This window comes from Octopus bimaculoides, chromosome 5 (genome assembly GCF_046866305.1).
Source record: "Octopus bimaculoides isolate indiv1 chromosome 5, ASM4686630v1, whole genome shotgun sequence".
In the NCBI taxonomy this organism is placed as follows: Eukaryota; Metazoa; Mollusca; class Cephalopoda; order Octopoda; family Octopodidae; genus Octopus; species Octopus bimaculoides.
In genome coordinates, this window is record NC_142932.1 from 72261289 (window position 1) to 72333377 (window position 72089).

The following is a 72089-nucleotide window of genomic DNA, read 5'->3' on the forward strand; positions in this document are numbered from 1 at the left end:
GATCTTTCTTCAGCAGCGTTACGGCTCCTCGACTCACAAAACCGGGAATGCTCCCGTTTTGCTGCCAGTTGCAGTACACCGCCACCAAGACGTCTCCAAACAAGTCTGGCTTACAGTTGTAAAGCTCGTAGGGCAGACCATCCAAACCCGGAGATTTGTCCCTCGAGCATCCCGCCATCGCGTCCCTCACTTCCGCCGCCGTGATGGCACCTTCGCAGCACTCCGCCTCTCTTGCCGAGAGTCGTGGCAGGCTGTGCAGGTAGGCACTGAAGTCCACCCTGCGTTCTCGATCGCCATTCGTCCCAAACAGTCGAGCAAAGTGCCGCTGAAAGGCCTCACACATTTTGCTTGGCTCGAGCAGTTCGCGCCCCTGTTCGTCCACCAGAGACCGAATGGTGGCTTTGTTGCCCTGTTGCGCCTCCGCCACCCGGGCCTCTCGTGCGGCTCCAACACCTTCGTTTCTTAGAGCACGCATCCTAGCCCTGACAACGCACCCTTCGTGTTTGGCGTTGAAGTGTTGGTCAAGGGCGAACCTCGCCGCCAAAACGTCGGATGCGATGCCACTTCTAATTGCCTCTTCTAGCTTCTTAACTAGTTCACCCTCTACTCTGTTTCTGTCTATGGCTAGTGCTTTGCTATACCTAACCGCTTCTGCTTTTATTGCTCTCTTGAGGGCAAACCACCATTTGTTATTGATGATGGCTCCTGTCAAAGCCCTCTTTACTAAGGTGCTAATCCGGTCTCTGAAAACTGGTCTCGACGGGAAAGACGCGTTTAGTTTCCAGTAACCGGAGCCCTGCCTATGTGTCTTATCTAAGTCTAGCGTACACGTCACAAGTTTGTGATCCGTGTAGCTGACTATGTGGAATTGTGGACACCCTATGCTATCTCTATCTACTCTCCTACACAGTATTCTATCTAGATACGATCTCGACGACCCGATGCGGTTTGTCCATGTCCACATTGGCGCATTCGGGTAATCGAGTCGGTACCTGTCAGACAGTTGAAAGCGTCTGAGCAGGTCTTTGAGGCATTTGCATCCCCGTCTATTCCTATCTCTGCCCACATAGTCTAGATGCGTGTCCAAGGTAGCATTCCAATCCCCCACTAAAAGTAAAGGACGAGACGTTCCTAGGAATACTTCTAGACGTCGAAAGAAATCCGGCCTACCTGTTAAAGGTGGTGCGTATACTGATATGAGTCGAAAAGCACACCCATCGCTGCCATCGACATCCAGAACAACCAATCTACCCTCCGGGTCTATGAATACTGTCTTTACTTCGAGATCCAGACTCTTGCGAAAGAGTACCGCCGTGCCACTACCGCCCATTCTCGGCAGACAGTGAGAAAAATAAATGTTAAACTGTCTGCCAAACATGGACGATAGGGCCCGCGGATCATGGAGTCTGGTCTCGCTTATGGCTATGATTTCTAGTTTATGTGACTTTATGTCATTTAGGAGGTACCCTTGTTTCCAAGGGGACCCCAAGCCACGCGCATTTACACAACCAATCTTGAGCATCATTTTGATTTGAGTGTTAAAGTTTTATAAAGAGAGTCACTTGCCGTTTGAGAGTTTTTGTGTCTCCTCCTTCGGGTTTTCTTCGAGGAGATCACTATATAGTTTTTTCGCCAGGTATTTTTGGCATTTGCCAACTGCCTTTGGAAAAATAGATTTTAGTGTGTGGTGCAGGGTTGGTGTTATGTGTAGTATTTTGATGTGTTCTGGCGGTGTTGTGTATGGGTGGTTGCTGGTTTTTTATGTCTTCGTTTGTTATGTTTGTTTTTGTGTTGATGTATTCCATCAACTCTGAGTTTTTTGTGTTGATGGCAGTGAGCATTGTGTGTGTACTTGCTTTTGGGGTTTTGTTGCTTGTGTTGTAGTTGTGTGTGCTTGTGTTGGTGTCTGGAGTGTTTTCGGGAGTTGTGTATCTCCCTGCTTTGTTTGTGTTCGCTTTTCTTTTCTTGCTCCTCTTCCTCCTTCCTTTCTGGGCTATTTGCCATTCCTCATTACTTTCATCTTCCGACGAAGGTTCTGAAGAATCGGAAGGGGTAGGGGCAAATTGTGAGCGTCTGTGTGTGCTTGTGTGAGTGGTTGTGTTGCTGTTTTTGTTGGTGCTGATGGCTTGTTATTTGTGTGAGGTGTGTGTGATGTGGGGGAGGGGGAAACAGTCTTGGAATTTTCTTTCTTTTCCCCTGCTTCCTCACTTGTTGTTTTTGCAGATGCTGTTGTCTTCTCAGTTGCCAGTGTTGCTTGTGTTTCTCTTGTTTTGATTGTTGATGGTGGTGTTGGTAGTAGGGTTTTTTTTCCTGGTTTTGGTGGTTGCCCTTGTTGCTTTTTTTGGTTGGCGGCGGTTGGGCAACTGTCCTTGAGGTGTGCCTCGCTGCCGCATACATAACAACGTGGCCGCCTTCCTTCCACCACTACATATAACTTGTGGTCCTTTGCCAGTTGGATGTGTGTGGGGATCTTTTGGCACTCCTCTTCAGTGATGTGGAGGAGGACTTCGACTTTTTTCCCCCTTCCCAGTTTTTCTCCTCTGCAGTAGCAATTTCTAATATATTTGCCTCCTCCATTTCGAGGCATATAGAACCTACTATCCACTGTGTTTCCACTTGTGAAGGGACATTCTTTACTGTCACCTTCGTCACTCTCTGTCCAAGATAACTCGGTATCATCACCAAGTCATCTGTGTGGAGAGAGAGTGTTGAAAATTCCTTCGCTAACTGTTCGCTCTTAAAGCGTACTAGGACCGTGGCAAATTTTCGTCCCCAAGTAACATGACTTTGAAAGGGCCATATCGGTTTGAGACAAATCTCAATTTTTTGGGTGGAGAAATTCTCCGGTCGCTTCGTTTTCTTGTTGATAAGTCTGTATGATATGTGCTTCTTGTTTGTATTTTCAATAATTGCTTTTGGTATGTGTATTTGCACAGTGTCACCTTCTTTCGTGAGAAGGGATTTTGTGTCATTGATTTGTTTTTGGGTGAATGTTAATATTGTTCTTTTTTCTTTCGTTGCATCGGCAAAATTTGTTTTTGTGATGCTGGCAGATATGTTGTTTGTGGCGTTTGTGGTGTTGTTTATCTTGTTCGTCTTGTAGTTGTTGATGGTGGTATTGACAGTGGTGTTGGTACTGCCAGGTTCAAAGGTGGTGGTAGTGGCGGCAGAGTTTGTCGAAGTAGTGGTGGTGTTGGTGTTGAAGGTCGGTGTCCTGTTGTTGTTGCTGTTGTTATTGTCACTGGTAGTAGCAGTGGTGAGGACAGTGGTCGTGTTAGCAAGGACATTTGTGTCGTTGTCGTTGTTGTTGCTGTTGTTGTTGTTGTCTTTGTCGTTGTTGTTGTTGTTGTCACTGGTGACGGTGGCAGGCAAGACTGCTGTAGCAGCAGAGTTTGTACACGTGATGGTGGTAGTGGTGGTGGTTGAGGCAGCAGCAGTTGACTCAGAATCATTGCTCTTCTTCATCACTTGTCTGCGTTCATGCGGAACGGCATTAAGTGTTTTCGCCTCTGGCATTAGGAGCGGGAAGTCGGCCTCGTTGAAAACCTTAGCCATATTCGTTTTAAAGAATATGGCTAGGAACGAGGAAGATATGGTTGAATTTTTGGAAATAAGGCTCTAAATAGAGCTATTTCCGATTTGAAAAATATATGTTCACGAAGTATTTTGTGTTATACACAACTTATACAAAATTTTAAAACAAAATAGGTCTTTTAAGAGGTGAAAAATGCAACTTACATGGGAGCCGATGTGTCTACCGTCCGTCCATGATGATAGATAGATAGATAGATAGATAGATAGATAGATAGATAGATAGATAGAAATAGACAGATAGACATATATATATATATATATATATATATATATATATATATATATATATATATATATATATATATATATATATATATATATATATATATATATATATATATATATATATGCACACACTTACATATACATAGGTACATGCATACATACATATAAACATTATCAATATCATACATAATGCTCTGTTGACCTGAAAGCTAGGAAGAGCAAATATCGTGATATAATTTCAAATATACGTTTATTAATCGCTTACTGATTTCGCATATTTGTCGTGGCATCGTTGCATGTTGAGAAATTGCCGTGTGAATATTTGTAGGCAGCTCAAATATTCTGCAGATAAGATCTAATCTTTAGCCTCTCTACAGCAGAGAGTTCAGATTGGATTATATATAGGCCTTATACGCTTGGCCAACTTGTCTATACTAATAAATATGATTTTATATATATTTCCTTTGGGTGAAATTTAGATCGTGTGTCGTGTCATTATGACGGACGTATTCCTTCTAGCCTGGCGCTGGGTATTTCTGATTGTATTTGATATCCTCATTTAATGGCTTTTGAGAATAAGACGTAATTTATCAAGAAACTGGAGCATATTTTAAAGCACTGCAATTAAAGTACTTCAATCAAACAGTACTAGACATTTACATTTGAATGATATTCCTCCCTGGTATAGCTGTTAATAGGTTACTGCCATTTCAATATTGAATAGCCTGAAACGATTGACATAGTCAACCTTTCAAAATATATTCCAAGAATCTCAGAATCAGTTTACATAAATGAACGTAACCAAATGTATTTTCTTGAATCGACCATACCACGAGATCAAGAGATCAACCAATTATTTTGCTATTCTTAATCCCCAGTACGTTCTGACATTGACAACGAATCACGATTTATAAATGCAGATATAAATTTTAATGATAAGAAATGTTGACATCATAAATTATCGTCGTCCAAGCTGTGTCCTCTCTACAATATTATACAAAACCACGGAACAATATTATTTACTATCACATCTCAGTCTCACTAGAGTTATTTGTGGTTAATACGTTGGCATCACTAGTTTGTTTTGAATTCGGTCATATTGCGGAGCATCTTGGAAATGAACCTTGTACCATAGTTTCGTGTCGAATGAATCCTCCGAGAAGCAGTGGGAAACTGGAATTACGTCGAAATACCCCATTATGTTCTTTAGTAAGAGACTTATTCCTCCTCCCGTTTATCACCACCCACTAAACTTTAGTTGCCTTTATGAGACCCCACTCTGCTCTATATATTCACACAAACTTGGTAGTCACAAAAACAACAATTCCTCCTTACTTTATTCTCTCACTCGAAACCGCTGAAGCAAGCTGACTTTTTTTCCCTGTGAATAAGTCACACACATACTAACAGAAAATAAAACAATTCTTCCAAATTTTGGGAGAGGGTCAGCAATTTCGAGTGAAGGGAGCAAGTCAATTACATTGATTCCAGTACTTGACAGGTATTTTATTTTGTTGATCCTAAAAGCTTGAAAGGCAAAGTCGAAAGACAAGCAAGAATTGAGCTCAGAACGTTAAGAACCGGAAGAAATGCTCGAACTATTCCACCAACTCGCCAACGAAAGAAATTAAAAAGAATACATACATATTCCTGACGAGGTTTCATTTCCCTAGATTTGATAAATATTTGTAACGAACCACAAATAATAATTTCACTGATTATCTTATCTTGTTTATGTTTTTTAATCTGTTCTATAATTTCTTTCAAGCATCCAATATTGGTTTTCTTTTAATGTTTTCTTGCAATATTTTCACATGATAGAGTTATGTTACTTAGCACCCGACAAAATAATTTTTTATCACATCGAATATATTACACTTGCCATGAATCCCTTTAACTATTTGCTTTAGGTTTCCATTTGTTTAGTAGAACATTTTTAAAAAATTATTTCCTTTCTCTTTCAGTGCTTGCTCTTTCCACATATTGTATTAGCATAAAAGGTCACTTTGTCCTCACTTGATGTTGCTTTCTGTACAACATCTACAATAACTTCACTTTTTTAACATTCATTAATAGATAAATTACTTTTCTTTCAACGATATATGTTTTATGTTGCTTCCTTGTTATTCGGGTTGTTGCGTACACCGTCAATATATATATATATATATATATATATATATATATATATATATATATATATATCATTGCTTTTTTTCTTCATCAATTTCCTGTCGTCTTTAAACTTACTTCACAATTATCATTAGTTTCATTCCTTGATTTTTCTTTTGATATTAAATAATATCTAGGCACTTATCGAAAACCTGTTAGCATTTTTTGTTCTTCAAATTTCGATTTAATATTTTTTTTATCGTGTTATCGAGGTGATTAAGTGTTGATGGACTTTGTGAATGTTCTTTCTGAAAATTCGTTATCAAGAACGATCGTAATTTGATAAATAAATAAATAAATGAATATAGATTGTAATGTTCAGGCTGATAGAATGAATAGATTCATACCATTAAAACTGAGATAGAAATTTACATTTCAACAGCTCGAAATACATAACTGTTTGTATCATAGATATGATAAGTATCTATGATTTTCCATTTCAAAAAACAGGCATTTCAACATTAATATTGAATATTCGCGTTGAACTTGGCATTTAAGTTATAAGAAAATACTACATAAGCAACTAAGTAGAATTTATCTATACACAGTTAATTTTGTGGCAGAAACCGAATCACCAGGGTTCAATCAGTTCTAATCAGTTCTAATCTTCAGTTTCAATTGAATTAACACAATGTGATATTATTCACCTCCTGGAGAGGAAGTTACATATTCAAGAGAGATTTACGTTGACAATAAAATCAAACAAATCAGCGTTTTTTTTAGTTTTCAGAACTGCAGTTCCATTTGAGAGGAAGGGTGATTTGATCTGATGCACACTAGTGAAATTTAGATGATTGAAAGTGAACTGTTGACTATTCGCTTCTAATTTTTCTATACGCATTAGTCGGTGCAATAATGTCATCGCCGGCTTTGAGACTGGCGGGAAAAGGAATGGCATCGCTTTACACTTTCTACAAGTCTTTGAGACTGGAAGAAATAAGAAGTGTGAGTTGTTCATTGATCTTTAACTTAACTCCTAAGTTGGCAAAAAAATGTTGACATTTAAAGTCACATTCTTTCGTTTCACTTTACGTAGTAGTAGTAGTAGTAGTAGTAGTAGTAGTAGTAGTAGTAGTAGTAGTAGTAGTAGTACGAGGAGAAGGAGGGGTTGTGGGGGAGGGGTGTAGTGGGGTGGTGAGGTGGTAGTGGAGGAGGAGGAGGAGGAGGAGGAGGAGGAGGAGGTGGAGGTGGACGAAGATTAGGTGGACGACGGAGAAGAGGAGGTGGAGGGTGAAGTGGAGGAGGAGGAGGAGGTGGAGGACAAAGAGCAGGATGTGGAGAAGGTCTAGGAGGTGGATGTGGGAGTGGAAGAGGAGGAGGAGGACGCCGAGGAGGACGAGGAGGGAGAGAGGACGAGGACGAGGACGAGGACGAGGACGAGGACGAGCGCGAGGACGAGGACGAGGACGAGGACGAGCGCGAGGACGAGCGCGAGGACGAGGGGGGGACGAGAAGGACGAGAAGGAGGAGAACGAGAAGGAGGAGGGCGAGAAGGAGGAGGACGAGAAGGAGGAGGACGAGAAGGAGGAGGACGAGAAGGAGGAGGACGAGAAGGAGGAGGACGAGAAGGAGGAGGACGAGAAGGAGGAGGACGAGAAGGAGGAGGACGAGAAGGAGGAGGACGAGAAGGAGGAGGACGAGAAGGAGGAGGACGAGAAGGAGGAGGACGAGAAGGAGGAGGACGAGAAGGAGGAGGACGAGAAGGAGGAGGACGAGAAGGAGGAGGACGAGAAGGAGGAGGACGGGAAGGAGGAGGACGAGAAGGAGGAGGACGAGCGCGAGGACGAGCAGGAGCTCGAGGAGGTGGATGAGGAGGAGAAGGACGAGGACGAGGACGAGGAGGAGAACGAGAACCAGGACGAGGGGGAGAAGGAGCGCGAGGACGAGGAGGTGGACGAGGAGGAGGACGAGGACGAGGAGGAAGACGAGGAGGACGAGGAGGAGGAGGAGGACGACGACGACGACGAGGTCGACGACGACGAAGTGGAGGACGAGGTGGAGGACGTGGAGGAGGAAGACGTGGAGGAGGAGGACGAGGGCGAGGACGAGGAGGTGGAGGACGAAGTGGAGGACGACGAAGAGGAGGACGAGGAGGAGGAGGACGAAGAGGAGGACGAGGAGTGGGACCAGAACGAGGAGGAGGTCTAGGAGGAGGAAGAGGGGGAGGACGAGGGGGAGCACGAAGGAGATGTGGAGGGGACAAGGAGGTAGAGGATGGGGAGGAGAATAACTAGGAGGAGGTCGAGGAGGAGCTGGAGGAGGCGGAGGAGGAGAAGGAGGAGAAGGAGGAGAAGGAGGAGAAGGAGGAGGACGAGGAGAAGGAGGACGAGGAGGAGAAGGAGGAGGAGGACGACGAAGTGGAGGACGACGAAGAGGAGGACGACGAAGAGGAGGACGAGGAGGACGAGGAGGAGGACGAGGAGGAGGACGAGGAGGAGGACGAGGAGGAGGACGAGGAGGAGGACGAGGAGGAGGACGAGGAGGAGGACGAGGAGGAGGACGAGGAGGAGGACGAGGAGGAGGACGAGGAGGAGGACGAGGACGAAAGTTCGGTGTTGGTAGTAGTATTAGTAGGAGTATTAGTCTGTGATAGTGGTGGTGGTGGTGGTGGTGGCGATTTTGGTCATGGTGGTGGTGATTTTGGTGGCGGTGTTTATAGTAGTAGTAGCTGTTGTTGTTTACTGTTACTGTTGTTGCAATGGGGCTCAATAAAATATTTCAAAACTTATTCTGATCAACTTTCAGTGTTTCTGTTCCTCAGCCTGATGCTGTGTGATAACGTACTAATAAGGTGCTGCCCTCCTCTGTCAGGACCAATTGCACAATATATATATTCCAGCGCCAAAATATAACGATACCATGATCCAATGAATTTAGTTGTAATAACGTGCGTAGGAAATTGAACCTGAAACAATAAACATATTGGAAACCATACACAATGTAAATTCTACTTATATCAAATTAACACTTTGTCCACCAGAGGAGTCATCGGTGACTCCCCACACATTATTCTTAGTATACCATGGTAGCTACCTTTTATGGAGATTCACATTACTGTGGTTTAGATTATTCTTTGTATATTTCGGATGGTTTTTCTTTTTGAATCAATAAAATCTGAGATTGGAGCTGATTAAAGACTATATGTTTCATAAGGAAAACCTCGGTTTACACTTTATTGAAATGCAATCATAATATCTTACATGGATATAGTATAATTTCAGTGGGGAAAAGTAACTTGATTCAATATGTCAAAAATCACTTGCATTTGTTATGTTGAATTATTGCATCGAGTTTTATCGCTGGACTCCACTTTTCTGTCTCTCTTTACCCTGTCGTATTGTATTGACTTCTGCCTAGTAAAAAAAAATCTTGCTCTTTCCTTGTCTATTCAGAATAGACTATTTTTGTCTTTACAATACTATATACTATTTTTGTCTTTACAATACTATTTACTATTTTTGTCTTTAGCGATTATTTTGTCTTTTCGCAATGATGGATAATGTTGGAGCCTAGTCTTGGAATATTTTCTTAATGTTCCAGCCGAGTTTATCTCTTGGAAATAGTTTTTCTACCAGGGTAATATTGGTGCAGTAGTTGCCTGCCACCAGTATTCTGCTTTCTTCAGGGTAGTCACTGACAAGGCCCGTAACAGCTCTTTAAGACATTCTCTCTGCATCTGCAGAAGTGTCGTTTCTCTTAAAACTTTCAGGATCATAAATATTGAATAGCTTTATATCGTATTTTGAACTTTCCCGGGTATATACTAGCGAAATATCACTCTCCTTTTATGATCATTATCTCACTAATTTTAAGAAGTTCACAAGGTGTCTGAAGAGCACTAAATTTATGATACATTTTATTACCTAGGGGTCTTATCTTGTAAAGCCTATAATCCACATCTATCGTTTCATTGTTACTAAAATGAATCATCGTCAGCAATAATGCAATGACTGAAAACTATTTCTTGTCATTACTTTGAGAACTACGGTGTTTCAATAAAGTATAATATTTGATTTGTAGTCAGATATTTGAGGCTATTTAACTATTCCCTGTATCATATTATGTCTAGAATCTGTGATTTCTTCTGTATTTGCTGCTCTCCTGCGTCGAATAATCTATTGACCGAATGATAAACTAAGAACATTTATCAGTATTCCTACTGAGGAAGCTGATAGTTAAGTACACCCTAATATGATGACCGCTGTCATTAAGACCCAAACTATTATGATAGATAGATAGACGGACAGATAGATAGATAGATAGATAGATAGATAGATAGATAGATAGATAGATAGATGGATAGACAGATAGATAGATAGATAGATAGATAGATAGATAGATAGATAGATAGATAGATAGATAGATAGAGAAAGAGAGAGAGAGAGACTGAGAGACAGAAAGATATGTAGATGTGTGTGTGTGTGTGTGTGTGTGTGTGTGTGTGTGTGTGTGTGTGTGTGTGTGTGTGTGTGCGTGTGTGTTCTGGATATGACGTCAAACTGCAACTTTCAATAGGGAGCATGTTTGGAAGTTCCAGAGTTTTCAGTTATACAAAATCAACTCTTGGCCTCCAACTCAGAGCACCAGCATTTGTCAGGGTCGCAGGGGTATGGGTCGATTAGACCATGTCACAGAATTTACTCCAGTTGCTCACAACCAGCCCAATGAACCAGGGCAGATAACTATCTTCAGCTTTGTTAGCTACTCTGACAAGATCTTCAGATCTTCATGAAATACTGAGTTTTATCCATCTCATTTTTTTCTGTCAAAGAAATGTACTTTCCATCTGAACCTGTAAAACAAATAAACCAACACATTCGGTCATCTGTTTCAGGCATTCCCTTCTGCTTGGTATAGGCATATAAAAGACTCGAATCATTACATCCAGGGAAAATGTGATAAACAGACACTCAGAGGTGATCATATCATGTAAACAAAAAACCAAACCTAAAATCGTGTAAGCATAAAATCAAACTCGAAATCTTATAAACAAAAAACCAAACCTAAAATTGTGTAAGCAATATATGGAGACTGCATGTTCATGGATTCCTAAATCATACATTTCATGACCATCGGATTGGAAGAGATGGCCCAATTCCCTGGCCACCTCGTTCCCCGGATATCATTCCCCTGGGTTTATTTCTAGGGAGTTATGTTAAAGACATTGTGTATCGAACAAAGATACGGGTCATCAATGTCCTGGAGCAAAAAAGTCACTGATGCTATTGTGACACTTGATAAGGCTACGACACACGAACATGGCAAAAATTGATTACCGTCTTGATGTGCTTCGTACAACTAATGCTACCCATATAGAGGTGGATTAAATGAAGCAAAGAAACACTTCAATATCTATTCTTCATTTTGTAATAATTTCCTAATTTCCACAGATCTATCTACTTATTGGCTTCTGCAACATATTTTTGAAATTGTAAAGACACTTTATGGACACCGTGTATATATATAATAATACAAATGATATATGAGCATATGCATATATACATACATATATGTACATACCTACATCTACATGTATATATAGATGCATATCCGATATATATATATATATATATATATATATATATATATATATATATATATATATATATAATGATAATAATATTAGGGATAAAAATCGAAATTTGCAGTGGAAAATTCAATTTAATTTATCAAAATTAACTATTTTAATATTTATTACTTTGTACTTTTTTATTTTTAATATAGGTATTTTTAGTGTATTTACTTATTAAATTTGTCTATATGTGATTCATGATTTTCGTGCATGAATTCAATAATTGTGGGGTTTTTCTCTAAATTATATATATATATATATATATATATATATATATATATTTCTAAATAGGGATTTACTTTTCGTAATGAGATAAAAAAAAAAAACCAAGACTGTGTATAATGTAGAACATTTATAAATAGGTCTTACAGTTGTTTCCAGGATATATATTATATCCCTTCATCGAGGACGGTGTGAAAGGATGTTTAAGCAATAGTTAGTATAGATAAGATAGGAAATAGAGAGTGAATGTAGGGATATTGTATTTGTGAATCCATTGTTTAGTCAGAATAGTATACATATTAGATTCCAATACCTTGTGAGTAAAATCTAATAGTCTTTAAGATTGGTTATTGCATTTGTAAATCTATTATTAAGATTCCAATACCCTATGAGTAAAATTCAACAGTCTTTGAAATTGGTCATTCCAAATACATAGTTTATACACAGTGTTATTGAATCTAGGGTTCATAGATATATACATTTACATACATACATACATACATACATACATACATACATACATACATACATACATACATATATACATACATATATTTATATATTCATATATATATGTCTGTATATATATGTATGTATGTACATCTTGTGTGTCTTTGGTAGAATTTTCACTCTTTCAAGAATCCGGGCTTTGTTTCGGTTTGAGAATGCTTCCTTCATCCTACAAATCTCGTAGGTCTTCCCTCATGACTGAAAGGTAAAATAATTCTCAACAAAACTCTAACTCGGAAGAAAGACTGTTTTTTTAAGTTGTAAAAATTCTATGATTTTATAATCTCTATTGATTATTGATACATATATTAATTTTTGAAGTAATTTTTAAAGCAATAACAAAGTTACAGGTCGGTTTATTTTTGCAAACCCGTGCTGAACCTACCTAATACTGAATATTTAAAACACCATAGCAAATGGGGGGAAAACATTATAATTTGATTCTGCAATATAATGGAACCTAGCTGACCATCCTACGAAATAATTTCAAAATTATTGATAGACGTGTTACATGAAATATTCGCATCCATATGGTTCCGATGTACACAAACATAAATTATGAGCACATGACTTCGGTCTACAGGAAACACATCTAACTGCTTTTACTACAGATATTCAGAACTGGTCTCCAGAATAAAATCAATATTTAAGATATACCCTATGATATTAAATTTATAGTGCTATAATAAACTTAAAATCTAATATTAATTTATATACCAGCCATGCCCTGAATACTTGATCGATATTCGTGTGATATAGTTGCTGGTTTTACAGCAGCTTACAAATGATACAGGAATTTAATATGCACAGAACTTTAGTCAATAGAAGGCAATTTTCACTAACAACTCAAAGATAAATATATATATAAACTAGTATGCAATGGGACATATTGCATTAACCTAATATATATTTTATGTGACCAAGCAAAAACCCCATAACTCTAGGTTTAAGACCAGATTGGTGTATTATGAGCTTTAGTTGAGAGAGCAGAAGTGTTATGTGTCTCTTCAAAGGCCATCATGATATAGATTGCTGACGTAGATACTTGAGAAATATATAATTATAGAATGTTGACAAATTGGTATTTGTATGAATGCATACAATTGAATTACATCGGTGAATATCCAAGAATATCATACAATGATATGCTTACAAAAAAAGGGGATACACACATACACGCACTCACGCATTCAAATACATGATTATATGTGAAGCTTTTAGAGTATTTGCTAACTAACATAATTTTGTTACGTGTGTAAGGATAGGTATGTATACACGTATGTATGTATGAATGTATGTATGTATGTATTATGTATGTATGTATATTTATCTATATATCTATCTATCTATCTATCTATCTACCTAATATTTACATTTAGCAGAATCAACACAGAGACTCAGACAGCGAGAGTTTCATGTGTTAGCACTTATCAGACCGGTATATATAGATATTATATAGGCATTGCATCAACACATAATACATGTATGTGTGTTCATGTAATCCGGAATTACTCTTTGAAAAAAAGACTTTAATGTATCATTGTACAAACAAAATAGAATATATAGTAATATACTTGAGAAAAAGGTATGGAGTATATAAAATTATAAGTGACAAGGAAATATTTTGATGAACTTTTATTTAACAATGAGAACAATCCTATAACCACGACAAATAGTTTCGTAATTGAAAAAAATGCCAATTATTTATATTATCATATTTAATAAGCATATTACTTACATGTCTTCATTAATGGAAAATGCAGAAAATTCGTTCACAATAATGCAGAATTTGAGCTACATGGTCAGGTGAAAACAAGTGTTTGTTAAATAAAAATTCTCAAAATAATGTTATACGAACACCGGACCAATTTTTAAAATATTATGGGAAACAATAATAACAAAATTAATGAGAGGATTTTCAATGAAGGGAATTTTAGTAATGCAAATAAAAAATAATTATTGTAAAAACAATATTAAAAACATTGTTATAAACATCATGTGCATACATTCATGTGATATATGTGCGTAAATGTGTACGTATTAGTCTCGAGTATTCTATATATATATACGTAAGTATCTGCATCTGGTTCTCTATATCTAGACATTAGGATATATATGCACGTCTATGTGTATCTATGTATATGTATATCTGTATGCCTGTATATGTATGCATATTTGATTGAAAAATTTGATTGAAAAATTGCTAACAAGCCGTCCTTATTATTTATAGTTTACATCTTTACTATTTATGAAATCAGCGTATGATTTTACGGGGATCTTATAAGCTGACAAGGCGAATAGAGCTTAACCGAAGCCGACGGTAAAGAATCACTGACAAGCATTAATGTAAATGCGAAATCACTGGTGATCTGGCTATGCTCGGTGCTTAGGGATCTTGCCACCCTTGTCAGTCAATAAGATGGTGCTTATTGTAGTTATGTGTTGGTCTGACTCTTATTTCTAGAAAAACGGCTGCTGAATGGCGCCTTCTGTCACTTTAGCGGCGTATATACTCTTGCCTTTTATTTGAAAAAAAAAATATATATATATATATATATATATATATATATAGATACACACACACACACACACACACACACACACACACACACATATATATATATATATATATATATATATATATATATATATATATATAAACTTGCTACTAATGTAGCTCAAAATATATTTTGAGCTACGTTAGTAGCAACATGGACTTTTTCCTTTTTCTTGCTCTATTAGAGAATTTGAGTAAAATTATATTAGTGTGTCCTTCTGATTAAAAATTCTTTTTATTTATGCTGCTGAGGATAGCCCTGCACTTATAGTGATGTAATGATTGCATTGTTCAAGTAAATGGAGCCGCTTGAGACCGTCGTCCTGCATCTCCTCTTGATATTCTGTTGCTTATATATATATATATATATATATACAAATACAAATGAATGCAGAATTATACATTCTCTAATCAGCTACCGAACCTTTCCAATAGATTGGCACATTTCAGAATTCCGCAATGTCGTTATTATCTTTATTGACTGATCCCATATTTGATCGACTATGATACTACAGGAACAGAATCTATTGTTGTCAATATTATACCACACTGCTTAGGAATGAGAACATTTCAAGTGAGATTGATAGTAATGACACTAAAATTATTTGACCAATAGAAGTTGTACAGAGGTATTTCAGCAGACACACTTAGGAATTGTATTTATCAAATTATGCAAATATTGTAGCATGACATTGCGACAGTGAGAGAGAGAGAGAGAAAGAGAGAGATTAAGAGAGAGAGAGAGAGAGAGAGAGAGAGAGAGAGAGAGAGAAAGAGAAAGTATAGATTCTGATATAGATATATATGTAGATATTTAAAGGATTTGTTCAATTTACAATAGAGTACCTCTTTGAATAAGGAACTCATTGTCCATACAATAAATAGCCTCACCCGTTCACCAACTGAAATTGGAATTAATGTTATAATTGAAGTAAAATTTATCTACATGTATTTAAATTGTAATTACTGACGAAATAGTGGATATATTGTATAAAGTCCACTATTGAAACACATGAACCATGGTAATTGGATAAATCATTTTGAACGTCATATTACTATATGGATTTTCTTTTTTACGATGTGAACTAATTAAATACGTAGGCAAAAGTGTTTTATAAATTACATTTTTCATCGAAACTTATACTATACATACACACATACATACATGCATACATACATGCATACATACATACATATATACATACACGCTTGTGTGTTTGTATGTGTGTGTGTGTGTGTGTGTGTGTGTGTGTGTGTGTGTGTGTGTGTGTGTGTGTTGTTTGCTGTTCTTGTTTACCTTTATGTTAATTCTAATGGAAAATTTAAACTCTGCTCGATTATGTGAGATATGCAAGCCGATATGTCATCCCGATCAAAATTATTCCATTTATCATAGCGTTGGCTAAGAATTATTTAGGTCTAAACATGTCCGCTAATTAGATAAAAGGTGTGAGTGTGATTTGTGTCGATTGGCTAGCGTTTTTATAAACCCAAGCGACTGATTACCGGCTAACATACTAACTCATGAACATTTTAAGAACATATAGTATCAATGGAGACAAACGTTGGTGCATCTCTAGATGGAATGTGGAGGAGTTCATGGCCTACTTTATTAGCGCTTTCATTCGGAGGTGCTAAAATAGCTCTCTCTGCGAACCATGCTATGGTTTTTTAAGTTATCTTGCAATGTGGGAAATGCCTTTTCTTTAAGCTTGGCCAATGTAGACACCATGTGACCACATTGCTGTACATGCTGTTTCAGGGTGTTATTCAACGGTAAGGCGCCATTTCCAATTTGTAGAAGTTAATGAGAGGATTCCTCAGCTAAGGGGTCGTTGGAGAGATGAGCTTAATGAAAGCTGACGAACAAACCTCCACAGTGGTGAAAACTTCAAATACGCATAAACCTCGTCAGCTCACGTACTCCGTGGTATGACAGGTAATATTTGACGGAAATACCCTGCGAGGACAACAGTTATTCCCCATCCCATAATGGCACTGTTGTTTCTAATATCCGTTAGTGATCTATCTAGAACTTCTAGTGCACCACGGTGTGCCATCTTGCATTCATCCCAGATTATAAGTGTAGTTTAGAACAGAACTTCCACCGTCAGTGATCGTTTTGAAATATTGTACATTTGGGCACCACTGAAGTGAGTTTTCTGGAGCACGAATAGAGGAAGTTTTCTTTGCAGCCCTTGTTTGTGGAGATAAATTAGAATGTCTTCCTTTGGGAGGCATGGCTGAAAAGAGCGACCGATTCAGGAACATATAAGATGGAAGACATAACAATTTGAAGTTGTGCATTGTATAATTTCATTTTTTAGTAACGAATGAAGAGATGTGGAAAAATTCATGTCATTTTGTATACCGATATTATGAGAAGAAGCGATAAACTCTGAATGATTTGGCTACGTTCTGTATTGATAAGCGTAATGCATTCTGTCAGCTGATATATAGTGGACTGGATTACCGGCGTAATGAAAGTTATTGTTTGTCCAGAATTGAAGTTGGGGGTTCAATTTGCATGAAATTGATTTATATTCTTAAGATGTATCACAAACTATGTACTGTTTAATCGAATAAAAAAGGGTTAAAATGATTTTGCTCAGAAATCACGTTTTCAAAGTTAGAATTTCTCCCCTCCCCGCCGAAATTTCCTAATTTTAAACTGTTTTTCGAATTTTGTTTTTTATCCACCTGGAAAAATGCAGAGATTACGAATGTGGCAAATATTATTTGTTTATGAAAGTTTAATTTTTCTGAAAAAATACTGAATGTTCCTTCCCTTACCTCTGCCACCCATCAGCATCCCGCTTTCGGGCGAAACGCAAAATCTCCTGTATGGAAAACATAGGAATGTGAGGAAATTGAGGAAAAAATAAGGGGCGGGGTACGCAAATGTCATCTCGGACATGCTAAAAACAACAGGTATAGGACAGGATTTTTGAGATAACTTCCTTGTAAGTTTAAATGAAATATCAGGTTTTGAAAGACGCTCATCGCAAACAGAAATGACAGAATAGGAAAAGGTAATTTCAATAGGATTTGAGCTGTAATTAACGCACAGCAAAAAATAACATAGTTCATGTGTGTGTGTATGTGTGTGTGTGTATGTTTGTGTGTGTGTATGTGTGTGTATGTGTGTGTGTGTGTGTGTGTGTGTGTGTGTGTGTGTGTGTGTGTGTGTGTGTGTGTGTGTGTGTGTGTGTGTGTGTGTGCGCGTGCCAAAGGAATTTATTTTTGCATACCTTTCTTAATTCCAAAAGAAGGAAATGTAGTGAAGTTGTGAAATGTTGACAGCATAAATTGAAAAAGAGAGATAATGCCTAATTCTACGCACACGTGAAACATGGGACGAAAGTGAAAATATGCAATCCGATCTCGATTGTGGGGTTCTCAGCGTCTCCTTCTCTCCCACTTTCCCCCTTCTGTTTGTGCCAACTTCCTTTTACCTTCACCTTTAGAACATAAATACAGTATAAGATTTCTACCAGCTTTCTTTCACTTTCAACTATAGGACATACATAGGGTCTGAAATATCAGCATTTTTCTCTCGCTCGCCCCCACTGTCTTTCATCTTCTATAGAAACTTGTCTTCTGACTCTATTTTTTTCTCTTGTCACTCTGTCTTTTTCTCATTCTTTATTTCTCTGGCTCATTCCGTAAAAATTTATTTGGATTCTACCCTGGGGTTATATTATTGTATGAATTGCAATTGAAAATATAAGAACATTCTCTTCTCGATGGAATTATTAGAATGCATATTACTTTCAGTAATATATATTATAATAACATATTTTGAAACAATGATTTTATTTTGATTTACCATAGTATTCTTAGATTTCAGAGAAGCTGAAATTAAAATAAACGTCATTCATACAATTCTCAATATATTATTTCAGTAAATGATGCTAAATATTTATCTTCTTGTATCGATCAATAAGCATTTATGCATTTATACATACGTACATACATACATACAGACAGACAGACAGACAGACAGACAGATAGATAGATAGATAGATAGATAGATAGATAGATAGATAGATAGATAGACACACACACACACACACACACACACACACACACACACACACACACACACACACATATGTATAAATACACACACATACATATATGTTTGTATATATATATTAAATTAATAATGATATACATATGTATATAATTATTAGGTCGTCAAGTATGAAATTTGTAGAAAAAAGTTTGCTAATGTTTTATAACTACAAGGAGTAGTTTTATCCGTCAATGTATGCACCCATATTGTCAATACTCTTTTGCTATTTCAGCGGTAGCTTGTCTAATCCGTAAATTTAAAAGCTTGGCAATCTTGGGTCGATAAAACTTTGGAAGGCCTGTTTTACAACATCGTCGGGATTAATTTTTTTCCTATCAAAAAGTAATCCAAATTCTGTAAGAGGTGGTTAGTATAGTGGATGATGGAGAACTTCCAGCTCCTACTCCTGTAGTTTTGCCAGTATCATTTTTGAGATGTGTGGTTTGCCGTTGTCATGCAATATAATAGGAGTGGATATTTTCACTAATCTAGAATGTTTTGTTTTTTGGCTTTTTTTTGTTAGTTTCTGCATCACTTAATCCAGTTGGCTGCAATATATTTCGGCCGTGATTGATGAGTCAGGTTTCATAAAGTCATAATATATCACAACTTTGCCACACCACTAAACACACACCGTCAGCTTCTTTTGATGAATTTTGCTTTTTAGGCTGTGTTCTGGTGACTCGTCTTTGTCCAACTGTTGTGCTGAACGTTTACGGTTGCTGTATTGGATCCATTTCCCATCACAAGTTACAATTCGATTCAAAAAATGATTCATTTTTGTGACGAGAAAGTACCTAAATGCAGGCTTCCAAACGTTGCTGTTTCTGATTTTCATTGACATCATGTGGAGCCCACTTATCCAAATTTTTCACTTTAACGATTTGAACTAGGTGAGTCAATATTGTTTGCTTGCTAACACCAAATAACAATGATAATTCACGGGCACTTTGAGATAGATCTAACTCGACGGTGGCTTTCCGTTCGTCATTATCCACCTATGTTTCTGGTCGAACGCATCGTTCATTTGTGAGGTCAAAGATATCAGATTGAAATTTTGCAAACCAATTCGATATTGTCTGCTGTGTGTAATAACATTAGAATGAAATACTCCATTAATATTCCGAGCTGCCTGAGATGCTGTATTCCCAAGAAAGAACTCATATTTCAAAACTGTATGAATTTACGATTTATCCATCTCTAAACAAAAATAGCAAAAAACAACTTATAAATACTTTATAAAGCGCAAAATGTGATAGAATAAAGAAATAGATGCATCAGCTTTCTAACAAAAGATAAGGATTGTCAGAATATGATAATGGCGCAAAATGAGCAGCTGTCAAAGTTTACCATCTACCTTACTACAAATTTCATACTTGACCTAATATTAAGGGACCAAGGGCGAAAACGATTCATCTCCAGCATGCTTGAAGTGCAGATACCTTCAAAACACTACTAAAAACTCCAGATAAATATACACATGGCTGAAAGTGGACTAGAGAAAAAATATTAAAAAGTGGTCTTAATATAATATATACATACATATGTATATTATTATTAATTTAACGTATAAATTGACGATACATTTTTATAGCATACTAACTACCTCATAAAAATCATTAGCGTGGTTTTTATCCTTATATTCTGTTATGAATTAATATATATATATATATATATATATATATATATATATATATATATATATATATATATATATATATATATATTTGTATGTATGTACGTATGCATGTAATAATGAAAAATGGTTGAGGATGCATTAAGTTTCTCTTCGGTCACACATTTGTTTGACCAAAACAAGTTTTATTTTTTAATAGAGATCAGTATATTTTCCACATATTTATATATTTTTGGAAGTAAAAATAGGAAAATTATTTCGCATAACAAATATTCTAATATAAGGATCGTGCAATAATTTCACTGAACAATTATTAATGTATATTTTCACAAGGCGAAAGAGAGAGGTACAGAGAGAGTGGGGAAGAGTGTGGCGGAGACAGACAGAGAGAGGCAGACAAGCACACAAAGAGGCAGACAGATAAGCAGACAGACAGAAACAGAAAGAATCAGATATTGTTGAAAGATTTTCGTCTAAAAATGATTTACTAAATAAATTATGGACCTGCACGGTTCATAGTGACCGCCTTTGTTCTCTCATATGTTTGTAAATCATTGTAAATTACAAGAGCCCAATGTCAGAATACATCGACCCCAGTCTTTCATTCAATCACATTACCCATTGCTTAAATTCTGTTTGGATAAAGGCTGTCCTTATGTTTTCTATGTTTTATTTGTTTGAAATCTGTATTGTTATCATAGCTTTCTAATTCACTCTAACCCCAACTGACAGTTGATTTTTTTAAAACAATCTACTGACTTCCAAAACAATCTACTCACTTTGTGCACCTGTTGTCAGATGTTTGTTGACCATGGCCAGCCCAGTGTTATTTAACAGTTATTATATAGTAATTTGCTTTGTCCCTTAACTTCTGATGAAGCCGTAGAGGCGAGTTCACAATGTGCAGCATGTCTATCACACTTTTATATCTGCCAGAGCACATCCCTCCACATTCCTGACCACAGTATATTTCTTCCAGAAGATTTTACATCCGAAACGTTACTCAACCTCTCAATCCCGAAAGAATGAAAAGCAAAATTGACCGCGGCAGGATTTGAAGTGCAGGAAAATAAAAACGGGATGATTAGAAGATATTTATCGCATATCCAACGCTTTGGAGAATCAGCCAATTGGCCGCCTATACATGATTGATGAAAAAATAAAGTTGACCACTTTGTGATTTGTTCTTTTAACTTAAAGAGACCTAACCATACTGTGCAAGACCTGCTTCTGATGCTATTCAGTAACTATCATTATTTTTTCACTTTGCTGATGTATTGAAGGTTATGTTTTCTTATCAAATATGGAAATGGTAATTTTAATTCTTCCTACTAATAAATAGAGAATAATCAATTATTGACACATGCGTGTCAACGTGTATCTTTGAACACATTCATGCGACAGACAAAAATAGCAGCCAAATATCAGCATGATCAATGTTGGCCTGGGGCTAAACAAGGACTGATTTCTCTGGTGTAGACCAAGTCATTTATATTCGATTAGTTAAGGATATCTGGATACACAGCACATGATTATTGCATACATTTTCACCTGAGTTGTTTTCAACATTGTATTCTTTGTAAATGTCAGATTATCGCACAATATCTGTTGAATGCGGGTGTGTGTATCTGTAGACAGATAAATAATACATGGACAGCTAGCTAGAGAAATAGATAGATAGATAGATAGATAGATAGATAGATAGATAGATAGATAGATAGATAGATAGATAGACAGACAGACAGACAGACAGACAGACAGACAGATAGAGAGAGAGAGAGAGAGAGAGAGGCAGGGAGGGAGAGAGAGGCAGGGAGAGGCAGGGAGGGAGAGACAGGGAGGGAGAGACAGGGAGGGAGAGACAGGGAGGGAGAGGCAGGGAGGGAGAGACAGGGAGGGAGAGACAGGGAGGGAGAGACAGGGAGGGAGAGACAGGGAGGGAGAGACAGGGAGGGAGAGACAGGGAGGGAGAGACAGGGAGGGAGAGACAGGGAGGGAGAGACAGGGAGGGAGAGACAGGGAGGGAGAGACAGGGAGGGAGAGAGCGGAAGATTTTATATGTATGGATGAATGGTTGTATCTCCATGAAAGAAAGGCAAAACAATGTATAAATGAATGAATATAATGCTATTCTAATATTAAACTTTCATTATCATGAGACATTGCATCGGAAAGTCTACATTTCAGTTATATATACTGAATGACAAATATATACAAATATATAGTTTCGATTAGTAAAGTTGTATTCAACGGACCAAATGTCTGATACATACTGCTACATATTTACACACTCACGCTTATACATATATACATACATACATACATACATGGATGCATGCATTCATGCATGTATACCTACATACATACAAACATACATACATACAAACATACATACATACATACATGTGTGCGTGCGTGCGTGCGTGCGTGCGTGCGTGCGTGCGTGCGTGCGTGCGTGCGAGCATGCATACATCCATACATATACAACGGCGTTATCAAAAGTAATACGAAAGTAGGAATAACATTTTTAACAAACAGAAATTGTTGAAATTGCACGTTAATATAGTAACTCCTCCTCTATAGTAATGCTTCTCCAAAGCAAGTAAGTGATGGGTAGCAAGCAGAACTTGCTACACAATATTGGTGTCATAGCACATTACAGAATATGCTGGACATATTTGATGGAGAAAGAGTGGAAGTCTGCCCTGATCTGTTGGTAACGTTCGAAGCCAATGAAGATACATTATCTTTTCAGATCAGATAACAGAAGACAACACGTGTGTGCACATTTTGCGAATCAGAAATAAAGGCTCAGTTCATAGAATGACTTCATACGTTTTGTTCTGAGACTTATGAAGTTTAAAATAAATGATGGGTGTTTTGAGGGTTGACAAGAGTGTCATTCTCCTTAAGTGTCTGGCACTTATCTGTACTGCAAACAGCAAGCGGTATATTAAAGCAGTAAAAACGCCTCGAGAAGCCATAAAGAGGAAAAATTGTGAGGAAGAATATGGAAGCGATTCGTGTTCAGAATAACAAAGCACGAGCACAAACATCTTTGTCTTTAAATCTGCAAACGGCAAATTGTTGTATTCTTTGCTCCTCGATACATCGTATACCACAGACATACGACTTCAAACTTAAGTCTAGTTATTTTGTTTTCAACGACAGGGATTGTTTTTTTAATGAATCACATATTCAAATATAAGTATGACCTGGACATGTGCAACATTTGTAGCATAAAGCAGCTATTCATAATATACCTTCAATTACGTGTTGTATGTTTAAAAAATAACATAAATATTTGAATGGTTAAAAACAAAAACAAATTTCCGTCTGATTTGTCATTTGTTATCTTTCAGTTCTAAAATACCCAAAACATTCATTATCTCTGTTTTACGGCAGAAATGCTAATATTAATTTAGTTTAAAAAATATATTAAAAACCTACTTTAGAAAGATAATTAATGACAACTTCCTTGACATCTCGTTGTTAGTATGGCTTACTGTTCAATAGACAAGGATAGACTCAAACACAATTACACACACAACGGCAAAAAGCTACACATGCCCATATATATATATATATATATATATATATATATATATATATATATATATATATATATATATATATATATATATATATATATATATATATACACATGTACACATATTTGTTTGGTTGTGATGTGTAAGTATCTCTCACTCTTTCTCTCTTTTTCTCTCTCTATTTCTCTCTCTCTTTCACTATCTCTTTCACTCTCTCTTTCTCTCTCTCTCTCTCCATATATATACATGTATGTATGTATCCATATATATATATATATATATATATATATATATATATATATATATATATATATATATATATATATACACATATATGTATACACCACCTGTCCTCGTCTGTTGTTGTTTTTTTCGTATATTCTCCCATATATATATATATATATATATATATATATATATATATATATATATATATATATATATATATATATATATATATATATATATACTATTTGTTTTTACATGACTGAACGCAGCGTCTCCAATTGTAAGTAGTTTTCGTAACTTCATATTTTCCGACGCTACTCTATCTCTTTCTCTTCCTCTATCATTTTTCCCCCTCTCGTTCTTCGTCTGTTACTACTACGTATCTCTTTTTCCCCCTCGTACTTCCTCTCTTTCTCTTTTCCTTTCGTTGCTCACCTATTCTTCTACTTCCTCCCTTTGTTTCTCCCTCTACCACTCTCTCTCTCTCTTCCCCTCGTTCTTCCTCTTTACTACTACGTATCTCGCTTTACTCCTCTCGTTCTTCCTCTGTTACTACTACGTATCTCTTTTTCCCCCTCGTACTTCCTCTCTTTCTCTTTTCCTCTCGTGGCTCACCTATTCTTCTACTTCCTCCCTTTGTTTCTCCCTCTACCACTCTCTCTCTTCCCCTTACACCGGCATGGTCACATGCTTCCGGTCAATTATCCTTTTCTTCCTTGGCTATCGCCGAGCAAACACGCGAACCACTTCGACCCTACTTTCAAGTAGTTCATACACATAATTTTTCTCGTCTGGCCGTAAAGCCTTTTCTGTTTGTTTTCCTGTCTTGTTTTTTTGTCCGCCACTACATTCCTCCATGGCAAGATTTAATTTGTGTATACAAATTTAATTTGCGGTCCATGAGAAGAGCCGTTTTAACGATGCGACCTGCCCAGCTCTTCGAAACGCCGGTGTTAAAACGGGGGTAGCTGATGAAGTAGAATGTTCTCTATGTGGCTTGTGTGTTTTCTCGTCTCTGTTTTGTTTGCAATGTCCTGTTCCCAGATATGCACCTATACATACAGGTGGATGTCGGTATGCACATACCTGTACGTATATATGCATATACTCATTTACTATAGGTTTATATATATATATATATATATATATATATATATATATATATGTACATTGAGAGAAAATTAATCGTTCAAGAAACTTTACTTTGACTGACATAACGGCAACCCCTACTAACCGACGACAAGGTACTACTCAAGTTACTTTGGTGTCTACCCAGTAGATGTCAATGTGATTATGTTAATCACATTCGTATTTAAAGTTTGGAGATCACTTTTTTCAGTAAATTTAGATCACTTTTAACCTGTTGTTTATTGGGTATTTCGGTAGTTGAAGCGTTCAAATTATGTTGCTTAATATAGTATATATTATAATACAGTATAATATTTTAAAGAATGTTGGTTTGTGCGGCACCTGCATTCGTAATAGATCGAGTAATTAATGAGTAAAATTCATGAGTCTAATAGTTGTTATTATTCTTATAGAAAAGAAGCATATTAATATCAATTCTTTCGACTTTAAAATGAATTCCTGAAATATTGGGTAGTCCGGAAAGTTCGTGCCGATTTATAGTTGTTTACCTTTCCACTTATTTGCCATGAAACCACCTCAGTTCTGCGAAGAGGGTATTTTCAAATTAAAGGAAAGAGACGTATTGTGCTACAAAATAGTTCGTATTTGGTTTATTAAAAATGTAATGGCAAGTATTTATTGACCTTTTTCTTTCCTTTAAAAATCGGCACGAACTTTCCGGACAACCCAATGTATTCATGAATATATGTTATTTAACGTGATTCGTTTCCTACAATTTCTACAGAAAAAACTACTCATCCACACACTCAAACAAACATGCACACAGCCTACTCCTCCCCCCACACTGACTGATCATGGAATGGATGTGTTTGAGAGTATATGTGCATGTTTCTACACATCTAATAACGTGTTTTGGTCACTTACTCATTGAGAAAGAATGTGCTTTGATTAATAAGATCTTATACAACGGAGTAAAATTGGTACTTATCTCATAAGGGATATGAAGCCTTCATGAAATCGAAAGAAACCTTAGATTGAGTGAACACTTGATATAACAAATTACCAATTCTTTCATTATATCATATAGAATTGCTGTAACGGCCTTTTATTTTTCTTTCCAAAATGGACAAATCTAGAATATGTATCATATATATATATATGCCAGCTATTGTGATATATATAATTATGTCAACTGATGTTTTTTTACGCATGATAACCACTGGTAAAAATTATTTTTTAAATAATTTTTACTCTTAGGGCGACGACCTGGTAGAAACGTTAGCATGCTGGGTGAAATGATTAGCAATATTTCCTATATCTTTATGTTCTGAGTTCAAATTCGGCAGAGGTCATTTTTGCGATTCATCCTTTGGGGTCGATAAATTAAGTACCAGTTACGTACTGGGTCCAATCTAATCGACTGGCTCCATCCCCCAAAATTTCGGGTTTTGTGCCTAGAGTAGACAAGAAATTTTTAAATGTATACATGCATGTTCGTGTGTGTATGTGTGTACGTGTGTGTGCGTGGGTATTTCTGTGAAAGTGCATGGCTCAGTAGTTAGAGCCTCGGACTCTAAAACACGAGGTAGTGAGTTCGATTCAGGGACTGGGCTGTATGTTGCGTTCTTGAGCAAGACACTTTATTTCACGTTGTTCCAGTTCAATCAGCTGTGGAAACCAATTGATACGCATTGAAGTCAAGCTGTATCGGCCTTTGAGTTTCCTTGGTTAACGTCAGTGGCTTGGAGAAGGGAAGATGGTAAACTGGTCTTCCATAAACAACCTTGCCCAGACTTCTGCTAGGTGTAATCCCACAGCCATTGATGACCGTAGGTGGTCATTTTACTATATGCGCCCCCCACACACACATATCACCTAACTGTCTGGATGTTTTGCGTTCTTGTCCCATTTTGGTATTTTTTATAAAAATATAGCGGCGTACGTACACTTTGGTCTCTTATATGTAAGTACGACTCTATTATTCTTTCTATTCTTTCATTCTTTCCTTCTTTCTATCAGCCTTTTTACACTTACTTCGTTCATTTCACCCTTCGTTCTTTCGTTCCCCCTCTCTCACATTTCCTGGCCTTCTCTTCATGCTCACTTTCCCTCCTCTTTCACTTCACTCTGTCCCTTTCCTTTTTTTTTTCGTTCCTCCTTCAATCTTTTATCCCTCAATTCTACTTCTCTCTCTTCTCTCTCCATGTGACCGGTGTTCGGCAAAAGCCTGACCTTTCTTTCTTGGCTCGACTACCATCCGTGCAACATCTGTGCCTGTCAAATCTTATGTCCCTGCCGTAAGGCTTTACTTCCACACACACCAGCTTAATTTAATTCATCCTTAGACAAAAGACACCTGTTGTTATGTCCTGTCATTTACATTTGTATTTGTGTAACATTTCTCCGTTTTTTACCATCCTTCTTTTCGTATACATTCATTGCTTTCTTCCAAGGAATTTAATGCTCTTAGATTAGTTTTTCCTTGGGGGTGGCCAGATTGAAGCAATCTCGAGTATAACCAGCCGAAATTGCAAAGATAATCTGGAACTCGACTGAGGAAAGAAATCTCCGAATGACCCGTCCTTGTTTTCTTTGTATCGTCTCTCTGGATGTTTGTTGTCCCTTTTTTGTATCACCTAACTGTCTGGATGTTTTGCATTCTTGTCCCATTTTTGTATTATATATATATATATATATATATATATATATATATATATATATATATATATGGTGGGGAGGTGTATATATGTATAAATATACCCTGGCCTATTCCTCATTTTTCTAAGAGAGGGTAGCTACAACAAGCCACGCATCAGGCATTCCATTCATTTTCCAGCTCAAAGGAGCGAGCCTCGTTCTATGCTCGGGTCAACCCATAGAACACAACCCTAATATCAAAAGCGAGGCCCAACAGCATAATCTGGTTTACCTCCGCCGCATTATGCTGGTCCGTACCCCCTTTGAGCAACATCAAATTCACTTATCCCCAAACACTCTCCAAGCTTTCCTGTCATTTATAAATTCTCTAACTTCTCTCACTCCAACATCTTTAACCACCACAGCTTTCCTCATTCCATCTATCCACACTAACCGAAGTCTGCCTTCATCCTTCGTCACCCTCCTCACCATCCACTCCTCATCCATCCGCTCCTCATCCATCCGCTCCTCATCCATCCACTCCTCATCCATCTGCTCCTCATCCATCCGCTCCTCATCCATCCTCTCCACATGGCCAAACCACTTCAACATTCCTCTATCCAAATTGGTTATTAGTTCTTCTCTCATTCTTGCTCGTCTTAGCACCTCCTCATCCCTCATCCTGTCCATCCGTATCATACCAACAATAACCTTCAGACATCTGATCTCAAACACATCTAGTCGCCTCCTTTCCGCCTTTCTCAGCCCCCACGTTTCTGCACCATATAACATTGTCACACAATCACGCCATCATACAAACTTCTTTTCGCTTTTATACTCAACATTTTATCTCTCAGTATACCTTTCACAACTCCAGGCATCTTACTTCCCTCTCTCACTCTATATCCCACCTCCTCAACCAACCCCCTACCCGCTGTCACATGTGACTCACAGATACTTAAAAACACTCACCTCCTCTAACATCTCATCCTTTATATTCACACTCATCATACTAGCCATTCCATCTCACGAATATTGAATCACATTACTCTTACCTACATTCGCTTTCAGTTTCCGCCTCTCACACACACTTCCAAACTGTACCGCCAGTCTCCTCAGTTGCTCTTCCGAATCCGCCATCAGTGCTGTATCATCAGCAAACAACAACTGATTCACTTGCCATTTGTCTCCATTTTCTCCCACCATTTGTGCTCCCCTACCAAGGGTTGTAGCATATACTTCCCTCACCACACCATCCATATATAAATTAAACAGCCATGGAGACATCACACAACCCTGCTTTAACCCCACCTTCACATCAAACCACTCATTTTACCACCCACCCTAACGCAAGCCCTACTTTCTCTATAACAACTCTGAACAGCTCTCAACAAACTACCATCTACTCCATACAACATCAACAATTGCCATATTGCATCCCTATCCACTCCGTCATGTGCCTTCCCTAGGTCCATAAAGGTCCAATACAACTCCTTCCCTTTTGCCAAAAACTCCTCACACATCTGACCTAAGAAAAATATTTTATCTTTACACCCCTTCCACGCCTAAAACCACTTTGCATATATATATATATACATATATATACAGGGTGCGTTGGTGAAATTGTCGCCATTTTATACTTCTAATTTCGCACATGCGTATTGTTTGTTTTTTATCTTCTCGACTACACAGTATAGTATGGTCAGTTCTGCACCGTCTTTGAGGAAAGACAGCACCATGACGTAATTCATTCTCCAGAAGTTTGGAAACGATATGCTGAACTGCTTGGTATTCGAGCCAAAAGCTCCAATACGAACATTTGGGAATGTCAGTCTGCGGACAGTGCATTCTGAGGGCATTTAATGATAGTGATAAAAATCAAACATTCAGTGAACATCAGGGAATTTCGTGTGATCACTAGTGATGTCGACGTTATGCCTCCATTCACCATCCCACATGACCTCAGACTCAACACGGAGGTCTACACCAAGTGCCTGGAGGAGGTAGTGTTGCCCTGGGTCAAGAGCGTGTCTGCTGGAAGACCCTATATCTAGCAACAGATATCTGCCACACAGGCAGGAAAACCCAGTCATGGCAATCAGTGAATTTCTGCGACCACATCACCCCTAAAATCTGGCCACCTAACTTCCCAGAATGCAATTCCCTTGAATGCTATGTGTGGGGCGCTGTTGAGAGCGTGATTATCAAAACTCCTTGTAAAACCAACGATAAACTGAAGGCATGATTATTGCAGCATTCACCAATTAGAGAAGGAGAGCAACCAGCAGACTTGTAGGAGATTCCAAAGTCGTCTGGAGGCCGTGGTTGAAGCCAAAGGCGTTTTACTCTTTAATATTTCAATATATTTGGATGTAGTTTTGGTAAATATACCTGTTACGATGAGATAACAGTGTTATTTCTCTTTTTGCGTAACTTAGACCGAGCCCTGTTATATGCGTGTGTGTGTGTGTGTGTGTGTGTGTGTGTGTGTGTGTTTGCATATGTTCTATAATTATAAACATAATTATAATCAGGGTCAGCTAATTGCTTCAAAACGCACCAAAAATGATTATAATTATGTTTATAATTATAGAATATTTGTATAAGTTTACCTACAAAGGATAATTTTATGTACAACTACTTGGTAAAATTATTAATTATTAATTAATTAATTTTACCCTTCCATTATATATATGTTCGTATATATGTATATATATATATACATATATATATATATATATATATATATATATATATATATATATATATATATATATATATATGTATACGGAGAGAGAGAGGGAGGTAGATAGATACATACATACATACCCAATTATATATATGTATGTATATAAATATATATGTATATATATATATATATATATATATATATATATATATATATATATATATATATATAAAATATATATAGTTTTAGGGAAAATAACCAATTTTGAAGAACTCATCGATGAAAATCCACTATCACATATAGAAAAATTAATAATTAAACTATATATATTTTATATATACTTTATCTATAAGGCTCAATTTAATTTTAATTTTTTATAAATTGATTTTAATTGAGTTCTTTACCTGTAATTTTGGATTTTGTCCCTAATAATATTATATATATATATATATATATATATATATATATATATATATATATATATATATATATATATGTATATATACATATAAATATATATATATATGTATGTATACACACATACACACACACACACACACACACACACACACACATATATATATATATATATGTATATATGTGTGTGTGTGTGTGTGTGTGTGTGACAATTAGAAAATGGAGGATAGTTTGCTGAACCCAGCTACTTGCAGACGGTGTATCCCGTTGAATTCATTAATTTAATTCATAGCAAAAGTGACAAAAAAAAAGGAAGAAAAGAAAAAGAAAGAAAGAACTAAAGCACAGGTGTCCATGGCAGACTATGTTATTTTGCCAACATGGTTTACATATACCCACATGCTATTCCTTCATTTATGTATTCTTTATTATTTTTTTTTCCTGCTGTACCCTTATTTTTATTTTTATTTATATTTTTTATAATTTTTTTTTTTTCTATCTTATTTTTGCTGTTGTTTTTCTTCTGGTCTCTACCACACCTTTGTTTTTACCTCTTGCTCTACATTTGTATGTAACCCTTTGTGAATCTCTGAAGAGGCCTAGAGGTTCGGGCATGTAACCCCATTTCAAAATGTCATCCGATAATTACTCCGGAAAGGAATATTCGGATAGAATGGGGCTTGCTAAAACTAGGCCGAAACAGCTGTAAGATTAAACTTCTGTTCATCCTCTAATTCCTTATGTACTTTGTACTTCTATATGTAAACCATGTTGGCAAAATAACATAGTCTGCCATGGAGACCCGTGCTTTGGTTCTTTCTTTCTTTTTCTTTTCTTCCTTTTATTGTCACTTTTGCTATGAATTAAATTAATGAATTCAACAGGATACACCGTCTGCAAGTAGTTGGGTTCAGCATACTATCCTCCATTTTCTAATTGTTACACAAATTTTGGGTAAAACCTCCACTTTTACCCGCTCCCATTGATTGCACCTAGTATAGCACTAGTGTAGCAATAATTGGGTACCCTCCCAGCAGTATACTGGATAGATACTATCCCTTAGTGGGTTGAACCCCCAACCCTAACTCTCTCACGTTATATATATATATATATATATATATATATATATATATATATATATATATATATATATATACAGATACATACATGCTCAAAAACATGCTGCTTCGAATATATATGAAAATATCGATGTTCATAGCTACTCCTCTGTGTCTATTTATCTGTATATTTAGTGCGTGTATGCCTATACATATATGGATATATTTGCATTTGTGTGTCGTCTTACTACACAGTTATGTCCATATATATACATATATACATATATGCGCAAATGTGTATTTATAACTACCGGTGTATATGTAAATTCATATGAATATAAGGAGACATAAATGTGTGTCTAAATCATAAATGTCTGGGAGAATTTATGTTGTTTTTATCCATGTGACTATATACATTATATATTTATATAGACATAATATTCGTATCTCTATGGCTTTTGCTAGTATATGTCGCCTATGTGTGTGTAAATATATGTCTTAGTATGTATTTACGTATATCTATCTATCTATCTATCTATCTCTCTCTCTCTCTATATATATATATATATATATATATATATTTACATATATATATATATACATGTATACATATATAAACACACACGGATTTATATATACATACATAAATATACATATACATACACTCAAATTTATTTCTATATATATGTACATATATATGCATATATATATGTTTGTATATATATATATATATATATATATATATATATATATATATATATATATATATATATAATAATCATATTAGGGACAAAATCCAAAATTACAGGTAAAAACTCAATTAAAATCAATTTATAAAAAATTAAAATTAAATTGAGCTTTATAGATAAAATATATATAAAATTTATAGTTTTAGGGAAAATAACCAAGTTTCAAGAACTCATCGATGAAAATCCACTATCACATATAGAAAAATTAATAATTAAAAGCACAATAAATGAGTATAATATAAAGTAAAGTAAATATCATAAGATAAATATTATATAATATATTATATTTATCTTATGATATTTACTTTACTTTATATTATACTCATTTATTGTGATTTTAATTATTAATTTTTCTATACGTGATAGTGGATTTTCATCGATGAGGTCTTGAAACTTGGTTATTTTCCCTAAAACTATATATATATGCATAAATACATGTGTACACATTAGCAGGTGCAAATCGATATCATATATTTCTGAAAATATGTGTGTGTGTATCTGTATATATATATATATATATATATATATATATATATATATATATATATATATATATATATATATATATATATATATATATATATATATATACATATATATATTTATATGCATATATATATATATGTGTGTGTGTGTGCGTGTGTGTGTGTGTGTGTGTGTGTGTGTGTGTGTGTATACAATTATTTGATTATATGCGGGTATGTGTATCTCTACATATTCATAGGAATATATCTGTACAAATATACATACATATAAGCATACATACATATATTCATCTACATGTACACACACTTATATACATATAGTTAGATACGTAGTTAGGTAGGTTGATAGATAGATGGATAGATAGATAGATACATTTCTTTTATTAGCCACACAGGGCTCAACGAAGATGGGACAAATACAATGTAGAGCTTTTCTTTTTGGGAGGGGGAAAAAAAAAAAAAAAAAAAAAAAAAAAAATTGGTGGTGTCGATCAAAAGGGATCGTAGGAAGGGAAAAAGGGGCAGTTCGATCAAAAGGGATCGAAAAAAAAAGAAAAGGAAAGGCCGATCAATAGGGATCGTGTATCACACAGTAATGTTCTCGTGTAAAAAGAGGGGAGGACAGTTTAGGTTTAGCCGTGGAAGGAAAAGCCTACGGAAAAGACCACGGTAACCTTGGTCAATATTCTCATCGAAGAAACTATAACAGTAAGTGACTCTCTTTTGCCTTTTTGTTTTATTTTTTTTTCTTGTTCATAGGGTTATGCTCAAGATGGCTCCGTCGTTCACACGTGCCATCCTTGCTACATTCACCCATCTTTTTTTGAAGCATTCACTAGACAAGACTTCCCTTTCTACTCTCAACTTCCTCTTCAGGTGATACTTGAAGAAGTTGATGAGAGATTGCCCAGAGAGGAAAGTCTTTGTCTCTAGACCTTTCAGACGCGTCCACCATACACATTCTTTCGCCATAGCCACAAGTACGATGAAAATAGCTCTTCCTTCCCGTTTAAAGGAAGGAGGCGCGACAATATTCACGATAGACTCGGCTGATAGACCGACTCGTCCCACACGCGATAGCAGTTGTTCGACGTAAGCCCACAGCTCGGAAATGGTGGGACACTGTACGAGTGCGTGCAGAACGGTTTCGTCGCTCTGCCGGCATCTCGGACAGGTCGGCCCCGTGTTTCTCGAGCCATGCCTGTAGAGCTTATCCCGAACGGGTAGTGCTTCTCGATAGCACTGCCAGGCCAGGGATCTCTGGAAGTTGTCCATAGGTCCCGGCCCGAAGGTCGTCTTAAACAGGCGGGTCAGGTATTCCTCGTCGACGCCCAGGTTCGCCCCGAGATCGTCGTCGTACCTTCCCTCCACTAATCCACTATAGAATGCGTTAGTTGTGATGCAGTCGCTCAAGGTTGACCCGGGTTGTTGGAGTTGCCGAAGAGCAGCGCGACACTCGCGGTGCCATTCGCCCTTCCTCGGCCTCTTCTTGATCCATGACTGCAGTTCGGTCATGGAGACGAGCTGCGGGAAAGCGCGCCGCACAAACGGCGACCACACCTGTTCACCGCTGTCTACGTAGAGCCGGAGATGTCGCAGTCTCAGCGCGTGTCTGCGCATCATCAACCACGGCATGCCCAGTCCTCCTTTTAACGGGTGTTGGCAGCAAACGGATCGCCTAACCATCGGAACGCTTCCTTTCCACAAGAAGCGGAAGAGGATGCGCTCCAGTTTGGTGATGGTAGGGTCGGGACAAGGAACGACGGTCAGGCGGTAGTAGATGACGGAATAGATAGATAGATAGATAGATAGATAGATAGATAGATAGATAGATAGATAGATAGATAGGCAGACATCCAGATGGATAAATAGTTAGAGAGGTAGATAGATACATTTCTTTTATTAGCCACACAGGGCTCAACGAAGATGGGACAAATACAATGTAGAGCTTTTCTTTTTGGGAGGGGGAAGGAAGGAAAAAAAAAATTGGTGGTGTCGATCAAAAGGGATCGTAGGAAGGGAAAAAGGGGCAGTTCGATCAAAAGGGATCGAAAAAAAAAGAAAAGGAAAGGCCGATCAATAGGGATCGTGTATCACACAGTAATGTTCTCGTGTAAAAAGAGGGGAGGACAGTTTAGGTTTAGCCGTGGAAGGAAAATCCTACGGAAAAGACAGAGGTAGATAGATAGATAGATAGATAGATAGATAGATAGATAGATAGATAGATAGATAGATAGATAGATAGATAGATAGATAGGCAGACATCCAGATGGATAAATAGTTAGAGAGGTAGATAGATAGAAACAAACAAACAAAGAAACAAACAAAGAACGAAAGACACAACTCAAAAAACAAACAATCAAAATTAACTTTTAAAACGTTTGGTTGCATTCATGTATATGTAATAATAATTTTAGAGAGCTCCTCGTTTGTTGTAGATTCGTAGTTGTTGGATACGTCCACTTCATTAGACATTAATGTTTGAAAATCTGAAATAGCTGATGTGTCCTACGCCTACGAACATTTACTTAATGTGGAGATGAATCAAAATGTCATATGCGTCGGCTTGTGTGGGTGTGTATATATATAGGAACTCATGGAGATAATATATCTTTGTTTCCCAATTTCTGAGTTAAAAGATGAAAACAATTAGTTGGTTGTAAGATGATATTTGAACACAGGTAGTCCAAACATAGCCATCTGGTGCTTTTGGAGGTATCTCGAACAATTTTATCCGGTGTATTGCTTCTCATTTAGAAGACATGGAATATGATATGTGAGATTCGGCTTCTATATTTAGCATATCTAACAACCACCTATAAATTCCCGCGTTTGCACGAGGCATTTGGCCCATTAATCGCTCGTAATGCCCAATAATGAGTAAATAATATACATATATGTATGGTTACCGCCCTGTATGGCGAATTTTCGTTGTTGAGGAGAACCAAAGTAAATGTACGAGGATTCCTTAAAAATTAATCGGTACCATCGATATTGAACACCATCAGCTCTCTTTTCTTGCCGCTGCCCGTGTAGCCGGGTGTCTCACTGTCCACTGAGATAATTGTAGTAGCAAAGGTGGATATATGTCATATCGTGTCCTTTTACTCCCTATATTTTTCTCTCTATCCTGTCAGTCTAACTGACCATACAACTGCTCACTACTATTCCTCACTTCTATTACGTCTTTCTCCCCTTTCCTTCCTGTCTTAAGACTTGACCTCTTTACCCTACACACATATCTCACTTGATTTGGGCTATCCTTTGAGTAAACAACGCACAGTATGCTCCGGACACGATATGACATATATCCACCTTTGCTACTACAATTATCTCCGGAAAATACCCACAAGGATTATTTACATGGATGTTTACTACTGGAATGAAGCTACACTCCAAGTACTGTTTCTTCTTTCTTTTTTCAGCGCATCACTCTCACTTCCTACTGCAACTCTCCTCTTATAGATGTAATAATCCATTCCTCTACTATTTCTGTCTCTGATGAAGGGATACATTGGATTTTCCCTGAAACAGCTGTAAGACTTTACCCATAAAATATACTGCTAACTTTGCCATTGTTCTCTTTTCTCTCTTTATACATACACACGCTAATACACGACCTATGTTATAATCCCCACTCTTGTTTATACAACGAATGGGGCAAAACTAGGTGGTATACAGCACTTACTCGGTATTACCTGTATCTTTGGGTTTGGTTGATTCCAATACCCTTCTTAACCTTATATATATATATATATATATATATATATATATATATACATATACATTCATTGTTACATACATCCAGACACTCACAAACCACACACATACATATATACATACATACACACACATACCTAAATAACTACGTGCATACATACATACATCCATCAATCATCCATACATACATGCACACACACATAAGCATACATACATACATACATACATACATACATACATACACACATACATACATACGTATAGCTTTCTTTATTTCCAGGGGCATTCACAACGGAGCTGGAGTGTGTTCACAAATTGCTGTGTCAATTTATTCCCTGTATCTCTCTCATTTCTTCCTCCACCTTTATCATCCTTTAGTTCTGTATCCCCTCTCTTTTCCCCTCTTCTCTTCCATTACGCTTTGCTGATCTATTCTGCCTCTATGCGTTGCCAGTTTTTCTATTCCTACTTCCGCTGTACCAACATATTGCGCTTTTACATCAAACCCGTCATACTAAAAAACATATTTTTCTACTCTCCGCAATTTTCTTCAGCCAATCGTCCAAACAAAGATCAAATTCTTGCATTTCACTTCATATTTCATGCAGTATTGTTTTATGTGATTTTGTTCCGTGTTATTTTCATCGTAATACCATATTTTATGTTGTTTAATCTCAAGATGGTAATTACGGCAATGATAAACACAAGCACTGGCTCTTTTTCCTTCTTTATTTATTTGCCAGTCGATTAACACTTTTACATATTAGCTAATGAATTGTTTGATTAATCATTGTGTTCATCAGTAAATTAGTTACATTTGTCTAAGTTGTTTCGCCACCACATCGACATCATCAGTGACATGTCCTCTCTATTCCAGGACCATTTAAGTTTTGCCTCGACGAATAGATAATAAAAGAATTGAAATAGATCCACTACGTATATTTGTTATAGGCGTAACAACCCTCCCGGGGTAAGGCAAAATATTGTTCAACACTATCAAGAATCATGCAAGCCAAATGCCAAAAAGTAATTTACTCCATTTTAGCCCCACTGAAACATAGATTTTCTGTTAGAACAGTCTATACTGTGTTAGTTACCATGAGAGGACCACTCATATTGGATTTTGGTGTAAAATGTACTTTTTCGTATTTAGATAACGGGGAAATAATTCCAAGTCAATTCCAACGAAGAAACCAGCATTAATACTGCTTTTGTCGCTAATATATATTCTCTATTTTGAGTTTTATCGAAAATGTATTTTGTCTTAAGCTTCATCTTTAGTAGATCCACGTTTTATTCATTTCCTTTCCTAGTCGCAGCATTTACCTGTCATTATTTTTCCTGCTGCAAAGATTACATCATCGGGGTTTTTTGTGTTGGTGGGGAGTTACGCCTAGATATTAAATACCTAACAACGGTAACCAAGGTATGTCTATGCTGCTTTGTTCGTTTTGTTTGATCTCTCACAACAGTATTATTTTATTGTTTATGACTATTTCATACATACGCGCATGACAGTCACATATTGAATGATATATAAATACACCATGCCGGAATAGTAAACGAGATCTTCAGGAGCGAAATACGTGTCCGTAAATTTGCTAAATAGGAAATGACCTGAAGTCAAAGAATTATAACTACTGACAAATACTGATCTTCTTATATTCAGTTTAAACTCACGACACATACACACACACACACACGTACACACATACACACACACACAAACACAAACATGCACACACACGACGGTTTCTTACAGACAGTAATACACAAACAAAACTAAATAATTACAGATATATGTGTGTTTATGCATATGTATGTGTGTGTATTTATATATGTAGGGTGGATGGGAGCTAATGTGAGTGTAAGTATTTATTCATGTATCTATGTCTCTGAAGAGAAATATCTCAAGAGGTTATCACACTATTTCGATAAAAAAAAATATTCAATCGAGTAACGAGTACCATAGAAGCAGTCGCTTCAATCAATTTACTGGACACCACTTCCATATGACCTGAGTGAAATAACTGAATCCAACAAAAGTGTTTAAAAAATTCATTAATTTTTCTCCTTAAAAGCGTTGTCCAATAAGTACTTACTTTGTTTCAGGCGACAGGCATATGTACAGGTACATTTACTATTACCCCATAAGAACATTTTTGTTGTTACCCGAATACCTATGTGCTTTGAGTTTTTCCCTCAAATACATATCCACTTCTATAATCCCACAAGTACATAAGAACATTTTGTGATTCTACTAGCCGACAAGTACATATGAACAAGTGAGGTTCCACAAGCATGTATAATGCAACAAATACACATGAAATCTGTAATCCGTTCCTGGAACCAAAATGTTATCGCTCCTTGCTTTACTTGGTCACTCTGGAAAGTAGCAGCCAGATATTTTAGTACTTATCAGAAATTAATACATATGTGTTTCTAAAAACATTTCCTTCTCTCCTCAAAACCAAAAGGATGTATTGAACATCTCAGAGCACTATGTCGGAATAAAAGACGAGATGTTAACGGTTGAAGCAATTTTGTCCGTATGTTTGTAAAATAAGAAATAACTTGGGGTTAAACAACTATAACTTTTGGCAATATTAATCTTCTTTTTATGGGGACGAACTAGCAGAATCGTTAGCACGCCGGGCAAAACGTTTAGCGGAATTTCTTCCGTCTCCACGTTCTGTGTTCAAATTCTACCTTTTATCATTTCGGGGTCGCTGAAATAAGTATCAGTTGAACATTGGGATAAATGTAATTCACTTATCCCCACCTCCAAATTTGGTTTCCTTGAGCCAAAATTTGAAACCAATATTAATTTCCTTATTCTCATCTAAATCTATTCTGGGTTCACCCGTATTTTTGTAGCATTGAGATCCAATCTAAAGTGGAATCAAATGTAGATTTGAACACAGGAAAGAGAGCGAAATTTTGTTCCCTTCGAATCATTTAATTGAAGATGTCGTGAGATGCTGCCACCATTTATCTTTCCACAACCCCGGTTGCCTAAGTATTAAAGTGTATTTAATATCAACATAATGCTAAACGGTGGCGACGAATATTAAGTACTAATGAATGCTGCGACGATTATTGAGAAATAATAGAGGCTACTATTTAATATCAGAGAATTCAATTGACCGATACTTAAGTTTATCAGTGTAAGAGATAATTTCCTTTAGATTATAAACGAGACAAATGTGCTAGGGCTTTGAATAAATCAGCTGAAATTCAATTAATTGCCTCCTCCATATGGTTACAGGGCATCGAGTAACATCTATTTAATTGCTACATTTGAACAACACACTTTCCCTCGCATCCGTTATATTGATTTCAAAACGCTTCTCTGCCAATTCATCCCCTCACTCTCTCTCTCTCTCTCTCTGTCTCTCTCTCTCTCTCTCCCTCTCTCTCTCCCTCTCTCTCTCCCTCTCCCTCTCTTACCCCCTCTCTCTCTCTAACCCTCTCTTTTTCTCTCTCATCTCTTTTCGCCTAAATTCCGTTCTCTTCCACCCACTATACATATTAATCATGTGTGTGTGTGTGTGTGTGTGTGTGTGTGTGTGTGTGTGCGTGCGTGCGTGCGTGCGAGTGTGTATGCATGTATATTTGTGAATGTGTGCGAATGTGTAATGTTCTCAGACACCTTCAGAAGCTTCCTTTTCTTCCTGTCTACTTCAACCACTCCCCGCACATTCTCACACACTCCTCTATATTACTCCTTTGTTTCTACGAGGGGGTACCCAAAAGTAACAGGAAACGTTCGTTGTGGAACAAACGCGTTGTAGTTCGTACTTCCGCCGCCATAAGCAACTTGATGCAACCCTCAGGCATCAGTCTGTCGACCAGCGTCGTCCTGTTTAGTTTTACTGCCACATGGTGGACTTCTGTTTTGCAGTGTTTCTCCCATGAATGCGTGTCGTGAACTGAAAGAACAGTTAGAATTTGACCCGGACCTTTTTTCGAGGGTTACTAATGGTGACGAAATCTGTTGCTACGGAAATTGCCAATGTAAAAAAAAAAAAAACGACAGAGGCGTTAAAAGGCATCACTTCGCAAGGGTTCCAGCACTGCTTCGAACCGACGCATTGCTTCAAAGGGAGAATACATTGAAGGCGATAAAAGTGTAAACATGTAAAACTAAGTGAATAAAATAATATTGCAAAATTCCGGTTTCTTTTGGGTAAACCCCTCGTATCTTCCTTTTCCCTTTACACTTTCGATAGCTTATTAACCTATACACATGTGTGTGCACGTGTGTGTGTATGTGTGTGTGAATGTGCGTGTGAGCGTGTGTGTAAGCGTGTGCGTGAGTCCGTCTGTGCATGTGTGTGTGTATGTATATTTCTATTTACCTATATATATTATACGCATAAGTACCGCCGTTTAGTCGAACTTCCTCGATGTATGTATATATATATATATAGAGAGAGAGATAGATAGATAGATAGATAGATAGAAAGATAGATACATTTATTTTATTAGCCACATAGGGCTCAACGAAGATGGGACAAATACAATGTAGAGCTTTTCTTTTTGGGAGGGGGAAGGAAGGAAAAAAAAAAAAAAAAAAAAAATTGGTGGTGTCGATCAAAAGGGATCGTAGGAAGGGAAAAAGGGGCAGTTCGATCAAAAGGGATCGAAAAAAAAAAAGAAAAGGAAAGGCCGATCAATAGGGATCGTGTATCACACAGTAATGTTCTTGTGTAAAAAGAGGGGAGGACAGTTTAGGTTTAGCCGTGGAAGGAAAAGCCTACGGAAAAGACCACGGTGACCTTGGTCAATATTCTCATTGAAGAAACTATAACAGTAAGTGACTCTCTTTTGCCTTTTTGTTTTATTTTTTTTTCTTGTTCATAGGGTTATGCTCAAGATGGCTCCGTCGTTCACACGTGCCATCCTTCCTACATTCACCCATCTTTTTTTGAAGCATTCACTAGACAAGACTTCCCTTTCTACTCTCAACTTCCTCTTCAGGTGATACTTGAAGAAGTTGATGAGAGATTGCCCAGAGAGGAAAGTCTTTGTCTCTAGACCTTTCAGACGCGTCCACCATACACATTCTTTCGCCATAGCCACAAGGACGATGAAAATAGCTCTTCCTTCCCGTTTAAAGGAAGGAGGCGCGACAATATTCACGATAGACTCGGCTGATAGACCGACTCGTCCCACACGCGATAGCAGTTGTTCGACGTAAGCCCACAGCTCGGAAATGGTGGGACACTGTACGAGTGCGTGCAGAACGGTTTCGTCGCTCTGCCGGCATCTCGGACAGGTCGGCCCCGTGTTTCTCGAGCCATGCCTGTAGAGCTTATCCCGAACGGGTAGTGCTTCTCGATAGCACTGCCAGGCCAGGGATCTCTGGAAGTTGTCCATAGGTCCCGGCCCGAAGGTCGTCTTAAACAGGCGGGTCAGGTATTCCTCGTCGACGCCCAGGTTCGCCCCGAGATCGTCGTCGTACCTTCCCTCCACTAATCCACTATAGAATGCGTTAGTTGTGATGCAGTCGCTCAAGGTTGACCCGGGTTGTTGGAGTTGCCGAAGAGCAGCGCGACACTCGCGGTGCCATTCGCCCTTCCTCGGCCTCTTCTTGATCCATGACTGCAGTTCGGTCATGGAGACGAGCTGCGGGAAAGCGCGCCGCACAAACGGCGACCACACCTGTTCACCGCTGTCTACGTAGAGCCGGAGATGTCGCAGTCTCAGCGCGTGTCTGCGCATCATCAACCACGGCATGCCCAGTCCTCCTTTTAACGGGTGTTGGCAGCAAACGGATCGCCTAACCATCGGAACGCTTCCTTTCCACAAGAAGCGGAAGATGATGCGCTCCAGTTTGGTGATGGTAGGGTCGGGACAAGGAACGACGGTCAGGCGGTAGTAGATGACGGACGCGATGTACGTGTTCGCCACCTCCGCCCGACCTTTCAGGGAAAGCTTCCTCTCGGCCCATTGCCGGGCTAGAGTGGCCACCCTTCTCGTTATCTCGTCCCAGTTCTTCTCCGTTTGGAGGTCTGGACCAAACCAGACCCCGAGCATCTCAACCGGACCGTCAGTCCAACGTCCCACGACGGAGGCGCTACTTGACGGCATGGGGTTGCTTCTCCAGGTGCCGAGCCGCAAGCCCACTGACTTATCCCGGTTGATTTTCGCTCCCGTTACCGCTTCGTATTCTCTCAGTGTCTCGCCGACAAGCTCGATGTGCTTTTGGCTAGACACTATGACGGTGACGTCGTCCGCGTATGACGACACGCTCGTCCCGCATCCCAACTCTCGCGGGATGCCCCTCAGCGTCGCCAGCTTCCGCAGTAGTGGCTCGAGAGTCAACACGTACAGAAGCGACGAGAGGGGGCATCCCTGACGGACCGAACGTGCAATGTCGAAGGGTCTTGATAGATGCCCATTGACGCGAACTACCGAACGGATGCCTCTGTACAAGGCAGCAATCCAGCCGCGGAAAATGGGACCGAAGCCGGCTGCTATGAGGACAGCCTCCAAGTATTGATGGTCTACCCTATCGAAAGCTTTCGATTGATCTAAATTGATCAGGGCCCCACCCATGCCAGGTTCCTTAACTACCCTCTCTATGATGTAGCGCATCAGATGGAGGTTGTCATGGATGCTCCTGCCCGGCACCGCGCACGTTTGCGCCTTGCCGATCAGTTTCTCGATGACAAGCGCCAACCGCTTGGCTAACACCTTGGCCAAAATTTTCAAGTCTGCATTGAGCAGAGTGATGGGCCTAAAGTTATCTATGACGTCCCCCTTGTTTGGATCTTTCTTCAGCAGCGTTACGGCTCCTCGACTCACAAAACCGGGAATGCTCCCGTTTTGCTGCCAGTTGCAGTACACGGCCGCCAAGACGTCTCCAAACAAGTCTGGCTTACAGTTGTAAAGCTCGTAGGGCAGACCATCCAAACCCGGAGATTTGTCCCTCGAGCATCCCGCCATCGCGTCCCTCACTTCCGCCGCCGTGATGGCACCTTCGCAGCACTCCGCCTCTCTTGCCGAGAGTCGTGGCAGGCTGTGCAGGTAGGCACTGAAGTCCACCCTGCGTTCTCGCTCGCCATTCGTCCCAAACAGTCGAGCAAAGTGCCGCTGAAAGGCCTCACACATTTTGCTTGGCTCGAGCAGTTCGCGCCCCTGTTCGTCCACCAGAGACCGAATGGTGGCTTTGTTGCCCTGTTGCGCCTCCGCCACCCGGGCCTCTCGTGCGGCTCCAACACCTTCGTTTCTTAGAGCACGCATCCTAGCCCTGACAACGCACCCTTCGTGTTTGGCGTTGAAGTGTTGGTCAAGGGCCAACCTCGCCGCCAAAACGTCGGATGCGATGCCACTTCTAATTGCCTCTTCTAGCTTCTTAACTAGTTCACCCTCTACTCTGTTTCTGTCTATGGCTAGTGCTTTGCTATACCTAACCGCTTCTGCTTTTATTGCTCTCTTGAGGGCAAACCACCATTTGTTATTGATGATGGCTCCTGTCAAAGCCCTCTTTACTAACGTGCTAATCCGGTCTCTGAAAACTGGTCTCGACGGGAAAGACGCGTTTAGTTTCCAGTAACCGGAGCCCTGCCTATGTGTCTTATCTAAGTCTAGCGTACACGTCACAAGTTTGTGATCCGTGTAGCTGACTATGTGAAATTGTGGACACCCTATGCTATCTCTATCTACTCTCCTACACAGTATTCTATCTAGATACGATCTCGACGACCCGATGCGGTTTGTCCATGTCCACATTGGCGCATTCGGGTAATCGAGTCGGTACCTGTCAGACAGTTGAAAGCGTCTGAGCAGGTCTTTGAGGCACTTGCATCCCCGTCTATTCCTATCTCTGCCCACATAGTCTAGATGCGTGTCCAAGGTAGCATTCCAATCCCCCACTAAAAGTAAAGGACGAGACGTTCCTAGGAATACTTCTAGACGTCGAAAGAAATCCGGCCTACCTGTTAAAGGTGGTGCGTATACTGATATGAGTCGAAAAGCACACCCATCGCTGCCATCGACATCCAGAACAACCAATCTACCCTCCGGGTCTATGAATACTGTCTTTACTTCGAGATCCAGACTCTTGCGAAAGAGTACCGCCGTGCCACTACCGCCCATTCTCGGCAGACAGGGAGAAAAATAAATGTTAAACTGTCTGCCAAACATGGACGATAGGGCCCGCGGATCATGGAGTCTGGTCTCGCTTATGGCTATGATTTCTAGTTTATGTGACTTTATGTCATTTAGGAGGTACCCTTGTTTCCAAGGGGACCCCAAGCCACGCGCATTTACACAACCAATCTTGAGCATCATTTTGATTTGAGTGTTAAAGTTTTATAAAGAGAGTCACTTACCGTTTGAGAGTTTTTGTGTCTCCTCCTTCGGGTTTTCTTCGAGGAGATCACTATATAGTTTTTTCGCCAGGTATTTTTGGCATTTGCCAACTGCCTTTGGAAAAATAGATTTTAGTGTGTGGTGCAGGGTTGGTGTTATGTGTAGTATTTTGATGTGTTCTGGCGGTGTTGTGTATGGGTGGTTGCTGGTTTTTATGTCTTCGTTTGTTATGTTTGTTTTTGTGTTGATGTATTCCATCAACTCTGAGTTTTTTGTGTTGATGGCAGTGAGCATTGTGTGTGTACTTGCTTTTGGGGTTTTGTTGCTTGTGTTGTAGTTGTGTGTGCTTGTGTTGGTGTCTGGAGTGTTTTCGGGAGTTGTGTATCTCCCTGCTTTGTTTGTGTTTGCTTTTCTTTTCTTGCTCCTCTTCCTCCTTCCTTTCTGGGCTATTTGCCATTCCTCATTACTTTCATCTTCCGACGAAGGTTCTGAGGAATCGGAAGGGGGTAGGGGCAAATTGTGAGCGTCTGTGTGTGCTTGTGTGAGTGGTTGTGTTGCTGTTTTTGTTGGTGCTGATGGCTTGTTATTTGTGTGAGGTGTGTGTGATGTGGGGGAGGGGGAAACAGTCTTGGAATTTTCTTTCTTTTCCCCTGCTTCCTCACTTGTTGTTTTTGCAGATGCTGTTGTCTTCTCAGTTGCCAGTGTTGCTTGTGTTTCTCTTGTTTTGATTGTTGATGGTGGTGTTGGTAGTAGGGTTTTTTTTCCGGGTTTTGGTGGTTGCCCTTGTTGCTTTTTTTGGTTGGCGGCGGTTGGGCAACTGTCCTTGAGGTGTGCCTCGCTGCCGCATACATAACAACGTGGCCGCCTTCCTTCCACCACTACATATAACTTGTGGTCCTTTGCCAGTTGGATGTGTGTGGGGATCTTTTGGCACTCCTCTTCAGTGATATGGAGGAGGACTTCGACTTTTTTTCCCCCTTCCCAGTTTTTCTCCTCTGCAGTAGCAATTTCTAATATATTTGCCTCCTCCATTTCGAGGCATATAGAACCTACTATCCACTGTGTTTCCACTTGTGAAGGGACATTCTTTACTGTCACCTTCGTCACTCTCTGTCCAAGATAACTCGGTATCATCACCAAGTCATCTGTGTGGAGAGAGAGTGTTGAAAATTCCTTCGCTAACTGTTCGCTCTTAAAGCGTACTAGAACCGTGGCAAATTTTCGTCCCCAAGTAACATGACTTTGAAAGGGCCATATCGGTTTGAGACAAATCTCAATTTTTTGGGTGGAGAAACTCTCCGGTCGCTTCGTTTTCTTGTTGATAAGTCTGTATGATATGTGCTTCTTGTTTGTATTTTCAATAATTGCTTTTGGTATGTGTATTTGTACAGTGTCACCTTCTTTCGTGAGAAGGGATTTTGTGTCATTGATTTGTTTTTGGGTGAATGTTAATATTGTTCTTTTTTCTTTCGTTGCATCGGCAAAATTTGTTTTTGTGATGCTGGCAGATATGTTGTTTGTGGCGTTTGTGGTGTTGTTTATCTTGTTCGTCTTGTAGTTGTTGATGGTGGTATTGACAGTGGTGTTGGTACTGCCAGGTTCAAAGGTGGTGGTAGTGGCGGCAGAGTTTGTCGAAGTAGTGGTGGTGTTGGTGTTGAAGGTCGGTGTCCTGTTGTTGTTGCTGTTGTTATTGTCACTGGTAGTAGCAGTGGTGAGGACAGTGGTCGTGTTAGCAAGGACATGTGTGTCGTTGTCGTTGTTGTTGCTGTTGTTGTTGTTGTCTTTGTCGTTGTTGTTGTTGTTGTCACTGGTGACGGTGGCAGGCAAGACTGCTGTAGCAGCAGAGTTTGTACACGTGATGGTGGTAGTGGTGGTGGTTGAGGCAGCAGCAGTTGACTCAGAATCATTGCTCTTCTTCATCACTTGTCTGCGTTCATGCGGAACGGCATTAAGTGTTTTCGCCTCTGGCATTAGGAGCGGGAAGTCGGCCTCGTTGAAAACCTTAGCCATATTCGTTTTAAAGAATATGGCTAGGAACGAGGAAGATATGTTTGAATTTTTGGAAATAAGGCTCTAAATAGAGCTATTTCCGATTTGAAAAATATATGTTCACGAAGTATTTTGTGTTATACACAACTTATACAAAATTTTAAAACAAAATAGGTCTTTTAAGAGGTGAAAAATGCAACTTACATGGGAGCCGATGTGTCTACCGTCCGTCCATGATGATAGATAGATAGATAGATAGATAGATAGATAGATAGATAGATAGATAGATAGATAGATAGATAGATAGATAGATATACATATATGCGAGAAAAACAGTCCTGTTTAGTATGGGTTCAACATGGGTAAAATAATGCGATACTGATGAATTGTTCGATGTATTGCTAGGATCATATGACAGTGCTGATATCTGCGATTTTATAAGTCTGTTTATATTGAGAGCCAAGTTCTCCTCCCACGACGTTGGTATATAACGAGACGATGGATTACGAATTTTCCAATGACTGTGATGGTCACATTCTTGATAGCAAATTTAGGAAACAATTCACCACCACTAAACTAGTCAACTAGGTCTTAAAATCACAATCGCCACTAATCTATCAAAAGTAGATATTTTTATGTTTCTGTAGGTATAAATTCTCCCTCTCATTAACTGTAACATGAGCCCAACGAGAAATGTTCCTACATACACAAACAGCATTGTCACCTCCTTCAACAATAGTGTTGAAAAACCTCATAGTTAACATTCGCAACAGAATATCTAACCTTTCTTCTTCTAAAGGTATTTTGATAAGGTAGCCTTTTACTACAACAAAGTCCCAGCCAACAGTGGCTTTAAAGATTAATTATTTTACAACCCTTCTACTAATGATACGAATAATAGTAATTGACCTACAAATAGACCTTGGAGAATAATTACGTTCGTTCGCCCATTCTTTTCTATAAAAGATAAAACTAACATAAATAAAAGATACCCATCTTTCTTAGATAAACAGTTTGCTGTAAATCAATTGAGCCGAAAATTTTCAACAGACGCTCAATTAAATTATCATATACCGACTGCCCCAATATGAAGAGCATAATTCCACGCAGACACCACCAAGTATCTACTCCCAGTTATAAATGTAAAGACGCAGGAAAATGCTCACTCGACCAGGGGTGCATGATATAAATACGTCATATATGTGGCAAAAGTTACAGCTCCTCAAGCGGGCTCGGTTAACAGACCACATTGTAGTCTAACACAGAGGCGTATTCTGAAGAGTTCCATGAGAACCAGGAGATCCAATAAATGAAATTATTTCATGATGAGTACATGAATCATAAATAGGCAGGAAGTATGAGAGTAGGCCATAGCTATTTAACCACTTAACACCGCTAAGATTATATCGGTATCACAGTCTTCTCCGTGTAGTAATATACATGCTACGCATTATTCAATACAATTTTATATTCACAAATCAATGCAGGTACAGAACGCTAGCGCATCAGATCACCAGTAGATCATGGTTACATCATTGATTAAAGGGATAAAATTGGAAAGATCGTTTTTTTAGGCCCATTTGACAGAATTTACAACATTAAATGGTACAAACCGAATATGAGAAACCAAAGATAATTTATTTATCCAAACAAAACTCTTTCAGTACAAGAAATTAATAGTCTCACAAAAGGCCTAAAATTTACTGTAACAACTCAATGCGCTATCTCAAATGAAATACGGCACTATATTTAACAGTTCTGTAGCATAACAGAGAAATCATTTGATAATGAAAACAGTGAGAAACCAATTGTAAGAAACAAAAGTAATTACACGCCTACATCTAATGCCTAAAGCGTTAGATGAATTTTGTGATTTTATATCCACCTTCATATACAATGAACCTCTACACCTTCAAATCAAACCCAATACTAGATGCAAAGAATGGGAAATTATACATAAACTCAAAAAGCAATTACGGCATTATAAAAAAGGAATGAGAAAAAGGAAGAATTGTAATTATTATTAAGGACCTTGAACACTACAAAAGTGCTATAATGTATTTACTATAAGATACGGCCTATTATGGAATGGTAAACGGTTACCAATAATCAATGACGATGACAAAACTGAACATATTCAATCACTTACTTAACAGCATGAACAATAGTATTAAATATACCATGGAATAAAATTCTAATCATCAGCCAAACACAAATATTCAAACGTATATTCATTATAAACCAACAGATTCTAAACCATATTTGCTGTTGTCTTCATGCTATCCCAAACAGACGAAGACTAATATTTCATTTAATCTAGTAAGGAGAATTTTCACAATTGTTTCAAACTATGGATCTCGTAATAAAAGACTCCCTGAATGAAAACAAATGCTATTTGCCTGACAATATCCATCAATGTTAATAGAGAACGGAATAGAATGTGCCAAAGTAATAGATATTCGCGAATTGCGTAAAACAATAAACAATTCAGGTACTCCCAAAACTCTACACTTTATTGCAACATACAACCCAATAAAGTGTAGTGGTTTACACCGTTACCACCAGATCATTCCACTACTGAGTCAATATCCAAGAATGAAATAAGAACTCGAAATACACAAAATATTCAGAAGAAAAAGGTAATCAAAATCCCCAAAAAACTACTCACCAGTACTTAATAACCCTCCTCAAACTATGCACCAGGTGTCAAAATGTGTGGCCTCTCTAACTGTGGGGCTTGCATCAGCTTCATTGATACACAGCATTTAAATTTAAATCAGGACCAACTTTTACCACGAAAAATCATTTTACTTGCTCGTCAAAAATTTTAATATATGTTATTAAATGTAACGAGGATTACATAGGTCAAACAAACCTTACTCTCAGAAATAAACTGACAATTTATCGTCAACAAATACAAGACCGCATACCTAAGCACATCCCACTGATTGGGTCATAGGCAAATGTCCAAAAATAGGCCTTGTAACATTACCAATATTCAACCAATACCAGAGATCAAACAGAATAAGCGAAGAAAATATATTCATACAAAAATACAAACCATGACTGAGTAAACTTTAACAAAGGACATTCACTCACAACCACTCACACACAAACACATTCTTCTACTTCAAAAGATTTGTAACATGGCGGCTTTAAATTTCGGATACTTTTCTTGCCTAGACTTATATATTACAAATGAATTCCCAAAATTCCAAATTTTCACACTTTCACTTTATTATTGAAACAATACCACAACTGAAGCATGAATGTTTTCACACAAAAATACAAACCATGACTGAAATGATATCGACAAGCCACAGAAATACTAACTCACGGACAATACAGTAGGTCTAACAAAATTTAATGACCACATACAAGCAATTCCTATCCATTCTAACACTTAGCAGATTAAATTTATAGTCTTGAGCCTGTCACAAAGAAGGCACACTCAACCGTGTCACCCTTAACTTTCGGCGCAAAAAGTATTGTCGCATGACATTAATGCGAGGATGTAGCGGGAAGTTACAAAAATTACTAAGCCTAATCATGTGACCATCCCCTACCAAATTCCGTCCCAAACAGATACTGACTAGAGTTATGGTTTCTCCATAAAACAAAAGAATTTTCGAAATCCAATTAGAAGCAAGGCAGCTACTGCATAGACCCACATCTTTCTATCTTACTTAGTTGCTGAAAATCAGAAAAATCAGTGAAACCGATTAAGCCTTTATGATTAAACCATTTATGAGTAAACCATAAAGGCACCCCAAGTGCATTTCAACTTCTTTCAAACGTATATTTATATACATAATAATAATAATAATAATAATAATAATAATAATAATAATAATAATAATAATAATAATAATAATAAAAAAAAAATTATATGCAAAAAAACGACAAAGAGCTAGAAACACTACTACAGACAGTACACGGCTTTACCAAGGAAATAGAAATGAAATTCGGATTAGAAAAATGTGCAAAAGCAACCCTGAAAAGAGGAAAATTAGTTAAAAGTAGCAATATAACACTAGATAACGCCAATGAAATAAGAGAACTAGACGAAAGCCACCCATATAAGTATTTAGGAGTCAATGAACTAGATAGGATACAACATACACAAATGAAAGAAAAAATAAAGAAAGAGTATTATAGACGAGTTAGATCAATACTAAAAACAGAGCTCAATGCTAAAAACAAGATAATGGGTATCAACACTTTAGCTGTCCCAGTTATAAGCTACAGCTACAACATCCTTAACTGGACACTAAACGAACTATGTAAAATAGACAGGAAAACAAGAAAAATAATGACAGGATATAGGATGCACCACCCAAAATCTGACATAGAAAGGCTATATATACAACGCACAGAAGGTGGCAGGGGTCTTATACAGCTAGAAAACTATTATAAAATAACCACCATAGGACTGCAAAAATACCTACTCCAGAAGCAAGGGAAACTAATACAAATAGCCACAAAACACGAGCAAAACGAAAAACTGTTTTCAGTATTTAAGGAAGCTGACAAATACAAACAAGAAATCAATCTACCTAACAAATACGAAGAAGAAGAAGAAGAAGAAGAAGAAGAAGAAGAAGAAGAAGAAGAAGAAGAAGAAGAAGAAGAAGAAGAAGAAGAAGAAGAAGAAGAAGAAGAAGAAGAAGAAGAAACAACAAAAGCTATAAAACAAATGAAATCCAAACTAAAACTAGAACACCAACGGACCATGATAAAACGATGGCAAGAAAAGCCCCTACATGGTAAATACTGAGCTAAACTAAATGCGAAAGAAATAGACAGAGAAAAATCCCAGCAATGGCTGAGAAGCTCAGGACTCAAAGCAGAGACTGAAGGATTTTTAATTGCTGCACAAGACCAGAGCCTCCCCACCAGAAATTACCAAAAACACATAATGAAAAGAAATATAACAAGTAACTGTAGAATATGTGGAGATCGACAAGAAACAATAAATCATATTATCTCTGGCTGCCCAGTCCTGGCTAAGAAGGAATATATTCACAGACACGACAGAGCTGGGACCTATATACACTGGAAGCTATGCCAACACTATGGAATAACAACAGAAAAAAGATGGTATAAACACACGCCAGAAAAGGTCACAGAAAACGAGAAAGCAACCATACTCTGGGATATGCCAATACACACAGATAGAGAAATTAAGGCAAATAGAACAGATATAGTTGTCAAAGATCATGAAGAAAAAAAATGCTTTCTAATTGATGTATCAATACCAGCAGATGACAACGTTTCTCTAAAAGAAATGGAAAAACATTCAAAATACAAAGACCTGGAAATAGAGATAACTCGAATGTGGAATCTAAAAACAGAAACAATTCCTATCATAGTAGGTGCCTTAGGTATAATAAAAAAATATTCAGACAAATACATAACAAAATTACCAGGACTTACAAATATATATAACATACAGAAAATTGCACTACTGGGTACTGCACACATTCTACGCAAAACACTTTCAATACAGTAAACATAAGAGCACCACAGCAAACCACAGCACATACCCAAGGCGCACAGAGCTGCGCTCGGTAGCGAAGTGAAAGCACGTTATAAAAATAAAACTACTGAACAATAATAATAATAATAATAATTATTATTATTATTATTATTATTATTATTATTATTATTATTATTATTATTATTATTATAAGGCAACAGTAAATATTCTGCTCAATACTACAGATTTGCTTGTCAGTTGCTTGATCTTAACCAGTTGAACATGTCCCTTAGTGCCTGACGATATGTGCATCTCTGATCACCAGCAGAAGTAGTGGGGGAGCATCATAGTCATGTGTTGAGAGGGATTCATTGGGGTTTGGATAATTCACCTTTTGAAACATGGGTATTTCGTTTGACGTCCTCAAACAACCTTTATTTTAGAATCTTTTGAGCGAGATGGGCTACCCGACCTGAATAAAATTCTGAGTCCCACCTGCAAGCTGGCAGAATAGTTAGCACGCTCGAAGAAATACTTAGCGGCATTTCGTCTACCGATACGTTCTGAGTTCAAATTCCACCGACGTCAACTTTGCCTTTCTTCCTTACGGGATCGATTAAAGAAGTACCAGTTAAGCACTGACGGTCAATATAATCAACTTAATTTCTTTGTTCTTCTTTATCATATATATGTTCATGTATGACTGTGTGCCCATTGGTCTGACTGAATAACTGTGCGTGTGTGTGCATGTTTACATCTGGTATGTGACATATACGTACCACTGATATTTGTATGTATGCATGAGTGGTCTATGGTAACACGCTGGCAACTGTGCCATTGGAGGTCGACCGGATTTGCTGCTGAATTAAGATTTGGTAGTGTTAGGGAGAGCAAGAAAGAGAAGATAAGCATGTGTATATGTATGTGTGAGTGTATGTGTGTGTGTGGAGGGGGTGCGTTGCGCGCGCTTATGCGTGCCTACGTGTATGGTTGCAGAATATTATAATATTGGAAAGTCAGTCTTCGGTCTGTGTAGGCAGCGGTGGTTAGGTGTCAAACTCTTGTTTTTGGATGGTATATCTCAATTCTCAGCGGCCATTAGCTTGAGTTTACCAGGAAAGAGTACCTCTTGTCGCAGCAATTAATCAGTTCGTATTTCCTGTTCATAGATACTGCTGGTTGATAGAGGATATGCTGTCTTTCGAGGAGGTAGAGCTGGCAATTGCGTGCACCAGGTGAGTATGGCGGGGCCCTGTCGATGATGGTCTCTTCTATATTGGGGAGGTGATGTCTCCAGACGATGCGAGCCAAAGCGATGAAATTTCTGTATCCTTACATCCGAAGGAATGCATACACGCTGCGTGTAGATTCCCATGACGTCAATGCCCTTCATACCTATATATTGTCTTGTTATGCCATCGGATGGTGTGAGGATTGCTCTGTAGGCTATTTCCTTGATAGTTAGGATCCTCCTAGAAGGCAGCTGGTAGGGTTTTGGAAGCTACAGGCAGGGTTGGAGGTTGAGTGGGTACCTATGTTTAAAGCAATTTTTAAGAACGGCAACAGTGTTTTGCTGATGGAGGAACTTGATATTGAAAGTAAGGCATAATTCTTAGAAGCTAGAATACAAATACTTTGCGACTTGTTCTGTTTTTGCATTCAGAGTTCAAATTTTGTCGACAATAAAATTGCCTTTCTTCCAATGATGATCGATGAAGAAAATAACGGAAGTGGTGGTGCAGCCTGATGATCTTCCGGCAGTCACAACCTTGATATTTCACTGTAATGAGAAAGGGAGAAACGATATCTATAGATAGTTAAATAGATAGTAGAAATACACACACACATACACACACAAGCGCACGCACACACACACACACACACACACACACACATACTTACACACACACACACACCATAAAAGAAATAGGCTGACAGAGAGAGAGAGGTAGATAGAGAGATATTCAGATAGGCAGAAAGGTACAAATACAACCGATAATTAAATTCATACATAATGATATATGAAAGAATGTTGAGGCACATATATGCATACATAACGATATCTATTAGATACACACACGTGTATATATATATATATATATATATATATATATATATATATATATATTTTATATATATATATATATAGACATATATGTACATATGTGTGTATGTTTGTATGTATGTATTTGTTTATGTATGCATGCATGCATGTATAAATATATGGACACATGCATGTACAATGGCAGACACAATCAATTACAAATGCAATATATCATAGCAATAATCCATATGGGGGGTGGGGTTGACCCTGTATTTACCACTTATCTGAACACATCTTCGCCTGGTCAAACCGAAATGGAGGATGAAATGAATTAAATACTATACACAGATGCAAACATATAGACATGTGCATATGTCTATTGGTGTATACAAACATGTAAGTATGTTAGTATATACTTACTTACATACTTACACAGATACATACATGCATACGTACATACATACACACATACATACATATATAGATACATATATACACATACATACACATATGCATACATACGTACACACATACGTACATACATACACAGACACATATTTGCATGGACTTAATTACACTTTTATGCCATAATTCTATGTATTTCTACTTGAATACTACTACTACTACTACTACTACTACTACTACTACTACTACTACAACTACTACTACTACCACTGCCACTGTTATTATTACAGTCGTTGCTACTTAGAAGGACAAGAACAAGTACATGAACATGAACAAGAAAGACGAAAAGTAGAGGAGGAGAAGGAGGAGGTGGAGGAAGAGAATAATTGCAGTATTTCATTCATATTTGATGATCAATGTAACATGATAAATTAACATGGTAATGAAGCATTACCTCAACAGATTGTAGCAATTAAATTCCTAGATTATTCAACTATTTCCCATGTTATATCATAGCCAACTGAAATTACTATCAAGTTTCCATATAGTTTACTTATTATTAATACTCTACCATCACACAACCTTACACTCTTCAATGTTTCTCGGTCCCTGCAGAATATTCTATCTTTGCTATATTTATGTATACTCAAATTTACGATCAATTTTCAGTGATGTTAGTTTGTAATTATCCAATGATAAATATTTCATGTAGGATAACTTTTCTGTTTCCCAAGAGTATGAAATATATCAATTAAGGGTTCTATGTTAATTGCATTCCTGTGCAAGATATGCGCTAATTTTCCATTTAAAATGCATTATATACAAGCAACAACTGAATCATTTGGAAAGATATTGCTGATTCTCAAGAGTAAGCGCTTTTCTACTCTTTCATACTTGGGGAAAAAAATACCTCATTTCTAATATGGTGGCTAAATTGGGAAGAATCCATATGCTAACATGGGTAACACCAGGAGACAGGGTGTACATACAATAACGTATACCCCATACTATTTTTAGAAAGGAAAAGAATTCTTGATGAATAAGGAAATGAATACTTATTTTAAAAAGGGAAAGAGATTTTCATATTAACAAAAAAATTAAATATAAAAACACGCACACATATGTTTGTGTCTGTGTGTGTGTGTATGTTTGTGTTATTTTTCTAAAATTTATCAATGGAATTGCAAGCTATTCCATCGAAAACATACGTCTACAAGATTTCAACCCCTCCCATAAATAATAAGCTATTTACTCTCTCTGCCTCCCCTCTAATTCCCCCTCGTTCACTGTCCTTATGACTCTTTCTGTCTCACCATGTCTTCGTAGTGTCCCTTTACTCATTACGTACTATCGGGCTAAGTATGTGCACTCAACCATCATCGGTGGTGCTATCTCTTTTCCCTTTTTCTGACTCTCTGAAGAAATCAGCAAAATCAAACAACCAGCCAACCAACAGACATTTATATCAGATATTATTAGAAAGCGATTTAAGGCAGCGAGCAGGCAGAATCGTTAGCACATCGAACATAAACTTGAGCGGTGTGTGTGTTTATGTGTGTGTGTGTGTGTGTGTGTGTGTGTGTGTGTGTGTGTGTGTGTGTGTGTGTGTGCGTGTGTATGTGTGTGTGTGTGTGTGTGCGTTTATATGCGTGTCTGTGTGCACCCGTTTGTGCTACTTGTTAGAATTTAGCAGAGAATAAACCCTTTGTTTTCAGTCAACAACTCTCCTATAAATTAATTAAGCTCAGTTAGATGCACATTTTCGTCTCCGTGGTGACGGTGCATAAATAGCGTCTCGGAAACGACAGCAAAACAGGAATCAGCTAAAACCGTCTATTGACCTTATTAACACTTGATCACTTTTCTCAAAATGTCCGCCATGATAGTGTTTATATTGTTCATATTTATAAAGATTTAATTAAATTGAATACACCGATTTGCAGCAATGACGAATTCTTTGCAGCCAGTGTGATTAATATATTACTAACGTGTTAAAAGTATTTGGTTAAATAATTTAAATGTGTTTTACCAAATTTAGTATTTTTCTGTATCTTTTATTCCTTTCATATCGAAATAATCACTAGTTTTGGTCCTTTAGCTTTTGTTAATGGTTTTTTTTTTCTTTTTACTCCATATTCCGAAAGATAATTTCTGTTACCAATTAATAATTCACAAATTGGACTGGAGTCACTCAAATAAACATTTCAGATGGTTGCAATAAGCTTTTGATATTGCAATATTTTGACAAGAAAGATGTTTATCTACCTTTCGTTGATTAAATGGGATCCACTATACCTTTTAGATAATTAACTCTTCAGGTTATATTCAAACGGAGCGCTAATAAATTAATCCTTTATGCTCCACCCATGAGAGAATATGTTCTGATTTTAAATGGATATTGAATCTCCTTTTCATATTTGCAATAATCATTGTCCATGTCATCGAATTGAAAAGTTCTGAAAATCTTGCGATTTAATGACAATGTTGTCACGTCTGATATCATTCCCATCTATATTGTATATATCTATCTCGGTTAGTTTGTAGAGTTTGAAGGCTAACTTTTAGCTGAAGACTTCTTAGGATTAAGAGAACTTGAGAGTGATAGAAATTATGTTGCTGTTTGTAATTCTATTCCTTTATGATTTAAACAACAAGGAGGAGCAAATACCTCCGGTGAATGTTCTGTATACTGTGTACACTAAAAGGTCATGTCATGTAAATTCGTGAGCAGGAGAACATTGACCAACAGAGCTTATCCACGCAATCAATGGATAAAATTCCCTCTAGAAGTACCTAATATATAAAAACAGTAAGAAAAATAAATCCAATATCAGCAGTGAAGGGAAAATTTTTGGATCTCTCACATTCTTTTTTTTCTCTCTCATTCTCTCTCACTCTCACTCACTCTCTCTCCCCCTCTCTCTCTGTATATGTGTGTGTGTATTAATCATAAGGACAAAATAATGTGTCCCCCTTCTAGAAATGAGAGTTAAAACCCTATACCTCTAGCTAGACCTATACCAATAAATACATAGCTTTATGCTATATAGGTATGTTGAGGGATTTTTTCGATCCGCTTGTCCGAGTACTGTTAATTCTGTTATTATTTTCAGTGTTAATTTTTGGTGTTTTAAATGAGGGCTTAATTCTCATATCTAGCAAGTAGACACATTATTGTGTCCTTATGGTTAACATAAGTATAACTCTATAGCTATATAACGCTATCTTAGGTCTACGACCACCTATATTAATGTTGCTGTTAATATCAACTATCTATTTTGCGCTCGGTAATAATAGCAATATTAATATCTATATAATTATTCACTTCTGAAATTTTGCTTTTGATAAATAAATAAATATATATTTATGCGCGCGTGTGTGTGTGTGTGTGTGTGTGTGTGTGTGTGTACATATATATATATATGTGTGTGTGTGTGTGTGTATACATATATATATATATATATATATATATATATATATATAAATGCACTGAGAATATATGAAAATACTTTTAAGTTTTAACTAGTTTCATAGTTTGCACTGATTTTAAAAAGTTGACATTGAAAGAAGTGTGTTATACCGAAACTGTCTTTCTAATGACTAGTGTTTGAAGCTTGTCCTATTTTTATAGCGAGTACATGGCCCAAATTAGTATATTTTGGATAGGATTTGATTAGTAGATGATAGTCACATGACTGGTCTTACAAATTTTGTAGGTTCCCTCCTATGTCCATGTGTTAATGTCAAGTGACAATGTTTGTCAGCCTTAACCTACGACTCCAAACATGTATGTATGAATGTACGTACGTGTAAGTATATATATATATACATACACATACATACATACATTCACACATACAAACATACATACATACATACATACACACACATCGACTGTTTCAGCCTCGTGGGCTTGTATCTAAGTGCGAAATCCTATGTATTTAGTAGAATTATTTTTGTTATCTTCGAAGATCGTACTAGGAATTTACGGAGATGAAGAGAACAAAACTTGCTGGTTTGGTGGAAATAATCCGAAACAACTGGTTCTGTGTTCTCATTGCGATGAAAGGTTTCAAAGGCCACTAGTCTTTCTACAATACGAATACCACGCTGGTTATCACATGGACATGTATGTAGAAAAATCATTAACTCGGTTGCCGAAGCAGTATAGGATGCTTCCAGGCAGTTGTGGACCAGGTGATATTTGACTTGGATGGAGACAAGTTGGAGTTTGATCAAGACTACCGGGGACACTTTGGTGAAGGTGCTTGATTATTGAAAGAAATAACATCACTGATGTTGTATCACATACTGATCCGTTCGAAAACAACAAGGTTTCCGCAATACATTTAATCCGTGATGCTACATAGTTACGCGTCACTTACACCAGTGTATATCTACAACCTTTCTGGAACGACTTTTAACCATTATCCGTATTCATATATTTTTGCCTTAGAGGCTTGTAAATATACTTACCTATGTTCTATGCAAATATAACATCGTATATAGTTTATTTTTATATCTATTCAAAAGATAACTACATACCATTCACTGTTAAAAGTTCACTTTACGTACATTATCTGCCATCTTATTCCATTTTTTGCTTGACGACCAAGTGGTTTTGGTTGTTATTATTTGCTCCTTCTCACTCTCACTCTTTCTTTCTCTTTCTCCTCCCTCTCTCGCTCTCTCTCTCTCTCTCTCTCTCTCTCTCTCTCTCTCTTTCTTTCTCTTCCCCTCCCCCTCTCTCTCTCTATTGGCCTTTTGGCTATTTTAGTTCGGAATGCTATTTGTGAGATTTTATCTATGTTTACGAAATGTTGTTAGTTTCTTCGAGACAAAAATTTGCAATTTCGAAATGGAAATGGTTCTTTACAATTCATCATATTCTCTTTACTCAACTCTTTTGTAACGATATAAGCCATTTCTCCTCAGACCTTTTTCTTCGTTTTCTTCTTCGTCTCCTTTTTTTCCTTCTCCTTCTCCTCCGTCTCCTTCTTCTTCTCTACTTCTTTTCCTGCAGCTATATTGTCTTCTCCCACTACCTCCTTTTCTGCTACTCCTCCTTGCTTCCTATTCTGCTTCCCATTACCCTTTTTCTTCCTCTTCCTTCCCTTGTTGTTCTTCGACCTAGTTTCCTTTACCTTCTCTTTTTCTTCTACTTCTTCCGAGACGGATGACACCATTCTAAAGGAATATGAGTAGTTTCCAGGGGCTAAAATCAACGCCGATAAACAAATCGGTTCATTTGTGGTTGGGTTCCTGGAGATGCAAGACGATGCCATCAGATGGCGTTATCGGACGCTAGACCGACGAACCAGTTACCGTGCTCGAGGTCTAGTTTGATCCCGACCTCCAGGTTGATAAGAACTGAGACAAGGTGGCGAACAGCGTGGCCAGTCTTACCCAGAAATGGGCTGACAGAAAGCTATCCCTGAAATGTTGGACAGAGGTGGTGAATGGTTTCATTGCCTCCGTTATCATTTATCACCTGACCGTCGTGCATTGTTCTGGTTACTGCTTGACCAAGTTGGAGTGACTCTTATTTAAATTCTTGTGGAAGGGACGCGTCGCAATGGTCAGGCGGTCAGTCTGTTTCCCACATCCTCTGAGTTAGGTATGCCGTGGCTCCTAATGCGCAGATATGCGCTTAGGTTACGCCACCTGCAACGATTTCTGGACAGTGAGTGTGTGTGTGCTGCGTTTGTGAGATTCGTCTTTCCCCGGCTAGTTTCTTTGACAAATCTGCAGTCTTGTGTGACGAAAAGACAGGAACTGGGCGCCTGACACCTAGAATGTCGTCAAGCGTTCGGAACCCTCGATCAGTTGGGCAATGGGATCGGTGGATGTTCTGCTTTAGAAATTTATAGAGGATTAATGGCGGGGAAGTGCGACGAGGTTCTCGGGGAGACTCTGGGTGCCGACGAGAACAAACAGGCTAAAATGTTCCGGAGGACTTTCCAGTTGGGAACTATCATGGATAAATTCCAGATGTCCTTGGTTTGGCAGTACTACCGGGGGCGCTACCGGTTCGTGATAAACTCTACACGGATGTGATGTCCGAGGTGTGTGCAGAGTAATGAAACCGTTCCGCACGCCCTTGTTCAGTGTCCGGGCATTGCTGATTTGTGGGGTTGTGTTGAACAGCTGCTATCATGTGTGAGACAGATTCGACTGTCAGCCGTGTCTGTAGCGATGACTACTCCGCCGCCCTTTTTCACTCGGGCAAGCAAGGCAGTTTTCCTTTTCCTGGAGGCTGTGGCGACAAATGTTGACAAGGCTGAAAGGAGTGAGAACAGACACATTCCAATTTGATAGAGGCCTCATTGACTTTTTTAAGTTTGACTTGAAAAGGAAATTGAGAGTGGAGAGGGAAGTATTGTCCTCGAGTGAGTTTGTTGAAAGTTGGGTGAAAGTTGCGTAAATGACAAGAGTGGATTGTACCTCTCTAAGTGTGGACCTGTAAGTCAGTGAGAAGGAATTGTGGAGGGCGCTTTTTCCTAGGATTTCAGGGAAATCTTTCTCGGACAGCGAGGTTTCTCGATTATCCCTAGAGGCGTTTCTGTATCAATAGGGCCACATCTCTATCGTCCTTCCACTTCTTTTTTTACCTTTGAATACTATGCATATGTCCCTTCTTTTCCAGTGTATACCGTGTATGCTTTAATTTCTTTTTTGCCCTTTCATTGTTATCTGTAAACACCCACACTTTATGACTGTTTCTGCATTGTTCCCTTCATCTTTCGCCCTTGTGGCAAATAAATGAAATTATCATCATCATCATTATTATTATTATTATTATTATTATTATTATTATTATTATTATTATTATTATCCAAGCTCTCACCGCCCTCAGTCAGGCGGGCAGTGCGATCGGTAGTAGATCCACTCTAGCTTTCTATAGAGGGTTAGTGGGAGAAAAGTGCGACGACGTTCTCGGGGAAACTCTAGGCGTCGAGGATAATCAGCTAAGCAGTCTGTTCAGGAGAACTTTCGGGCCGGGGCCCATGGATAATTTCCAAAGGTCCCTCGCCTGGCAGTGCTACCGAGGTGCGCTACTTGTTCGAGATAAACTCTACCGACATGGAAGTGCCGTCAACCGGGCCTGCCCGAGGTGCGCTCAGGACGACGAAACCGTTCTGCACGCACTCGTCCAGTGCCCGAGCATTGCTGACCTGTGGGTCTATATCGAACAGCTACTGTCACGTGTAGGACGGATCCGGCTATCAGCTGGATCCATCGTGAGAATTGACCCGCCGACCTCCTTTAACCAGGAGGGCAAGGCAATTTTCCTATGCCTAGTGGCTGTAGCGAAAGAGGTGATATGGTGGACCCGTTTGAAAGGGTAAAAGACAGACACTTTCCTCTTTGGCCAAGGCCTCATCAACTTTTTCAAGTTCCACTTGAAAAGGAAGATGAGAGTAGAGAGGGAAGTGCTGTCTCATAGCAAATTCGTTGAAAGATGGGTGACTGTTGGAAAATGGCCAGTATAAACGGACCAATTCTGAGAATACACCTGTAAAAAAAAAAAAAAAAGAAGGTAATGTAAAAGGAGAAAGGGCTCTATACCCCTTTCTTTTTTTTCTGACCAGGCTCCCGTGGTTTTATGGGTTTTTCCACGTGTAACCTTTCCTTTTTCGAAGCGCCTCCCCCTTTGGGAGTTCTACTTATTTATTTATCTATTTATTTATCTATTTATTTATTATATCTTTCTCCGTTTTCTTCCTCTGTTTAGACGAACTTTCCTACCTTTTCGGACAAAACCTTTTTGTAACCTTCGTCCTGTCTTTGTTCTTATATGTCTTTAATTGATATTAGCCCTTGTGGCCAATAAAACGAATTAATTATTATTATTATTATTATTATTATTATCATCATCATCATCATCATCATCATCATCATTAAATACCTCAGATTTATTTTATTGTTTATGATTGAAAGCGTCAGCTATCCACAGCCAGATGACACCTGTTTACTGATAATGTTTCAGGAACCCTGTGGAGTACTTTTGAAGTTCCAAGCAATTACAATTATGGGTTCCAAGCAATTATAATTATAGATTTTGTAAGCGTTCTGTGTTTACATTCGTTCCAACCAATTTTTTTGAGACAGGTTGATATTTGAGTACTGATACTTCAAATGTACCAATCATTATTGGTATCACTTCTAATTTCTTAATTGCTCACAACCAGCGTATTTACCGCTTCAATTCATAACACTGGACAACAAAGATTTTGCTAGAGGGGTAAAAGAAGGTTTTAAACTAAATCGAGGATGCTGATTTCGAATCCGCACTCAGAATTGTTCTAGCAGGTCAGGATTTTGAGCAAGATTACAACTATACTTTCGGCTTGATATAGGCGGTATTATAATATTTGCTAAAATGAAAGCGGCCTTAATTCAAAATTAAAGAAATAACAGCAGTAAAACAAACGATGAGAAAGTTCATTATTTAGTTTAGCAACAGATGGCGCTGACGTATTGTGTGCAATGCCAAATACGTCGGTTTGTTATTGGTAACTCTCAGTGTCGTTTGCGCTGCCGTCATGTGTGGTATCTGTGTCTTTCGCTCAGCGTGATAACTGTTTTAACTGTATTCATTGTGTTAGATCATGGATAGGAGAGGCTGTGTGAATCACCCAGACAACGTTTGTTATATGTCTATGGAAAATTTGCTCCGCATGACCAGCGGAGGGACATTCCCACCAAATCAAAAATTGCCTATAAATAATATTTTGGGTGTAAAATTGGGGACCAAGACAAGACGTGGGCACCTCATATATGCTGCACCGTGTGTTACTCAGGGCTTACACAGTGGCTGAATGGAAAACGACATGGAATGCTTTTTGCTGTACCATTGGTATGGCGTGAGCCAACCAGTCATGTCTCTGATTGTTACATTTGCATGATTAATACTAGTTGTTTCTGAAAGAAGGCCAAAGCAAAAATTGTGTATGCAGATTGTAAGTCGGCTCTAAAACCAGTTCCACATGACTTCAAGAACCCTGTGCTAGTTTGCCACTCATGCTTCACTTGAAAATCTTGACATGTTGCACGATGAAACACCTGTCTCTCCAATCGACAAAGAGTACGTAGATGATTCTAAGAAAATTGAACCCGACTAGTTTAATCAAAAGATCTGAACGATTTAGTAAATGATCTAGCACTGCCAAAGGAGAGGGCAAAAGTTTAGGGAATCTCCCACAGCAAGGTATGAAAATTTCCATTTTCCGATCTCGCCATAAAAGTTTATCTTCCTAATTCAAGCAAGAGATTATTTATAGACTCGACTAAGGTTAGCTTCAAAGCTGTGTTGTCATATAACGGAAAAACCTTCCATTCACGTGAGTCATGTTGTCGGTATCGCAGGGACCTATGAATCGATGGGACTCTTTCTGAAAGGAGTTAGTAACTCAGTTCACAAGTGGAATATTTCTGGATTTTTTAAAAGTGATTTTCCTCCTCCATGACTGCAGCTGGAATGTACCAAAAATATGTGCATCTTGTGTGTTTGGAACAGCCGCGACGACAGCAATCATTAAACTGTAAAGTACTGAACTAAAATAGATGAGCGCATAGTTGGTCGGTAAAATGTGCAGCATATGCCAGTGGTAGTCCCGTAAGAAATCTTCCTTCCACTCCTTCACATCAAACTCGGACTCATGAAAAACTTCGTAAAGGCAATGACACACGATGGTTACGGCTTCCAGTACCTAAAGGTAAAATTTGATGAAGAGAAAAGTGACGCAAAACCGAAATCAGGCATTTCCATTAGACCCGAGATCAGAGAGTTGATGGCTGATAGCAATTTCAGAGGTATACTGAATCCAGTTGAGCTGACAACATGGGATTCATTCGTGTTAGTTGTACAGAACTTTCTTGGGAATCATAGAGTTGAAAACGTGCTAATAAACATGCTAACAGCGCATGAAAGAATGGAAAGCCGAATGTCCCTTAAAATGCACTTTTGAATTGTCATCTCGATTTTTTCCAACGAATATTGGTGCCCTTAATGATAAGCATGGTGAGAGGTTCGACCAGAATATATCTGAGATGGAAAGAGGTGTGAAGGCCGGTTCAATCCACACATGATTAGTGAATACTGCTGGTTCTGACAACGGAAGAGCTGCGCGATGCATAAGCGCAAGAGCAAGCGTCTCAAACATTTCTGAGCTGAGCATATCAAAAATAAAGTGAGTATTCCCTTAACATAAATATACTATGTACCATTATATTATAATACTATTTGCCTTAAATATAAATTTACTATATATAGTACTAATATATTATTATAATTATTATTTACTTTGAACTTAACTATTCCTGATTCTAATACAGTAATAATATATCATGCGTATAAATCAAAATTCTGACGTGCTACAGAAATTTAGAGTTCAGATTCGGAATCAGTGTACTCGATTTAATTTAGTACAGCACCATTTGTGAAGGTAGCCGACTATAAATCTTTTTTTGTTGCCCAGTGTTATAGTTGTTCACTGTTTTTCTTTCACTTTTTTCTTGTTCTCACCGGGTCATAGCTTTCTAAGCTGTAATTTCGACAAAGGTTCCAATGGATCATTCTTGTCACATTGACATGTCACTTTTAGTATTTATAATAATAATAATAATAATAATAATAATAATAATAATAATAATAATAATAATAATAATAATAATAATAGTGCTTGAAGAGCTGAAATAAGGATTGCTGACTAAAGCGACAATGATCAAGAGATATGACCAAATAATTGAACAATATAAAATCAAGAGATTGCTCCAAGATCTGAAAAGGGTTTATAAACAGCTGAATGGAAAGGTTAGCAGCAGGGAGCGATCGGTCTCTGATGAAAGCAAGAGGTTTCGGAGTAACATCTAGGGTAATGGAAGTATAATGAAAATGATAAGTGGTTGAAAGAATTAGGACCGGAGAAATATGAAGTGAAAGAAAGCAATATAAGAATAACAACTGGAATGGTGACCGAGCAGACAATAAAGATCTCAAACTGGAAATGCTCAGACCGGATGGGGTTCAAGGGTATTGGCTGAAAAATTCCCCAGGAGTACACAAAACAATAGCTGAGCAAATGGATAAACTGATCAACAACAGGACGATAAAGCTTAAATTCGTTGACCACAGGTAAAACGGTTTTTGCCAAAAGGATTCCAGTGAAGGTAATGCAGTGGATAATTAGCAACCTATCTCTTGCCTTACCCTAACGCGGAGGTTGGTGACAAGAATAATATCTTAGTACGTGTATAACTTCCTGAAAATATATGACAACCTGCCAGGGGAACAGACGGGATGCAGGAGGAGATGCCGAGAAACGATCGACATCTGATCGATAAAACATCTGATCGACAGAATGGTGCTAAACGACTGCAATAACAGACATACTGACATGGGTATGACAACAATCGATTATAAGAAATCGTCTGATATGGTTCTGCATTCCTGGATTTTAGAAAGACTGGCGTTGGCACAGGTGTCTGTTAACATCTTAAACATTACCAAGAGATCAATGAACTAGAATACAGAGTTAACATCATACAGATTTTTGGCGAGTGTTATAATACAAAAAGGCAAAGTAGTATCGTCAGACAGTATAAAACTACCCAACGGCGAGAAAATCAAAAGTGATGAGACTGATGGATATAAGTATCTGGGGATTTTAGAGTGTGAAAAAATCAAAGAGAATTAAATAAAGGAAAGCTTAAGGCGAGAATATCTCGGACGAAACAAATTATTTGTGGGAAGTAGACTCAATGGAAAGAACAAGATCATGGCTATTGACTCATGGGCTGTCCGCTCTCAGAGTTAATGAGAGCAACTGAGACTGAGAGCTCTGAGGATGATAATAATAATAATAATAATAATAATAATAATAATAATAATAATAATAATAATAATAATAATAATAATAATAATAATCTGACATAGAAAGGCTATATATACAACGCACAGAAGGTGGCAGGGGTCTTATACAGCTAGAAAACTATTATAAAATAACCACCATAGGACTGCAAAAATACCTACTCCAGAAGCAAGGGAAACTAATACAAATAGCCACAAAACACGAGCAAAACAAAAAACTGTTTTCAGTATTTAAGGAAGCTGACAAATACAAACAAGAAATCAATCTACCTAACAAATACGAAGAAGAAGAAGAAGAAACAACAAAAGCTATAAAACAAATGAAATCCAAACTAAAACTAGAACAGCAACGGACCATGATAAAACGATGGCAAGAAAAGCCCCTACATGGTAAATACTGGGCTAAACTAAATGCGAAAGAAATAGACAGAGAAAAATCCCAGCAATGGCTGAGAAGCTCAGGACTCAAAGCAGAGACTGAAGGATTTTTAATTGCTGCACAAGACCAAAGCCTCCCCACCAGAAATTACCAAAAACACATAATGAAAAGAAATATAACAAGTAACTGTAGAATATGTGGAGATCGACAAGAAACAATAAATCATATTATCTCTGGCTGCCCAGTCCTGGCTAAGAAGGAATATATTCACAGACACGACAGAGCTGGGACCTATATACACTGGAAGCTATGCCAACATTATGGAATAGCAACAGAAAAAAGATGGTATAAACACACGCCAGAAAAGGTCACAGAAAACGAGAAAGCAACCATACTCTGGGATATGCCAATACACACAGATAGAGAAATTAAGGCAAATAGACCAGATATAGTTGTCAAAGATCATGAAGGAAAAAAATGCCTTCTAATTGATGTTTCAATACCAGCAGATGACAACGTTTCTCTAAAAGAAATGGAAAAACTTTCAAAATACAAAGACCTGGAAATAGAGATAACTCGAATGTGGAATCTAAAAACAGAAACAATTCCTATCATAGTAGGTGCCTTAGGTATAATAAAAAAATATTCAGACAAATACATAACAAAAATACCAGGACTTACAAATATATATAACATACAGAAAATTGCACTACTGGGTACTGCACACATTCTACGCAAAACACTTTCAATACAGTAAACATAAGAGCACCACAGCAAACCACAGCACATACCCAAGGCGCACAGAGCTGCGCTCGGTAGTGAAGTGAAAGCACGTTATAAAAATAAAACTACTGAATAATAATAATAATAATAATAATAATAATAATAATAATAATAATAATAATAACAGACAAACAGTCTGTTGGAGCTGTGACCGGCATTCGATTTCAATCTCCTTCAGCCATTTGTCTATATTTTTGATTACCGTTCCCAACGCACCAATTATTTAAGGGATTGTATTTTTTTTTTTTTTGCTTTTTGTCCCCTTTACGACATTGGAATCAAACGGACATGATGGGTCGATTCGATCAGTAAGCAACTTCGCTTTTCCTTGTCTATAATTGTTATGTGTGGTCTATTATTTTCAAATTTCTTGCCTGTTTGAATAGTAAAGTCTCACAAGATCTTACATATCTCCAATTCCAGTACTCTTTCGACTCGGTGATTGTACCATGTGTTTCCAACTTCAAATTCCCATATGTGGCACAACTTCCAGTGTATAACTTTTACAATCTGGTCGTGCCTCCATTTCTTTTATTCTTCCTGTACCGACTTGGGGCATTCTGCCACAATGTGTATCACTGTCTCGTTCCAGGTTCCACAGGTTCTACACGTTTCTGACATATTCTCTTTATATTTATTTTTTCTCAAGGTGTTTGTTTTTATCGCTTGATCTTGGGCTGCTACAATTAGGCTCTGTTTCTTCTTTTAATTGCCATTTTTTAACCAAGTACAGAGTTTTGTTCCACATAGGTCTTCAGTGGCTCACCAAAATTGGCCAAGCCGTGGTTTGTCTTCAATTTATCTGACGTGTTCTCGTTGTATTTCATTCTTCTTCTTCTTCTTCTTCTTCTTCTTCTTCTTCTTCTTATTATTATTATTATTATTATTATTATTATTATCATTATTATTATTATTATTATTATTATTATTATTATTATTATTATTATTATTATTATTATCATCATCATCATCATCATCATCATCATCATCATCATCATTTGAAATAATTATTATTAGCACGGCGGGCTGGCAGGATCTTTATCACGCCAGGCTAAATGTTCAACAATATTTCGGCTGTTTTCATGTTCTGATTTTAAATTCCGCCAAGGTCATCTTTGCCTTTCATTCCCGGAAGTTGCTGGCCTTTTGTCAAAATTTTAAACCATTGTTATTATTATTATTATTATTATTATTATTATTATTATTATTATTATTATTATTATTATTATTATTCAGTAGTTTTATTTTTATAACGTGCTTTCACTTCACTACCGAGCGCAGCTCTGTGCGCCTTGGGTACGTGCTGTGGTTTGCTGTGGTGCTCTTATGTTTACTGTATTGAAAGTGTTTTGCGTAGAATGTGTGCAGTACCCAGTAGTGCAATTTTCTGTATGTTATATATATTTCTAAGTCCTGGTGTTTTTGTTATGTATTTGTCTGAATATTTTTTTATTATACCTAAGGCACCTACTATGATAGGAATTGTTTCTGTTTTTAGATTCCACATTCGAGTTATCTCTATTTCCAGGTCTTTGTATTTTGAAAGTTTTTCCATTTCTTTTAGAGAAACGTTGTCATCTGCTGGTATTGAAACATCAATTAGAAGGCATTTTTTTCCTTCATGATCTTTGACAACTATATCTGGTCTATTTGCCTTAATTTCTCTATCTGTGTGTATTGGCATATCCCAGAGTATGGTTGCTTTCTCGTTTTCTGTGACCTTTTCTGGCGTGTGTTTATACCATCTTTTTTCTGTTGCTATTCCATAATGTTGGCATAGCTTCCAGTGTATATAGGTCCCAGCTCTGTCGTGTCTGTGAATATATTCCTTCTTAGCCAGGACTGGGCAGCCAGAGATAATATGATTTATTGTTTCTTGTCGATCTCCACATATTCTACAGTTACTTGTTATATTTCTTTTCATTATGTGTTTTTGGTAATTTCTGGTGGGGAGGCTTTGGTCTTGTGCAGCAATTAAAAATCCTTCAGTCTCTGCTTTGAGTCCTGAGCTTCTCAGCCATTGCTGGGATTTTTCTCTGTCTATTTCTTTCGCATTTAGTTTAGCCCAGTATTTACCATGTAGGGGCTTTTCTTGCCATCGTTTTATCTATTATTATTATTATTATTATTATTATTATTATTATTATTATTATTATTATTATTATTATTATTATTATTATTATTATTATTATTATTATTTTATGTTTGACTTTTGTTTTGCATTTGTACAAGTTGGATCCAAGTCTCACCCAGAGACCTCAAGAGACAACAAGTTAGAAGTTCATGTAGGTGTTATGCCTAGGGTACCATATATTTGGATTTGTACAGTTTTGTTCAAGTGAATGTTTAAGAAACCATAAGAAAATTATGTGTTTGCTTTAAAATTTGAGATCACATAGACAGTATTTTACGTAGGATATGGGTAGTTCCCATGAGCACTATCTTTTGAACTTCAGCCATTTTGGGGTTTCCTGGTATCTGAGCTAGGTAGTAATCAGCCCGTTTCGCTGTCATTCCCAGGGCACCTATGAAATTAGGTATTGTTTTCGTCTTCAGATTCCACATTATTATTATTATTATTATTATTATTATTATTATTATTATTATTATACGAGCAACAGATTAGACTGTTGGGAAAGAAAATTTCCCAACATCGAGCTAAATGTCAAGAACCCTCCTAAGTATGTTAGCTGTCCCTTCTAACACTATTTTCTGGGGCTGTACTAAAATTAGCATCATGCATATTTTCTCGATTCATCTGTACAAATCTTTAGGGATAATTCATTATGCACCTATAACTACTGGGACACATTTTACCCGCATTTTCCATATCATTATTATTATTCACTTTTAATCTGCATGTTTGTTACAATCACTTTTCGAGACACACCAGCGTCCTAGGTCAAGTGAAGGATAAGAGATGTTACAGTATGACTGAAAGCTTGAGATGGGGAAGTGGCAGGGGCACTAGCGAAATATCTTCGTGTAATACAACACAGATATTTAAATTGATAGATTTTTTTTTCTAAGGATGTGGGCAACACTTGTCAACATAATCTGAATTTCTCTAAGACATGGTTGTCTTGGGATGTTTTCTAGATGTTTCTGACATCCCTACTTTACCATTCCTTGGTCACTTACAATAACAGGAATAGTTCTCGCTTTAAGATCCCACATATCTTTTTATTTTATTTTCCAGGTCCATCAGTGTATGTAATTAGTCAAATTCCTTTACAGATATATTTTTATCAGTGGGAACACTTACATATATTAGTCTACAAGTATTTTCTTCTCTGTCTTTAATGACTATGCCAGGTCGATTATCCTGGATCGTTCTGTCGGGTTGATTGGAACGCTTCAGAGGAAAGTGACAATTTTACAATCAGCGACTGGTTAAGATGATGTTCATACTAGTAATCAGAAGTGCTGATTTTGCAGTGTTTACATATTTTCCAATGTCAATAGTGTCCTACCCTAACGTGAAAACTTTTGTACTCGTGTGGTGCCAGCACAGGACATCCCGAGACGAGATGGTCTATCGTTTCTTCAAATATGTTGCAGAAACTGTATTTAGGACCAGAACCGTTTTGAAGAATGTTTGTCCAGTAGCATTTGGTAAGCAAGCTTTAA